This window comes from Bubalus kerabau, chromosome 13 (assembly GCF_029407905.1).
Source record: "Bubalus kerabau isolate K-KA32 ecotype Philippines breed swamp buffalo chromosome 13, PCC_UOA_SB_1v2, whole genome shotgun sequence".
NCBI lineage: Eukaryota > Metazoa > Chordata > Mammalia > Artiodactyla > Bovidae > Bubalus > Bubalus kerabau.
In genome coordinates, this window is record NC_073636.1 from 75,176,820 (window position 1) to 75,247,536 (window position 70,717).

Genomic DNA, 70,717 nt, shown 5'->3' on the forward strand with positions numbered 1-70,717 from the left:
CACCATCGCAGTGGCCTCCTCTGACATAAGTCCTTGCCGCGTGTCTAATCCTCAGTCCCCAAGATCTCCTTCTAAAGAAGAGCAGCTGCAGCTTTTCTGAACCCACTTTTGACTCTGTAGCTTGGCGAGGCAGATGTCTGCTCCAAAGAGAGGGAGAGAAGCAGCAGGAAGGCAACATTTCTCCAGGAGAAGGTGGAGCTGTGGAGAGGAAGATGCCTGTGGAAGGGAAAGAGAAGAGGGCAGGGATTAGGCACAAGCCAGAGAGGCGCAAGCATCTGCAGATGAACCTTGGAGCTGATCCACCAATTCCCTTAGTTCACAGAGCAGAAAACCAAGGCGCATCACGTGAGGTCAGTCACATGGCAAGCAGGGCAGGTCTCTCAGCCCCAACACCCTCCCAGGGGCCCCACGCTCTGCTGTGGATTGTACATTACCTACCCAGACTCTTGCCCATTGTCTTGCTCCCAGGCTAGAGGCCACACATGAATGATCACAGGGATCTGTCTGGAACACAAAGTTGATTTGCCCATAATCAGTCCTGGGGCAACCCCAGACACTACTGAGAATCTTTTCTTTGCTCCACTGAACAAGAAACTGATGATGGTATGAGATTTCCAGGGAGGCCTGGGCATATCCCACTGGGTTTTAGTGCCCCAAGAGCCAAAAAGATGCCAGTTGATCTGAGGTTAACAAAGTGAAGTGAAAGTTGCTCAGTCATGTCTGACTCTTTGCGACCCCATGGCCTATACAGTCCATGGAATTCTCCAGGCCAGAATACTAGAGTGGTAGTCTTTCCCTTCTCCTGGGGATCTTCTCAACCCAGAGGTCAAACCCAGGTATCCTACACTGCAGGCGGATTCTTTACCAGCTGAGCCACAAAGGAAGCCCAAGGTTAACAAAGGGATCCCTCTTATTCCTTCTGATGTTATCCAAGCCTAGGAGCTTATGATATGTCCAGACAACCAGATAAATGGATATCTTCCCCCACTTACTTAAGTCTCCATTTTCTATGTATTTTCCTGGCCTTTATCTATTTTTTTTTAATAATGTGAAGAACTGATAATGTCTTACTGTATTGCCTCTCTTGGAGTAAATTTCAAAAATAGCAAGAGAAGGAGGCAAGAAGAAAGGGAGGAAGACAGAAAGGAAGAGGGTAGGGAAGAGAGAAAATTTTTATGCCAAAGTGTGTTGTTGTTGTTGAGTTGCTAAGTCAGGTCTGACTCTTTCATGACTCCATGGACTGTAGCCTGCCAGGCTCCTTTGTCCTTGAAATTTTCCAGGCAAGAATACTGGAGTGAGTTGCCATTTCCTTCTCCAGAGAATCTTCCCAACCCAGGGATCGAACCCAAGTCTCCTGCGTTGGCAAGTGGATTCTTTACCACTGAGCCACCAGGGAAGTAACACCTATTAACTCTTGAAAGTTAGTTGATCAGATTAGCCTATAGTCAGTTAGTAGGAAGCAGAACGCCTGTAAAGGGGTAAAGGGAAGGATATGGATAAATAAGATTACCAAATATAATATAGGATGTCCAGTTATCATTTTTAGTATAAGCATATCCCATGCAATGTAAGGACTGTAGTTACACCAAAAATTATTCATTCAAACTGAGTTGGTTGGGACTTCCCTGGAGGTTAAAGGGCTAAGACTCTGCACTTCCACTGCAGAGGGCATGGTTTCCATCCCTGGTTGGGGATCTAAGATCCTGCATGCTGTGTCAATCAGTTCAGTCGCTCAGTCATATCCAACTTATTGCGACTCCATGGACTGCAGCACGCCAGGCTTCCCTGCCCATCACCAACTCCTCAAGTTTACTCAAACTCATTTCCATTGAGTCGGTGATGCCATCCAACCATCTCATCCTCTGTCATCCCCTTCTCCTCCTGCCCTCAGTCTTTCCCAGCATCAGGGTCTTTTCCAATGAGTCAGCTCTTCTCATCAGGTGGCCAAAGTATTGGAGTTTCAGCTTCAGCATCAGTCCTTCCAATGAATATTTAGGACTGATTTCCTTTAGGATGGACTGGTTGGATCTCCTTGCAGTCCAAGGGACTCTCAAGAGTCTTCTCCAACACCACAATTCAAAGGCATCAATTCTTCGGCCCTCAGCTGTATAGCACAGCCAAAAGAACCCCCCAAATTGAATTGGTCATCACGTATTTGTACTTGTTAAATCTGGAAACTTTAAAACAGAATCAATTCATTTTGATTGGAAGGGGACTTGTTTGGGCAATAGAATTAGAATTCAGAAGAATGATAGTTGCTACAGGGATGTGTATTAAAACATTTAAATTGAACAATTAATTCAATCTTTTTATGGAAGAAAGTCATTTGATTTGGTTGACTGAGGACTGACTTTGCCAATTAGACAATTTGGTTAACATTTTTCCACAAATATAGTGCATAACCTGCCTCTTGAGAAATCTGTATGCAGGTCAGGAAGCAACAGTTAGAACTGGACATGGAACAACAGACTGGTTCCAAATAAAGAGGAGTATGTCAAGGCTGTATATTGTCACCCTACTTGTTTAACTTATATCCAGAGTACATCATGAGAAACACTGGGTTGGAAGAAGCACAAGCTGGAATCAAGATTGCCGGGAGAAATATCAATAACCTCAGATATGCAGATGACAACACCCTTACAGCAGAAAGTGAAGAGGAACTAAAGAGTCTCTTGATGAAAGTTAAAGAGGAGAGTGAAAAAGTTGGCTTAAAGCTCAACATTCAGAAAACTAAGATCATGGCATCCGGTCCCATCATTTCATGGGAAATAGATGGGGAAACAGTGGTTGACTTTATTTTTCTGAGCTCCAAAATCACTGCAGATGGTAATTGCAGCCATGAAATTAAAAGATGCTTACTCCTTGGAAGGAAAGTTATGACCAACTTAGACAGCATATTCAAAAGCAGAGACGTTACTTTGCCAACAAAGGTCCACCCAGTCAAGGCTATGGTTTTTCCAATGGTCACGTATGGATGTAAGAGTTGGACTATAAAGAAAACTGAGCACTGAAGAATTGATGTTTTTGAAGTGTGGTGTTGGAGAAGACTCTTGAGAGTCCCTTGGACTGCAAGGAGATCCAACCAGTCCATCCTAAAGGAAATCAGTCCTAAATATTCATTGGAAGGACTGATGCTGAAGCTGAAACTCCAATACTTTGGCCACCTGATGAGAAGAGCTGACTCATTGGAAAAGACCCTGATGCTGGGAAAGACTGAGGGCAGGAGGAGAAGGGGATGACAGAGGATGAGATAGTTGGATGGCATCACTGACTCAATGGACAGGGGTTTGGGTGGACTCCAGGAGTTGGTGATGGACAGGGAGGCCTGGTGTGCTGTGGTTCATGAGGTCACAAAGAGTCAGACATGACTGAGTGAGTGAACTGAACTGAAAATCTGTAGCATCAAAGATTTTTTTTAATGTACTAAGAGACTGCAATAAGATTAATGCATTTTATGAAAATATGCTATCAAAGGTCAATCAGGTTAATAGTATTCAAGCTTTCCAACATTTACAGAATGTATAAGATTATAAAGGTGTCTAAGTAAAAGAGTAATGGATGTAATCAAACATCTTTGATCATTTGGCAAATACTCTTAAAACCTTTTTGGTAAACTTTCCAGAAATTAAGAAAATCACTTGTTATTTGTGATCAGTATTCTAATTACTGGAAACAAATTATTTTCAAGGGTAGGTTTTCCAATTGTATGTCTAAATAAAAATTGAAAGAGGGCTTAATAAAACTTTCTTAAACATTTAACTAGATCATTAAAATACATTTTTATTATACAGAATTATGTGACTGGGGGGCAACTTGCTAGAAGTTCAAAGAACCGAGTGACATACCTATAACCAAACTCCATTTGTTCCCATGTACTTACATATCATTGAGTTGCATTACCTATGGAATTTATCAATAAATTTTTATTTATCAATAATTTCAATGTATTTATTTATATAGTCATTACTATTATTATGTTATTTAAATAACAAATGGAGTGAAAAATCAATCCAAAGAAAACATTTTATTCCTATAGTCTTATGATCACTGTAAATGAAAAGGCTAAATTTTAATTTATACTCATGTTCTTGTTGCATAGCAATATGAAAAAGTCATGAATAAAAGGCTTTTGAGCGTAAGATTGTATTTCATCAGATTAAAAGTCTGTGGGGTAAGAGCAATGGAAAGAGAAGTTCAAGGAGAAGTGTTTTAAATTTTCCAACTGTTCAAGTGCTTTTCACGTATTTTTTAAATGAATGATGCTTTATATCAAGTTATTATGGTATTTTGGCCCCAACTGATTCATTTGTTATGTAGCAGGGTTTTTGTAAAGTATTAATATTTACAACAGGGAATTCCCTGGCAGTCCAGTGGTTGGTACACCATGCTCTCTCTGCTGAGGGATGGGTTCTAATCCCTCATCAGCAAACTAAAATCCCACAGGCCTCAAGGCATGGCCAAAAAAAAGTTTACAACATGTTTGCATAATGCATTTGAGATTCATTCATGTTTCTGTGTGTTGTTTGTACCATTTTATTGATGAGTCCTAAATCCACTATATGGATGTCTCACAGGTTGTTTATCCATTTACTAAAGGATATTTGGATTTTTCCAGTTTGGGACAATTATGAATAAACTCCCTAAAAACATTTGCATATAGGATTTTGCATGAATGTAAGGTATCTTTTTACTTCCCTGGTGGCTCATTGGTAAAGAATCCGCCTGTCAGTACTGAAGTTGATCGAACGTGCTAGATTCGATCCCTGGCTCTGGAAGGTTCCCTGGAGTAGGAAATGGCAACCCAGTCCAGTATTTTTGCCTGACAAATCCCATGGGCAGAAAAGCCTGGGAGGCTGTCATCCATGGGTTCACAAAGAGTCGGACACGACTGAGAGACACGCACACACATTTATAAGAAACTACCAAAATGTTTTTCGAAATGGCTGTACTATTTTGCATTTCCACAAGGATTCGATGAGAGTTCCACCTGCTCCACACGATTGCTAGAACTTAGTATTGTAAATATTTTTTTGCTTTTTAAGTGAAGTACAGTTGATTTACAATGCCATGTCAGTTTCAGGTGTACAGTCAGTGATTCAGATATATAGATATAGATATGTGGGTTAGGACACAATATTGAGTATCCTTCCCTATGCTATACAGTAGGTCTTTGTTGGGTATCTATCATATATATAGTAATGTAAATGTGTTAATGTAAATGCTTTTATTTTGATCATTCTCATAGATGCATAGTAGTAAGACTGCAAAACCTTTTAAGAGATTAAAGTAGTTTGCTTAAATTTCTAGAACCGTAAGAATCTAAGCCACCGAGAAGGATGACAGGGAGATTTCTTCTATTTTCCAACTTTCCTTAGGGCACTTTCAAGCCCAGCATCCTCCTTGGTTCCTGAGCCTGCTTGGTCAGGAGTGTCCCCAGAGCCCCATCATTGAACCTACCTCTTTACCCAGCTTCCCTGCGTGGCTGAGGTTGCTCTTGGCAGTAGACTGAGGAGCATGTTGCAACTGAAAGGTCTACAGATGGCCAGGAGCTGGGGGAACATGTGAATTTCCAGGTTACAACCTTTGGAACCACAGGTAAAGGCTCCACCTTGTCTCCACTATGTCCCACTATGCTCTAACTCCCCTACTGGGAGCAAACCCAGCCCTGTTTCCATGGCTGAGAGCTCCTCACTCTCATCTTCTTCTGGTGTAGTGTGGCTCAACCAGTAATGTGCCTTGAGCCTCCGTCCCTGGGCAGGAGATCTTGAGGAGGACAGTTAGCTCTGTGGATGGGCTTCCCAGGTGGCGCTAGTGGTAAAGAACCCACCTGCCAATGCAGGAGATGTAAGAGATGTGGGTTTGATCCCTGGGTCAGGAAGATCCCCTAGAGAAGGGCATGGCAACCCACTCCAGTATTCTTGCCTGGAGAATCCCCATGGTCAGAGGAGCCTGGAGGGCTATAGTCCATAGAATCACAAAGAGTCGGACACAACTGAAGCAACTGAGCATGCACACAGCACGCCCACCCTAAGCTCAGGTAGAGTAAGTAGATGCCTCTTCCAAAGATACAGCCTTCTAAACAACTCCTACTTTGCGATCTACACTCTGATACTGAGGAAAGGCAGTCTCTAAGAGCGGAATGCAGAGCACTATGTGTCTCCAAACTGTGTTAAGGATCTTAAATCTTTCTAATTTTTTGTCTCTTTAACCTATCAGTAATTGGAAAAGATGTGTTGAGGGCCATCAATATAGCCATAGGTGTCTCAGTTTATGCCTGTAATTCCACTAATGTTTGTTTAATATATCCTGATTCTATATACTTATTGTTGCTGTTGCTGTTTTAATCGCTTAGTCGTGTTTGACTCTTTGCAACCCCATGGACTGTAGCCCGCCAGGCTCGTTGGTCCATGGCATTTTCCAGGTGAGAAAACTGAAGTCAGTTGCCATTCCCTTCTCCAGGGGATCTTCCTGACTCAGGGACTGAACCTGCATTGGCAGGTGGATTCTTTACCTCTGATCCACCAGCGAAACAATGCATTCCTTGTGAATTGTATCTTCTGTCATTCTATAGTGACCTACTCTCTATTGCTAAAATAAATATTCACCTTAGAGTTCTTGATTGTCTGATATTAACCAAATTATACCATTTCTTTTGTTCGCAGTTATCTAGACTTTGGGGCTTCTCTGGTAGCTCAGTGGTAAAGAATCTGCCTGCCAATGCAGGAGCCGCAGGAAACTCAGGTTCAATCCCTGGGTCGGGAAGATACCCTGGAAGAGGAAATGGCAACCCACTCCACTATTCTTGTCTGGAAAATTCCATGGACAGAGGAGCCTAGCAGGCTACAGTCCATGGGATTGCAAAGAGTTGGACACGCCTGAGCAACTGAGCACAGACACACCTTGACTTTTTTCCATCTTCTTGCTTTCAACCTTTCAAGGCACTTATGTGTTTTTTTAATTAAAGTATAGTTGATTTACTTATATGTTTTATATTAATTTCAAGTGTACAACATAGTGATTCAAATTTTTATAGATTATGCTCCATTTATAGTTATTATAAAATATTGGCTATATTCCCTGTGCTGCACAATATATCCTGGTAGTTTATTTATTTTATACCTATTAGTTTCTAACTCTTAATCCTCTACCCCTATTTTGCCTGCTCCCCCCCACCCCCACCACTTTCCTCTCCTCACTGATTGCCACTAGTTCTCTATATCTGCCTTTTGTTGTTTGTTTTGGCCCAACCACACAGCTTATGGGACCTTAGTCCCTGACCAGAGATCAAACCCTGGCCCACAGCACTGAATGTGCTGAATCCTAACCAACTGGACCACCAGGGAATTCCCCAAGTGAGTCTTTTTTGTGTTATACTTACTAGTTTGACTTTTTTAAGATTCCACATAAGTGATATCATATAGTACTTGTCTTTCTCTGTCTGACTTACTTCACTGAACATAGTATTCTCTAGATCCATTCTGCAAATGGCAGAATTTTATTCTTTTTTATGGCTAATATTCATATATATATCGCATCTCTTTATCCATTCATCTGTTGATGGATACATGGGTTGCTTCCACATCTTAGCAGTTATAAATAATACTGCTATGAACATGGGAGTGCATGTATCTTTTCAGATTAGTGTTTTCATTTTTTCCAGCTCTGTGTCCAGGAGTGGGATTGCTGGATCATATGGCATGCTAATTTTAGTTTTTGAGGAACCTTCATACCGTTTTCCACAGTGGCTACAGCAATGTACATTCCCACCAACAGCACACAGGTGTTCCCTTTTCTCCACATCCTCTCCAGCATTTGTGATTTGTATACTTCTTTATGATAGCCTTTCTGACAGGTGTGAAGTGATACCTCATAGTTGTTTTAATCTGGACTTCGCTAGTAATAAGCAATGCTAAGCTTGTTTCTGTGTGCCTGTTGGCCATCTGTATTTCTTCTCTGGAAAAATGTCTATTCAGGCCTTGAACCCAATATTTTATTGGGTTGTCGTTTGTTTGTCTGACATTGAGTTGTGTGAGCTGTTTATTTATTTTTGATATTAACCTCTTGTCAGTCATATTATTTGCAAATATTTTCTCCCTGTCCATAGGTTGCCTTTTTATTTTGTTGCTGATTTCCTTTGCTGTGCAAAATCTTTTAAGTTTAATTAGGTCCCATTTGTTTATTTTTGCTTCTATTTCTTATGCCCATAGGACACAGATCCAAAAAAAAAGGAAAAGGCATTGCTATGAGTTATGCCAAAGAGTGTTCTGCCAACGTTCTCTTCTAGGAGTTTTATGGTTTCAGATATTGCATTTAGATCTTTATTCCATTTTGAGTTTATTTTTGTATGTGGTGTGAATAAATGTTCTATTCTCATTGTTTTAACATGTTCTCTGTTGTTTCTCTTTACTCTTTCCCCCCCATCTTTTCTTGTTTTCTAACCTATGTGTGAATGTGCATGTCTATGTGTGTTTGTATGTGAGCTCCTATATTTAATGGAAGCTGGAGAAGGAACTGTCACCCCACTCCAGTATTCTTGCCTGGAGAATCCCATAGACAGAGAAGCCTGGTGGGCTACAGTCCACAGGGTTGCAAAGAGTCGGACACGACTGAGCCACTTAACTTTCACTTTCACTTTACCTCTAATGGTACTTTATCTGTAGAATTTCTTGAAAGGCTGTATTTAAGGAAGCATTTTCAAAATCCGTTTATTGTCCATATTACCCAAACAACTCAAACTATTTTGAATTAGACCCATTGCTTTAGATTTCTCAGACTCTATATCACATGTACCAATTCCTGCTTCACTGTCACTAGGAAACTAGTTTGTAGAACTCTTGTAGGGGTCTTTTTTCCCTACTCTACTGAATGGATAAATAAAATGTGGAATATATATATAAATGGAAAATTATTCAGTCTTTAAAAGGAAGGAAGATTTTGACATATGCTACAATATGGATGATCTTTGAGGACAATATACCAAGTGAAATAAGCCAGTCACAAAAAGACAAATATTCTATGATTACACTTACATGAACCACAAACAGCAGTCAAATTTATAGAGACAGAAGTAGAATTATGGTTTCCAGGAGCAGAAAGAGGGAAAAATGGGGAGTCATTGATTAATACATATAGAATTTCAGTTCTGCAAAATGAAAAGAGTAATAGACGTTGCCCTCAGGCTACCAATTGCATTTCAGTAGATACTTCCTTGCTGAAAGGGCCATTTCTTCCTTGCTTCAGAGATGAATGGGTCATGACATTGCTGATATAGCCAAAAGAATTAGCTATTTCATGGTATAAAAAGTAGTGAGTGCTCGTAGTTGCCAAGGGGGTGGGGTGAAAGGGGGAGGAATGGGTTGGGAACTATATTCAATATCTTGTAATAAACCATAAGGCTTCCCTGATGGCTTAGAGGTTAAAGCGTCTGCCTGCAATGCGGGAGACCTTGGTTCGATCCCTGGGTCGGGAAGATCCCCTGGAGGAGGAAATGGCAACCCATTCCAGTATCCTTGCCTGGAGAATGCCATGGACGGAGGAGTCTGGTGGGCTACAGTCCACAGGGTCGCAAAGAGTCTGACACGACTGAGCGAGCAACTTGACTTAATAAACCATAATGGAAAATAAATAACAGAAAAAGTAATAGATATGGGTGATGATGATGGTTGCACAACAAGATGAATGTATTTAAAGCCACCGAACTGTGTAGTTGGGCTTCCCTGGTGGTTCAGATGGTAAAGAGTCTGCCTGCAATACAGGAGACCCAGGTTCAATCCCTGGGTCAGGAAGATCCTCTGAAGAAGGAACTGGCCACCCACTCCAGTATTCTTGCCTGGAGAATTCCATGGACAGAGGAGGAACCTGGCGGGCCCCAGTCCATGGGGCCGCAAAGAGTTGGATAAGACCGAGCAACTAACACACAGGTGTATGTCTACTTTATATATGCATATTTTACCACAATTGCAAATAATTTTAATAATAAAAGGAAAGAGACTCTTGCTTTATGCTCAGAGATGCAGAGAGCTGAATAAACCTCCCAAACTTACCTTGAGAAAAAGCTGGACAGTTTTTCTTGAATTCACCAATCAACCCGTCCAGGATCTAGAGAAAGATGGGCACCTGTTGAGAGAGACACACCGTGAGCTGGATTACCTGGAGACATGCAGCAGTCACCATGCAGGACGTGTAAAAGGAGTACACCTCCAGGGCTGGTAAATGGCAGGAGGCTGAGTGGGCACTGGCAAGATAGTGCAGTCCCTGAAGCTGCAATTACAGCGGGAAGTCCACACGCTCCTCTCAGGAATCCCACGGGGCCCTCATAGAAAAAAATTTACAGTTCTGATAAAGTCTCTTGGAGGGGCAACACTGGGGAGGGGAGACGAGGCAGCCCCCACTATGGAAGGGCAAGAAATTCCACCTGAAAGCTTTCCTGTCCTTCCTCCAAAGGGACTTTTCATTTAGAGAGAATGAAGCAATACTGTTGCCCTAAGGGTACCAGTGAAATCTCTGTGCAGCCGGAGGAGGGGTCCAAATACTGGCCAGATTCAGAACTTTGTCCCTGAGGGTGAGGGGAAGGGTGAGATCACTAAGACCACTCCCCTGCGACTCAGGACAGTGCGTCTACCTAAGACTGAGGCTTAACCAGAACGACAGAGAATGGACCCCAACCACACCTCCTCCTACCTTACCTGGCTAAAAACACTGAATAATAAGCAACTTGCAAGAGTGTCATTCTCAGAGCCAGCCCGAAGCTGAAATCAGAGCAGTTGTTGTGGGGGGAAAAACTGATAAACCCAGCTCCACCCTAAACACAGACACTATTTCTGTTTTGAGGATGAAATTTAAAATTCACGGCGCACTCAAGGGCAACCACAGCAACCATCAACCAGTTACCCCAAACTCAGCCCTGCTCTGAAACAGATTCACACAAACTCAACGCCTAGTAGAAGGAAAGGTGAGCCTATTTCCAGGGGTAAGAAAAGCTACTTACTGGTTCTGGTTCCTTGCATCTCCCACTGAATAGAGTATAAACGCTGTAAAGTAAGTAATAGCCAGCAGACTGGGAAAGACCACAAGGGCCACACTACCAATCATGAGTTTACTGGCATTTTTTTCCTCCATCAAATATTCCTGGTTAACCAGGAAATAAGCATTAAGGTGCAGAGAGACAGAGCTTCAAAAGAAACCTTCTAATTTTGGCTTGATGCATGTGAAAAGGAACTTGCAATGTTCAGCACAGGTGCAGGTTTTTTGTTTTTATTTTTTCCTTTCTTTTTTTTTTTTTTGTTCTTTTTCACCCTGGCCCCTAAGAAATTCTATGCTAGTGACGACTGCAATTAGTACAGGAATTAGAAGGAACCAAGACCCTGAAAGAAGGGAAATCTTCCTCATGGGGTATAGCTGTACTTTTAAGAGAGTGGGTGGACCCCTGCCATCCTCCACTTCTTTCTTTGTTCTTCTGCCACTTGGCCCTGAATATGGATGCAGTTGTGGAAGTGCCTAGAGGAGCAGGGTAACCAAAGCCCTTGCTTTTAGGTGTTTTGAAGAAACACAAGATACTGGGGAGATCACAGGGAAAAGAACTCAAGAAAGTTATTTGGTTACTCCTAGGCTCACCTCCAAGCATGTATGGAAGCCTATTTAACATACCTTGCTGCTGCTGCTGCTAAGTCGCTTCAGTCGTGTCCAACTCTGTGCGACCCCACAGACGGCAGCCCACCAGGCTCCCCCATTCCTGGGATTCTCCAGACAAGAACACTGGAGTGGGTTGCCATTTCCTTCTCCAATGCATAAAAGTGAAAAGTGAAAGTGAAGTCGCTCAGTCGTATCCGACTCTTAGCGACCCCATGGACTGCAGCCCACTAGGCCCCTCCATCCATGGGATTTTCCAGGCAAGAGTACTGGAGTGGGGTGCCATTGCCTTGAGAAATAAACACCACTCCCTAGGTCCCAGACTAGCCACTAGGTGGTACATGGGCAGGGAAGTTACTGAATGAACCGCAAAGCTTTAGAAATTGTACTGACATTGGAACCACCACCCACAGAAGACAGATGGAACTTTTAAACCTGAACCTAACCATTTCAATGACTTTTAAAAACAAAATATCAGCCTTTTCCAGTGGATTTAAACAAGACCCAAGAGTCCCATAATGCAGTATTCAAAATGCCCAGTATATAATCCAAAATTATTTAGCATCTCACATGCTAGCAAAGTAATGCTCGAAATTCTCCTAGCCAGGTTTCAACAGTACATTAACCATGAGCATCCAGATGTTCAAGCTGGATTTAGAAAAGACAGAGGAACCAGAGATCAAATTGCCAACATCTGTTGGATCATAGAAAAAGCAAGAAAATTCCAGAAAAAACATCTACTTCTACTTCATTGATTACACCAAAGCCTTTGACTGTGTAGATCACAACAAACTATGGAAAATTCTGAAAGAGATGGGAATACCAGACCACCTTACCTGCCTCCTGAGAAATCTGTATGCAGGTCAAGAAGCAACAGTTAAACTAGACATGAAACAAGGACTGGATCCAAATTGGAAAAGGAGTACATCAAGGCTGTTTATTGTCACCCTACTTGTTTAACTTCTACACAGGGTATATCATGCGAAATGCCATGTTGGATGAAGCACAAGCTGGAATTAAGATTGCGAGGAGAAATATAAACAACCTTAGATATGCAGATGACACCATCTTTATGGCAGAAAGTGAAGAGCAACTGAATAGCCTCTTGATGAAAGTGCAAGAGGAGAGTGAAAAAAGCTGGCTTAAAACTCAACATTCAAAAAACAAAGATCATGGCATGCAGTCCCATCCCTTCATGGCAAATAGATGGGGAAACAATGAAAACAGTGACAGACTTCATTTTCTTGGGCTCCAAAATCACTGCAGATGGTGACTGCAGCCATGAAATTAAAAGATGCTTGCTTCTTGGAAATAAAGTTATGACCAACCTAGACAGCATTTTAAAAAGCAGAGATGTTACTTTGCCAACAAAGGCTTATCTAGTCAAAGCTATGGTTTGTCCAGTAGTCATGTATGGATGTGAGAGTTGGACTATAAAGCAAGCTGACCGCTGAAGAATTGATGCTTTTGAACTGTGGTGTTGGAGAAGACCCTTGAGAGTTCCTTGAACTGCAAGGGGATCAAACCAGTCAGTCCTAAAGGAAATCAGTCCTGAACATTCATTGGAAGGACTGATGCTGAAGCTGAACGCTCCAATACTTTGGCCAACTGATGTGAAGATCTGACTCATTGGAAAAAACCCTGATGCTGGGAAAGACTGAAGGTGGGAGGAGGAGACCAGATAAGATGAGATGGTTGGATGGCATCACCGATTCAATGGACATGAGTTTGAGCAGGATCCAGGAACTGGTGATGGACAGGGAAGCCTGGAGTGCTGCAGTCCATGGCATCACAAAAAGTTGGACACGGCTGAGTGAGTGAACTAGAAACTGGATGAAGGAAAAGGAAAATAACAACTCATAAGGGAAAAGACTATCCAGAGACTCCAATTCTAAGATGAAATAAATGTTGGAATTATCTGACAAAGACTTTTTTTTTTTACATTTCTTTGGTATTTTTTCATAAGATAGCAAGTAATAAAATTATAAAATACTTAGTATGCACATGTATACATGGATGTACCAGTGATATTTTCTCCACAAATTCACTGATGTTCTTGAAGAAGAGCAAAAACATGAGTGGAAGTTTTCTTGCATTCTGTTGATTCACATAGTAAAGATCAAAGATTACTCTATGCACCTAAAAACTTCTCTCTCTGTAAATAAATCATTTAATATTTTTTCAAAATTTTTAAACCTTGACCACACCTTAACTGTTCCAAAAACATCCATTCTTAGTTGATGAACAGCTTGTAATAGGCATCCTAATCTTTCCTATTTCTGTAACTTACTTTGTATTGAATGACAAAGGTCTTACAATAAGAGTTGTTCCCTCTTATATAAAGTTGGAAGAGGCAAGGTAATTATGATTGAGGGATTTTGTTGTCTTTTTTAAAAATATATTTTAACTGCTGCTGCTGCTGCTAAGTCGCTTCAGTCATGTCCGACTCTGTGTGACCCCACAGACGGCAGCCCACCAGGCTCCTCTGTCCCTGGGATTCTCCAGGCAAGAACACTGGAGGGGTTGCCATTTCCTTCTCCAATGCATGAAAGTGAAAAGTGAAAGTGAAGTCGCTCAGTCGTGTCCGACTCTTAGCGACCCCATGGACTGCAGCCCACCAGGCTCCTCTGTCCATGGGATTTTCCAGGCAAGAGTACTGGAGTGGGGTGCCATTGCCTTCTCCGATTTTTTCACTGGAGTATAGTTATTTTACAAAGTTGTGTTAGTTTCCGCTGTACAGCAAAGTGAGTCAATTATATACGTATATATCCACTCCTTTTTAGATTTGCTTCCCATTTAGGTCACTGATGAAGACTTGAAAGCAGCTACTATAGAAATTCTGCAGCAAGCAATTATGAACACCCTTGAAACTGATGGAAAAGTAAAAAGCCTCAGCAAAGAAATAGATGAGATAAAGAAGACTGAAATAGAAACTTTTTAAGAGAAGAATATAACTGAAATAAAAAACTCACTAGATGGGCTTAATATCAGAAAGTAGATGACAGAGAAAAGAGCAGTGAACTTGAAGACAGAGCAATAGAAATTATCCAATTTGAAAAACAGAGAAAAATATATTGAAAAAGGTATTCAGAGCCTCAGGGATGATAACCAAAGTTCTGACATGTTTCCTTTCTTTCCTAGGGGAGAATTCTTTCTTTCTTAGGAGAATCCTTTCTTTCCTAGGGAGGAGAATTCCTTCTACCTGGGAAAATTCCTCTCGATACTAGGGACTGAGCAATGCCTAAGCAATTATTCTTTCAGGGATGGGATGCTGTGAGCAAAATGCAGCCATTCTCCCTTCTCCTTTTAAAAAAATTTATTTTTTTTCTGTTTTTGTTGAAGTATTGGGCTCCCCTGATGGCTCAGTGGTTAAAAAAAAAAAAAAAAAAAATCTGCCTGCCAAGGCAGGAGACACAATAGATTGGGTTTGATTCCTGTTTGATCCCTGAATCAGGAAGATCCCCTGGAGAAGGAAATGGCAACCCACTCCAGTATTCGTGCCTGGGAAATCCCATGGACAGAGGAGCCTGGCGGGCTATAGGTCGCAAAGAGTCAGACACGACTTAGAGACGAAACAACGAATAGTCCATTTACAATGTCATGTTAGTTTCTGGTGTGCAGCAAAGTGACTCAGTTTTATTCATATTTGTATGTATGGCACCACTTATATGTGGAATCTAAAATATGGCACAAATGAACTTATTCACAAAACAGAAACAAGCTCACAAATACAAAAAACAAACTCACGGTTCTCTTCTCCTCTTACGTGGTTCTCTCGGGTGGTATTCCATTTTGTTGCCCAGATTTTCTTGCTCAGAATTTGTAAGTGGGCTCCAAAGCTCCCCCAGAGCCATTTTTGTTCACAGATAGCTGTCTAATTATTGTCCTTTGTAGGGGGACAGAGACTGGGGTCTCCTAGGTCATTGTTTTATTGACATCATTCTGTATCCATATGTTTTGATCTGTCATGTTTTCATTTTTCAGTTCAAAATATTTTCTATTTCCTATCATGATTTCATTTTGACCCATGGTTCCTTAGAATTGCCTTATTTTTAATCATGTATGGATAATTTTCTAGCTATTTCATTTTATTTTCTAGTTTATTTCCACAGTGGTCACTTTGAATTTCCACCGTAGTCAGTTTGATTTCAGTTTATTGACATTCATTGAGACATCCTTTAACGTTCCCATGTGGCTTCCCTGGTGGCTCAGTGGTAAAGAACCTTGCTTGCAATGCCGGAGACACAGTAGAGGCGGGTCCAGTCCCTGGGTTGGCAAGAGCCCCTGGAGGAGGACATGGCAACTCACTCCAGTACTCTTACCTGGAAAGTCCCATGGACTGAGGAGCCTGGTGGGCTACAGTCCGCAGGGTCGCAAAGAGTCGGACATGACTGAAGGGACTGAGCCCACACATGCGTGCTCTGGGGGGAAAAAAGTATATTCCACAGAAATGCTGAATTCTTTGTTATTTACTTATTTATTTTGGGCTGCACTTGGTCTTTGTTGCTACACTGGGGCTTCCTCTAGTTGCAGAGAGTGGGGACTCCCCTCTATTGTGTTGAGCAGACTTCTCACTGTGGTGGCTTCTCTTGCTGAAGAGCCCGGGCTCTAGGTGCAGGGGCTTCAGGAGTTGTGGCACAGGGACTTAATTACCCTGAGGCATGTGGAATCTTCCTAGACCAGGGATTGAACTCATGTTCCCTGCATTGGCAGGAGGATTCTGAACCACTGGACCACCAAGGAAGTCCTGAATTCTTTTTGATATAAGTCGGATAGTCACTTTATGTTGCTCAAATATTCTGCCTCTTTGCTGATTTTGTGGAGGAGGGAGCAGACATATCATCCTATTTTATCAGTTACTGAGAGAAGGATGTTAAAACTATCTGCTGCTGATCAATCATGCTTGATCAACCATGGCAGGCCAGTTTACTTAGGACCAATCCTCCCAGTAAAGCCAAAATGAGATTCCCTGGGGAGCTCTCAGTACACATCTTTGAGTACCAATCACCACCCATTTCCAGAGTGGGTTGACTCCATGCTTTGAAGCTAGATAACCAGGTGCAAAGGCTGTTTCAGTGTGTTCCTAGCACACCCCTGGGGAAATGAGAGTCTTCTCTCTGACAAGTGATTCCAGAGATTTTTCTCAACTTTCTTTTTCTCTAATCACTCAACAGTGACTAGTTCATTGGTTTTGTCCTAAGGCAATCACCCCCTGCTTGTCCAGGAAAACATTGAGGACCTGTCCTCCATCATGCATCTCACTTAATGGTTTTTCTGCACAGTGCCCCTCTCTAACTCTATTCCCCACCAGACCCCTTCCCTGAAGCACATCTTTGTCCCCTGACACAGATAAACTTCAGTAAACTCAAGTGCAGAGGTGTTTGGAGAATGGGGTCTGCATACTCATTCATCATCAAGTTGCCCAGTGAGTTTGGATAGGTTCAGTCACCTGTTAGTGCCTGTTTGTTCTCCATTACTAATTTTGGCAAACAGGATGAGATGGTTGGGTGGCATCACCGATTTAATGCACATGAACGTGGGCCAACTCTGGAAGATGGTGAGGGACATGGAGGTCTGGCTTGCTGCAGTCCGTGGGGTCGCAAAGAGTTAGACATGACTTAGGAACTGAACAACAACAACTTATTCTCTGCAGGCTTAATGGGCATAACAGCACAGATCAAAATGGAAAAGTTGCAAATTAGAAATGCTAGGGTCATAGAATTTAATACCAAATTCATGATCCAACCCTTTCGGCAAACTCGTCTGCTGCTATTGGAGGCAGGAGGAGGTTAGGGTAGCAGGCTTTCATGTTTTTCAAGTTCCCTTTCCTCTCCTCCCAAGTCTATATTTCATCTACTCAAGGAGGGAAAATAACTATCATTTGGGGCATTCCAATTCCTCTCTATCCTTCAAGATAGGACCAAGCATCTCTCCTTGCAGGAAGCCTGATTACATCTACCGATACCAACTACCCTGTCTTCTGTACTTTAATGCACCAACTGTCTGTCCATTGGCCCCTTCTTGTCATGTCTCATTCTGGTTTCTACGTGTTTGGATCATACCTCCTTCCTTGAGTAAAATGCTAACAGATAGAGTTTGTGACACCCTCATTTATGTGGAGTGGCCTTGCTTATGATTTCTAGGAGTATTTACATCTGAAAATATCCCTGTAGATGCCAAATGATTGAATAAGTAATGGTAACACGTTAGGCATTGTTCAGGACGAGAACTTGGGGAGGCCAGAGGTATTTCCTTTCATTCTAGACCATTGGTGCTATCCCCTTTAGGTAAGATTGTAATTTCATGTGTGTGCATTTGTGCTCAGTCATGGCCTACTCTTTTTGACTCCATGAACTGTCAGGAGCCCATCAAATTCCTCTGTCTATGAAATTCTCCAGGCAATAATACTGGAGTGGGTTGCCATTTCCTACTCCAGTGGATCTTCCTGACCCAGGGATCAAACCCAAGTCTCTTGCATCTCCTGCCTTGGCAGGCAGATTCTTTACCAACTGTGCCACCTGGGAAGCTCATGAACTAGTTAAATCACAGGCCTGATATTATAGGAGAAAGGCTACACCACGTTATGGGGATCTCAGAGGAACAGTGTTTTCTGTAGCCATAAGAACATCCCAGGGAGGTTGGTCCGTGGATAAAGAAGAGTAGAATCCAGAAATCTTGGCTAAGGACATCAAGCCCCTAAAGGGGGAGGAGGTAGGGGATCCAAACTGGGAGGCAGGGACTTCCCTGGTGGTCCAGTGGTTAGGCCTCTATGCTTCCACTGCAGAAGATACAAGTTCCATTAGTGGTTGGGGAGCTGAGATCCCACATACTGCAAGATGTGATCAGAAAAACAAAACAAAGCTGGGAGGCAGAAGTTGAGGGCATGTATAAAGTGAGATAGGGATAGTCAGCGAACGATACGGGCCGGCATTATGGAAGAAGAGACAGATGTCTCCTTTACTGTCACAGCTTATTTGTCAAGGAATTAAAGCTGATAACATAATAGCTTAGGGAAGAGGGTTGGCAGGTGGACATTACTCTGGGCCCACCCTCCTCACCCCACCCAGAGCTGAGTCAGGAAGATGATCCTACTGGAGGTCACGGCACATTCTTCCAAGGCCTCCCAGGTATCCTCCGACTCTCACGGGTGCTTTGTGGGCTGAATGGTGGACAGGATGTTGCTGATTTTGTGGTCTGTATTGCTGCTCACTAGGAGAGAGGAGGGGTAGGTACTCAGTCATCACACAATCCAGAGAAAACAGATCCTCCCAAACCATAGGGGCACGGATGTGTTCTGCGGTGTAGGGAAGGGCCACACAAGGTTTCTCCAGGGATGTTTTCAGTCAGCCATGAGCAAGGAGACATAAATGTCAGACCTCCTGAAGTCTGGATGAATCAGGTAGGCCCACAAGCAGACAAGGACTCAGATGAATGAAGAAGCAGGGGATCCCAGGTTTGATTAGATATTGAAACTGGGAGAGGGAGAGGAGGCTGAGTCTCCTGCAGTCTGTCTCCCCACATTTGGAATCCATAGTCTTTTGGTTTTCCTTTTTTAAAAAATCTTTTGGCTGTACCTTGGGGCATGTGGGATCTTATTTCCCCGATTATGGATCGAACCCATGCCCCCTGTATTGGAAACACAGAGTTTTAACTACTGGACTGCCAGGGATGTCCCAGGAGTCCATAGTCCTTGAGAACCAAATGGCAAGGCAAGGAAGGGTGCTTCTTAGACCCTACCGTTCGGCTTCAGAAGCATGCAGACATCTCCGCAGAAGGCACTGCAGCAGTGATGACCGAGCTGACACTCCGTGTGAAGCTTGCATTTGATGGCACACTGCTCATTAGTGGGACTCTTGTTGCAGGGTTTCAGTTTCAGCTTTGGCTCAACTTAGAAGAGTACATGAGTACTGACTCCCGGAAGAAGAGCGTCCTCAGTATTATCAGCCCCTCCAAGACCCCAGGACCTGCTCCACTCATTTCTCTTCTTCCTCTCCCTGCCCGGGGGTCTAGGTGGACTTCCTAGTGCCCAGACTCAAGATCCTGCTCCCAACCCCTGCCCCCAACAAACCCAGCCACCCTGAAGTCACCCCTGTGGAATTTAAACTCACAGAACCTGGGTCCTGAAACCCAAGTTTCAGAACAAAGAATCCCAAGAGATCTCCCAGTCTCCCACTCTCGTTTTACAGAATGAGGGGAACCAGGTCCCAGAGCAGAGACTCCACTGTTCCACCTCTGGTGGAAATGGCCCTCCACACCTAGTTCTTCCCTAGAAACATCTATCACTAGTTATTCACCGCTCTTCTCCCCTCAATTCTATTGATTTCAATTTTTTTACACCAGTGGTTCTAAATTTCTCTTCATGGAACAGAATTTTTTTACTGGCCTTTAGTCTTGGAATATCTAGGCTTATTTTCCCCTCAATCTATTTTTTATTTGTTTTTTCATTGGAGTATAATTGCTTTACAATGTTGTGTTAGTTTCTGCTGTACAACAGTGTGAATCAGTTAAATGTGAAAATATATCTCCTCCCTCTTGAGCCTCCCTGTCACTTCCCCCCACTTCCACCCCTCCAGGTCATCACAGAGCACCACCTTGAACTGCCTGTGCTACACAGCAGCTTCCCACTAGGTATCTGTTTTACACACGGTACGGTATTTATGTCAATGCAATTCTTCCAACTCATCCCACCTTCTCATTTCCCTGCTGTGTCCACAAGTTCCTTCTCTATGTCTGCATCCCTATTCCTGCCTTGCAATTGGGATCATCGGTACCATTTTTCTAGATGAGCATGTGTTTTATTTCTCCTCTCCATACCCAATGTTCTGAAATACTCAGAACATTGTAAACAAAGGGCATATTTCAAGAAATTATTACCAGTCCTTTTCCAGTTTGCTGCTCATCCTTGAAACTCCTGAGAACATAAACTCCTGGTAGCTCAAGCTAAGCTCTAGACCCCGTGGAGCTTTTCACTGCTAAGCGCTCTCCTGGACAAAAACTCTATGTGCACATGTTTAAAAAAAAAAATCGCATTCCGTGTAGCATCAGAAGACCCTTAAGATTGAGAACAAAACATTCAGCCTTCCTCTGGTACCCGGACTTTAAAAAAGAACCAGTGCTTCTATTACAGACCCTGGTTCTTCTCTGCAATTGGACCGAGAAAGGTCCTTTTGTTTCCTATTCCTTCTTCATCTTGAAGCCCAGCCCAAATACCTACTGTAAGGTGGAAGTTCAAAGGAAGAATCTATTTTTTCTTTCCAGCTTCCTGAAACTAGCAGGATTTCCATGCAGGAGAGCATCAGCAGTGGGAGACCCAACAACTTCATGACGCTGACCCTGGACATGTCAAGGTGAGCCTGGCAGAAGACCCAGCACTTGGGCCAGGTTCTGCAGGGGCTCAAGAAGGGTTTCAGGGTAGGGAGTTGGGAGACCACGTGACTTTCTCTCAGTGCCCCGTCTGGTTCTGCCTCCTCTCCGTCTTAAGCCACCACTCCTGGGCTGGGCATTGATGTCTCAAGAAGCACTTGCCTCCTCTTATACTTTATATACTCCTCTCATTGTAGAAATGGATTCTTTGTACTTTACTAATTTTTATTTTAGCAATTTGAAAAACACAGAAAAGTATGAAGAAGAGTAATGAGGTATTGTCAGTTGATTATCCATTACCTAGATATAGGTAGATACTAGGGCTTTTTATCTTTTATAAAAAAGAGCTGTAAACTCCCAAATTTTAAAAATTGTAATCCTATGATAAACTGTAATGGAAAAGAATATTTTTTAATTTTTTTTAAATGTATGTATAACTGAATCACTTTGCTTTACAGTGATTTACAACATTGTAAATCAACTATGAAGTGAAGTGAAGTGAAAGTTGCTCAGTCATGTCCGACTCTTTGCAATATAGTCCATGGAATTCTCCAGGCCAGAATACTGGAGTGGGTAGCCTTTCCCTTCTCCAAGGGATCTTCCCAACCCAGGGATCAAATCCAGGTCTCCCACATTGTAGGCAGATTCTTTACCAGCTGAGCCACAAGGGATTTTAAATAAAACTTAGTTCATTAATCCCCAAAATACTTGCACCTGTTTACAAGTATTTTGCTGACAAAAATCAGGTCCTAGTTTCATGGTGAGAGAGTTTGATGGAAAAAAAGGAATTGCAAAAATAATGATTGAAATAGGGATCTCCCTGGTGGTCCAGTGGCTGAGACTCCATGCTCCCAATGCAGGGGGACCCATCTTCAATTCCTGGTCAGGGAACTACATTTCACATGCTGAAACTAAAGATCTTGCATGCTGCAAGAAACAGGATCTCTAAACCAGGAGAAAGTAAAATACCACTTTGATGGTGAAGGGAAATCCCCAGGGCGCTCCATAGTGGGGAGCCTGGAGCCCCCCTCCTGAAGGGTGTTTACCCAAGCCCCTGGCCCATTGTCCCTTTTCATTGTTCTGAGCTCTAAGGCTCAGTGTGCTAAGTCGCCTCAGTCATGTCCGACTCTTTGCAGCCCTATGGACTACAGCCTGCCAAGCTTCTCTGTCCATGGGATTTTCCAGGCAAGGTTGCTACAGTTGGTTGCCATTTCCTTCTCCGGGGATCTACCTGACTGAGGGATTGAACCCAGGTCTCTTGCATTGCAGGTGGATCCTTTACCGTCTGAACCACCAGGGAAGCCCAAAAACAGAGGTTATCAAGGGTGCTTGCTCCCGGGGCCAGAGTGATATGGAGGCCAGCACCTTAGGTCTTACTTCAGGAGTCTGGTTTTTCATAAATAGGCAGGTGAGAGACTGTTATGTGTTCACCAAACCCATTTTCCTATTCTTATTGAGCATAGAGCTAGACTATAATTCTTAGTCTTTTTTGCCAATAGGTGGGACCACATTATGGCAAATAGAATATTGGAGAGAAATAATAAACTTCACTTCTAGGCCTGGCCCTTAAAAGCCTTCCATATGAGCCTCCATCCTAGCTTTCTTTTCCCATCTGCTGGCTGGATGCAGAAGCAGCCCTAGGAGATGATGGAGCTATAGATGGGAGGAGCCAGGACCCTTGAATCTTGACATGGATCATTCACTGATCACACTGATGTATTATGAATAAGGATAAACTTTACTGTGTTGACCACGTACGTTTTTTAAATTATTTTTTAAACTTATTTATTTATTTGTTTGTTTATTTCTGGCTGAGCTGGGTCTTCGTTGCTGCAAATGGGGGCTACTTTCTAGTTGCACTGTGCGGGCTTCTTTTTGTGGTGGTTCCTCTTGTTGCAGAGCACACGCTCTAAGGCCTGCGGGCTTCAGGAGTTGCAGCACGTGAGATCTAGAGCACGTGGCCCCCCAAGATTTTTATAAACTCTGCACTTTTGCTACAACCATGAGCATGCCAGACTAATACATGGATCTAATTGAAAGGCAGAGTTGAGTGCCTGTGCCCATGATGGGATGGGAACACCTTTGGGGGCTGTTGAGGGTTATAATGAAAGAAATGAAGTCACAGGGATAAAGTACCAACAAACACAGAACGCTCAAGTTGGTGCATCAGTTTATTTGGCAAAGACGTGAGCCTTCTCAAGACTGAAAGGTTAAGGAAGAACAGAATCCGCAGCTGGAACGAGTGGGTATCCCAACAGAGAACCAGGCAGCCCTCTTCTTGGCCACATAGCCTCCAGCCCACACTAGTTGGGAGGAGCTCAGCTAGAAACTAGGATTTTTACTTGAACTTAAAAGGTTCCCTGGAAGAGAAAAGTTAAGTGGTTAAAAGTCACAGAACTCTGGGGGGCATCCATGCCCAAACTTAACTGCTCCCTTAGTCCCAGTTAAGCACCAGGTACTTCCCTGGTGGCTCAGAGGTTACAGTGTCTGCCCGCAATGCGGGAGACCTGGGTTCGATCCCTGGGTCAGGAAGACCCACTGGAGAAGGAAATGGCAACCCACTCCAGTATTCTTGCCTGGAGAATCCCATGGACGGAGGAGACTGGTGGGCTACAGTCCACGGGGTCACAAAGAGTCGGACACGACTAAGCGACTTAACTGACTTTCTAGTCCCAGTTAATGGAAACAGGAAGTCTTCCTAGAAGAGCAGGAGTTACCTGCTTTTAATCAATTTCTCTCAAGAGATTTGCCAGTTGAGCAGACAAGTAAAGACCTGGTCTCCTTGGGCCTGGCTAAGAAAAGGGGCCAGTGGAGAGGCCAGATTGAGGCAATAATTGGAACCTTGGACAAGGGAAGGATGAACAAATTGATGGGTGATGTTGTGGGGAATTGAATGAGAGTGAAAAAATATGTGGAGGGCCCCCATGCTGGTATCTTGGTTTACTTTGCAGTGAGTGGCAGCCTAGGTGTGGGGGCAGGAGGACGTTGCCTTATGCAACTTGTTTCTTTGACCAAGGTTTGGGTGATGATGTCTTCTGTCCCAGGTCACACCTTCTGAATGAGGGCAAGGAGCAGTAAGGAAGCATCTCCAGGCCAACCTTCCCACCCCAAGCAACTCACTCATTGTTCAGGCAGATGTTTCCACAGTAGGTCCAGCAGCATGTGTGATTTGGAAAGGAACATTCCCTTAATTTAGTGCATCTTTTTACACAATACCTTAATGATGGAGGCTGTATCCAGCATTGATCAGTGTCTTTTATTTCATCTGGAATCAAGAGCATAGAAGTTGGCAGTGTCTATCCACCCAGCACTTGGACAAGAAATCTTTTCTCAAGTTGAAAAATCCCTGAGTTGTAAGTCACAACGTATTTTTCTGCCTTTGAAGAAAATCCCTCTGTGAACCCTAGCCAGTGGCTTTTTACAGAAGACCATCCTTATATGGCATGACTTCCCTCTTACCACATGTTCCCTCAGCATTGCAGGGCTTCAGGTTCTGTCCAGGTTGCCTAAAGATGGGGCCTCGGACAACCCCAACACAGATGACACCACCTCACCAAATCTGTTCCCACATAACTTTAGATTGCAAGGTCTGAAATAGTCTCTAACTCCAATTTCCATACCCAATTTTCAGATTGGAAAACTGTGGGCTCAGAGGGAAACTCTCTGTTGGTCTTTCCTCCACCCAAGGTGGTCTGACATTGGCCACTATTGTATCCTGCTAGGTTATGGAATGTGGGCAAAAGCTACATTCCCTTTCCATGTACCCACTACGGCTTTCAGAGCTGGGAAAGGAAGTTTGAGGAGATGCCAGTTTGGGAACAGCCAACCTAATCTTTCTTGGACATCTCTTGCTTGAAGGAGGACTCTGTTCATTTAAAGGGTGATCCTAGAAATGTGGGCCCTGAATCAGTTATACAAGACACCCCAGGCCTGGGCAAAGCACCCTCCTCCCTGTCCTCCCTGGCCACCACCTACAGAGAAGTTTGTTCTTGATGCCTCCCAACACAGGCAGAAACATCACAAGCTCATAGGTGAGAAGCATGAGTAGAAGAATCCAGGGCTTCATGGTCGTTTCTATGTGTGTGTGGATTAGGTTTTGGCAGAAAGCAGGTCTTTTCCCGATGCTACTAGAGATAGACAGGAATTAAGGGGACAGGGTAGGAAAGAAAGAGAAAATGCCTGTGAATATTGTGTTGTTCTCCTACTTTTCCTTTCCACCCGCTGGCCCCAACAACACAGCAAACTAGCCAGTGGCTTCCCTGGACTTCTTCCCCATTCACATTAGGTACCCCTTCCTTTATGAAATTACTTTTTTTTTTTAATGCATTGTTTTTTTCTGATCAAAAAGCAATTTATCTTCAGGTTATATTGTTAAAAAAATACAAATGGGAGAGCTTCCCTGGTGGCTCAGTGGTAAACAATCCGCCTGCCGATGCGGGAGAGACAAGTTTGATCCCTTGTCTGGGAAGACCCCACATGCCACGGAGCAACCAAGCATGTACGCCACAACTATTGAACTTGTGCTCTGGAGCCCGGGCGCTGAAACTACTGAGCCCACGTGCTGCCACTGCTGAAGCCTGAACACCCTAGAGCCTGTGCTCAGCAGCAAGAGAAGCTGCTGGAATGAGAAGCTCGTGCACTACAAGCAGAGAGTAGCCCCCACTCACTGAAACAAGAGAAAAGCCTGCACAGCAACGAAGACCCAGCACAGCAAATTAAAAAAAAAAAAAAAAAATAGGAAATGGGTAAGCGTTATCCATTATTCCACCACCCAGAGATAACTGTATAATGTCTATACTTTTATGTTGTGGTCATTATTTTATGAAATTGGAAAAATAGACTACTTGAAATAATCTGATCTGTTAAGAACACAGGTAACAGGATGATATAGTGGAAGTTTTAGTTGAGACCTTAAGACAGAGTGGATGAGATAGATGACTCAGCAGGACTTGAGAAAAGTTGCTGGCCAAACTTAGAAGCAAGACTTTCACACAACATTGTGAAGCAACTATACTCCAATAAAAATTAATAAAACTGTTAAAAACTGGAAAAAAAAATTTCACTGCAAAGATGATCCAAAGTTGAAGGAGTTATAAGAGAAGATGTTGCAGGAGACCTCTTTGGTCAAAAGCTTTGCCCAGAGAAGTAGACATGCTGTCTTCCAATTCCAAGTTGGGAGCATGAGCTCTGTGGCTGCTACTCAGAGTCTCTACTATGTCCCCAAAAGTTTACAGAGACACTGTAGACTTGTGTTCCAGTCATGACTGAAAACTCTAAAGGGTAAGGAATGTGTCTAAAGCAACCTGTAGTAGCAGAGAAGAGGGCTACAGTTTGAGAAGTATCTAATTGTAAATGGCCTGATGCCATTTTGTGTCTCCAATGAACTCTTGAAATCACCCATAAAAGAGGACCAAACGCCCAATGCCAGCCAGTGATCACACCTATTGTGTAAGAACTTTCCCAGTCTCTCTTAGTGGTCCTTCCTCCCTCTACTACCCAGGAGCCAGAAACTTTTTTAAACCAGTTGGGGGCGGAGGAACAGAATCACAAAGAACCCAAGAGAAAGATGTTGGCCACATCCTCTTCCACAGCTGGAGCCTCTGAGAAAAAGGAGGATCCACAGTTCTAAACAATTTAGGAAGTTGTGGCTAACTTTGTGGACCTGCACATTCTAATGATTAGGTTGAGAAAATGTTTTGTGACTAAAGTCACAGAAGTTATGGGCAGCTACCAAAGTTTTCCTGAAGAAGCAAGGGAAAAACTAGCTGTTTCCTGAATAGAATAAAATCTATTCTGAATAAATAGATTGTGAATAAAATCAAACAGAGCAGGCGGGGGACAAAAATAATATGATCACATCACACAAGTCATGCCAACAATACAATGATAAATATTACGATCATTCCCCATGTCATGAAGAAAACAGGCAAAAATCCATACATTTGTAGAGTTGCCATTCTAGTTAAGTAAGAGAATAAGGAAATACATATTTGATAGTAAGCACTCAGGAGAAGGAAATGGCAACCCACTCCAGTATTCTTGCCTGGAGAATCCCATGGACAGAGGAGCCTGGGGGGCTACAGTCCACGGGGTCGCAAAGAGTCGGACACGACTGAGCGACTTCACTCACTCACTCACTCACTCAGGAGAAAACAAAGAAGCAGAAAAAAGATGAGATGGCCTGCTGACAACTGGCAGCTGAGGGGTGGAGGACATGGCGGGAAGAAGACTTAATTAGAAGTCCCCACCCTCTCCCATCTGCTTCCTTCATCCTTTATCTGCTGTCTTGCTCTCTTAAAACCAAACAGGAAGAAAAATGAAAGAATCTAAGAAAAGGGTAAAATTCTGATATCACAGATTACATAGTAACAAGGTAGAGGTTGTTTCTCTCCCTGAAAGTCTTTAGAAATTTTCAATCCACCAGAAGACTACACTGTCCAATATGGTAGCTGCTGGCACCTGTGACTATATAAATTAACTTAAAGTACAAGATAAACAACAAAGTTTTACTGTGTAGCTCAGGGAATTATACTCAGTATCTTGATGGAATATAACCTTAAAAAAAAAAAAAAAACTATTCTGTACACCTGAAACTAACACAGTGTTATCAATCAACTGTACTTCAATTAAAAATTAAACTTAAGTTTAGTTTCCAGGCATTTCAGGCTTCAATATCCACATGAAGCTAGTGGCTAGTCTATTGGATAGGTTAGATGTAAACTATCTCCATCATCACAGAAAATTCTATGAAACCACACTCCTCGGAATGAAACAAAATGCCTTTGCTTAAAAGCAAGGCTAGTACTCGACATCATTTAAAAGGTGTGGAATTTTTCAAAGGGATCTTTGAAAACTCATTGTCCACTCAGAATACGTGAAATATGGAAGTCACAAAAATGCACATTTTAGGCATGTGAATCCCTCGATGCATTGACTTAGAGGCAAATTGGATTTAGGAGATGAGGAGAGACAGTAAGAGAAGGAGATTAATGAAAGAAGAGGAGAGGAAAAGCCCTTAAAAGGTAAAAAAAGCTACTTCCTTGGTGGTCCAGGGGTTAAGACACCACGCTTACACTGCAGGGAGCATAGGTTCAATCCTGGTTGGCGAACTAAGATCCCACATGCCTCACAGCACAATCAAAAAAACTGAAAAGGTAAAAGATCAGATGTCCGGGGGCTTCCACTCAGATGCTTATATTTGCTCTCCAACCGTGTCCATTCAGAACCCACATTCTTGCCAGCCTGCTTCAGCAGGGCATGGGGAGGGCAAATTGTGAAGTTCACCTACTGATGCATTGGTCAATATTTATACCAAAGGATACAACTTAACTGGTGAAGCTCCAAGCTAAAGGTGAACTTTCTTTATGCACAGTGGGCTTCCAGAAATCCTGTAAATCACTCACATTTTTTTTGCACTGGAAAGCCAGCTAAGAGTGGTAAGATTCCCAGTCCTTGGGCCGGGCTCAGTGTTCTTCTGATCCTCCAAAGGCAGCAGCACATAGCAAGACAGGTATGTAATGAGGATGCTCTGTTAACCACTTATAGGCAGGGGTAAGGCATAAGAGAACTGGGTGGAGTTGGGCATGGATTGGGACCGGCCTCTGAATTCTTGACACCCCTGCCTTTTGCACACAGAAGGAGGAAGACAGACACAATAAATTCAAAGCAATGGGTTCAATGAAGCTGTTTATTTGTATTCAAAAATAGCGTTCTAGATGCAAGTTTGCCAGAGCTTTGAGATCTGTTCATTTAAAGAGCCTCATTCTTCGTCCTGTTCTCTGAGCTTCTCACTTGTCCCTAGAGGGCTTGTTCAGGATTCTGGGGATGCCCAGTCCCCTTCTTTGCACACCTCAGGTGTCCTAAATGATCCCAGAGAGGAAAAGTATCATCCTGCGCAGGCTGTGTACCACTCACATACAGAGGTCTGGGCGAATCTTTTGGCCATGATGACATAGGGTGTATGGCAATGAAGTGGTCTCTAGGCATCACAAAGACACAAAACTACTGCCCCCTCCCCCAAATTCAGGGTCCTGGGCTTTCTAGATGTTAAAGGAGAGAACAGGGGCTTTCTAGTTAGGGATATTGTCATCTTATTTACTCTCTGCTCCTTTTACCAGAGCACTTCAAACAGTTCCCATGCCCTCTCTATCAACTTTCTTATTCATACCTCAGGCAATAATCCCCATTTAACAGGAAGAATGTTGATATCACTGGGAAGGAAACTCATCTGAGCAAGCCACAAATAAAAGCTCACGCCTCAAAACCCTTACCTCCACCTACCTCTAAAGGCATCTGAGTGGAGTGTCTGCAGTAACAGGCTGTTTTTTTATCTGGCTTCTTCCTACTGGGCGAGTCGGTGGGGGGGGCAGGAGAGGGCAGGGGTTGTGGTCTGGAACAGGGGGCAGAAGAGGAGAAAAAGTCAGTTCAAAGGCTGGGAACTTAAAGGTGATTTTGGTTGCAGCCCATCTTTCATTCCCACTCAGGAACATACTGGTCACATCGCAGCCTCTTTGATATTCACCCATCCAGAAGTCCTGGATTTTCTTTGATGTGAGAAGTGTCTCCTGCTAAGCCAGGAAGAACACTGTGTACCTAACTCACTTTCTCACCCACAAATTCCAGCTGCCTTACTTTAAAAGACAAAGAAAAAAGGACTTCTGAATAAAAATGTTCAACAGGATATTGTCCAGATAATCAGTAATTAATGTAATACTGCTGCTGCTGCTACTAAGTCGCTTTAGTCGTGTCCGACTCTGTGCGACCCCACAGATGGCAGCCCACCAGGCTCCCCCATCCCTGGGATTCTCCAGGCAACACTGGAGTGGGTTGCCATTTCCTTCTCCAATGCATGAAAGTGAAAAGTGAAAGTGAAGTCGCTCAGTCATGTCCTACTCTTAGCAACCCCCATGGACTGCAGCCTACCATGCTCCTCTGTCCATGGGATTTTCCAGGCAAGAGTACTGGAGTGGGGTGCTATTGCCTTCTCCATAATGTAATACAGATGCTTGACAATAGGCATTTATGTTAAGTGAGGGCTGTGCAATTATGAGAAATCACATTTTGTGAAATATTTACAATACTCATTAAGAGTGGAGAGGATGGGTAACAAAAGCTGGGTGATTCAAAATGTGAGAAGACAAAGAACTGTACATGCAAATATGCAAAGAACTAGAAAGACAGTATAACAGGGCCCATGTTAATTCCAGGCAGTGAGATGATCATCTTTTTTTAACACTCTTTGTCTCTTTTCTTATAAATTATTTTGTAATTACAAAATAGAAATAGTTACATCTTCCAGAAAAAAAAAAAAAAACTGTTCACAAAAGAGGAAGATTAGCTGTGAGAGGAGGACCGTCCCTGTAGGAGCCCCATGTCACAGGAGTGGGCTGTGGTGAGGGGCAGGCCACGTAAGGAAACAAGGACTCCTTGCTCTGCCCTGGCTTGGCCAGGAGAGGCAGCGAGGAGCCCAGGATCACCTTCCTTCCACTCCTTCCCTCTCCCCACTCAGCTCTCCAGGTGAGTCCGGGCCAGACGAGCGCTCACCACTCTGGCCAGAGTCATGAGAGCCCAGGCTCTGCTGCCCATCCTGCTCCTCTGCATTCTGCTGCTGCAGGCGGGGGGAAGGCAACACAGCCAGAAGACGAACAGTAGGTGGTGGGGAGGGGGCGGGAGGGGGCGGGGGAGGGGTGACCCGTCCAGTCTAAGGAGGACCTGGGAGTTCGAACTTTCCAGCACATCCTATTCGGACCACAGCACTGTGAAGACTCTGGTTCTTCCCAAACCACGGCCCTCCAGCCTCTTTATCTGGCTCTGGGAAGAGTGATGGGGGTGGAGGGGGAAACGGCATCTTTTCATTCCCCATCCCTCGAATCCAGAGACATGTGGTGCCTACAACAGGGAAAGATACACCTGAGCAATAATCAGGTGGGAAAACAAACAGCTATTCTTTGGTTTATGCACACAGGTGACAGGTAAACATTCCGAGACATTCAGGGAAGTAGGTGTAGAATGAAAGTACGTGGGAGAGCAACATTTGGGGTGCAAGGGTCAAGGTAAATTTATCTCAGAGGGAGCAGGATGGTGAGAGTGGAAGGGAAACACTGAGGGTGCTACTTGGCTGGGAAGCGGCAGGGATGGTGCAGACAGTGGCAGAATGAGAGGAGAGAGACGACGAAGGGGCAAGTTCATCTTCCTCTCTGGTCCCCGCGGATTGTGGAGAGTAGGGGAGAGTTAGCAGGTCATCCTCGCCTTTGTGGAGTTCTCAGGGATCGGGTGCAGGTTCTGAGGAGGTGACTAGGCCAAGGCCATGACTAATATGGGAGACGGAGTCCTGTTGCAGGATTATGGAGAGAGTCCAGGAAGTCCAGGCATCGAGGTCTATTGGGGAAGAGTAGGAGGAGTGAATTTAAGATACTACCCATCACCAGGATCTGGTAAAGGGCGGAGGTGAGTTCCCTGAAAAGTCCAAGAGTCATGAGTGGGCCTGTGTCTGGGGTCTTGGAAGTTTTAAGCTTTAGAGAGGTATTCTCAGGGGCCTGGTTCCACTGACCTTTCGTCTGCTCTGTTTCAGAAAAGCAGCAACCCCCAGAAATCAAGCAGTGTGAGAAAAGACCCAAAATATATATGTGCAAAATCCCCTGCACAGCTGATCGAGAATGTCAAGCAAATAACATATGTTGTTCAACCTTCTGCGGGAACATTTGCATGAACGTCCTGTGAGTCAGAGAGCCTGGGGCCTTGCATCTTGCCCCCCACCCCTCACCCCAGCCGTCTCCGCAGACACTGTGCCTGCGGCTGAAGATAAGGACCTGACCCTGGATACAGGATGTCGACAGGAACGCCACCCTGTCCAGCCAGTATCTGAACAACCTGTCCCTGTCAAATAAACCAGAACGAATGTGGAAGGACCTGCCTAGTTCACTCCCAGTGCCTGTGATCATGGAGAACCCGGCACAGACCCCAGAGGGCCTCCACCTTTCTGGGTCCGGGTCTCTGATCTCTCCCCTTGTCAAGCTTCTCTGCTCCCCCTCCCCACCTCCCTCCTGCCTCCCTGGCCAGGCCCCTGCGAGCCCAGCCCCCCTGTTCCTCTGCTCACTGAACCAGGACTCCTGGGGGAGGACCTGCTCGTGTGCGGCACCTCCTGGTCCGCAGGAGAACGTGCCTCGCCCGGAGCCACAAAGGGCCAAGTTCAACATGAGATGCCATGAGGCTAGACCCTGGGGCACAGAAGGGGAGGCCCCCGAGAAGGGCTCTTCTTAAACTTGGTCCACCCCCATCCCATCCTGCTCATCGTCCTTGAGGGGCTCAGGTCACTGTCTCTTTGCAACAAAGAAAGTGACTCCCAAGTGAGATGACATGTCCAAGGTCAAAGGAGAGGGAGAAGTTGTGGTCTGCTTGGAAGAGGAGGTTTCCTCTGTGCTCCCCTCTCTGCATCCCAGTGGGACGGTCCAGGGGGAGTGAGTCCTGTGCTGTCCCCACTCCAGCACCACCAACAGGCTGCTTGTGGAATGAGGCCTGGCTGCGATCCCTGAGACTCCAGGCTCTTCCTTTAACTGTGCGGTCCCAACCTTTCCTTATGGCCTCATCTTTCTTCTTTTTTTAATCCAGAGGGAGGAACAGTTGGTTCAGGGTGATGTGACAGGATTAATTGGCACAGGATGCCTTGGGTCTTGCCCCTGATTTCATGGTGAGTCAGTAGAAATTCCTCCCTGAGGTCCAGAGTCCCTACTACTCTGTACAATCACCACTTCTCTGATGTGGTCCTGGGACTAAGTCCAGAGACCAGGCAAGTGTGTCCAGCTGGGACATGGGGTCAATTGTGAGGAACTTGGGAGGGCAGACCCTGCTGGAGGCGGGGATGTGGTGCTATGCTCCAGGCCAGTGGCTCCTGCTGAGCATCAGTGAAGGAGACACACCATGCCTCCATCAGCCCAGAGCCTCTGACCCATCTCAGGAGCATCACAGGGCTTCTGGTACTGCAGGGTCTCCTCCACTTCTGCTAGAAGCTGTCTTTGGACAAGGGGGCCTTAGGAAAGAGATCATGATCCACTAGCAATTCAGACATCATTGGAGGTAGTTGGGTGCTAAGGGCATGCTCTAAAGGAGCTCTTATGTGGTACTTCCTCAGATAACCTCACTCTGCAAGCGTTTTCCCAAGCTTGGCTATCCCCTCAAACACCGTGGGACAGACTATTAAGAGAGGCAAAATTACCTGCCAGGGGACCACATAGTGAATGACCTCCCAAGTCCAAGTCCATTGTGTCCTACTTCATGGGTATATCATAGATACCAGGCTGACCTATTCCTTGCCACTGGTGGACACCGTGGACCATGAATTTTACTGGAAGCAGCTGTTCTTCTCCCTTGTGGTAACTGGTGCCCTGACCCTCTCTGGACAGTCCACCCTGCTCTAGAGAACTCAGAGGCCACACCTAGAACGCTATGGCTAGGAGGAGTGCTTGCCCGGCTACCACTTCATGTTCTATTTTTATTAGAATAAACAATGGCCTCTTTATTACATAAAAGGGAGGAGTGGGGGGTCCTTTGGAAGACCTTGAAATCTATGGAGACAAAGGAGGAAACAAGTGCAGAGTTTGCCATGATCTGGGTCTCCAAAAGGTCAAGTCCCTGCCTACAGAAAATCGCAGATCAGGACTGATCTGTTTGTGACAAACACATGGGCTCCTGGTTGCTATGCCTTATTCACTCATTCATTTATCTATTTGCCTGTCTGTCTGTCTATATATTTATTTATTGCATGATTTGTTGTCCTCTCAGGTTCCAGTCTTCTAGCAAATTTTTACCTCTCGTTCCTATCAACCAAGACAATCGGAAGTAGCTTTCTCCCATGTACAGACCTAGCAATAGACCCTCAGTGTCTTACTTCAGGACTAATTCATCTCTTTGGGCTTTTGACTTCATAGTCTGAAGAGACTTTGATTCCTTGGTATTCCATGGACCATCACGCCAGCTTCATCATACCTAGGACACTCTGCTCACTGTCCATAGAAAATGGAAATAGCAGACACCCCAGATGCTTTAGCACTTGCATGCCAGAGGGTGGGGCAATAGTCCAGACTGACAGAAGTCTGACACCTGACGATAGTCCAGGACTTGCTCTGCTGGTAACATTTCCAGAGATCCAGTTGTCCAGGCTTATAGGAAAGACCCTGGGAGGCAGCAGACGAGCTGCTGCACCTTCTGCTGCCCACCGTGAAGAAAGACACAGGACGTGGTGGGGCTCTGCTTTGTTGCCGTCATTTTGTTTTTTGGCCGTGACCCACAGCTTGCAGGATCTTAGTTCCCTAACTAGGGGCTGAACCCAGACCACAGCAATCAAAGTACCGAGTCCTAACTATTGGACCTCCAAGGAATTCCCTTGGTGGAGCTCTTTGGATTTTGGAGACAATAAAGGCCACTTTGGGGGCACTCTGCTCTTATTGACTTTCTGGGGGAACAGAAGGTTGATAGTTTTTTAAAATAATTAATTCACTAATTTTTATTTTCGGTTGCACTGGGTCCTGAGAGCCACATGTGGGCTTTCTCTAGTTGCAGCGACTGGGGCTACTCTTTGTTACTGTGCATGGGCTTCTCACTGCAGTGACTTATCTTGTCACAGAGCACTGGTTACAGGCACATGGGCTTCAGTGCTTGCAGCATGCCGGCTCAGTAGTTGTGGCTCTTGGGCTCTAGAACACGGGCTTAATTGCTCCGCGGCATGTGGAACCTTCCCAGACAGGGGATTGAACCCACATCCCCTGCACTGGCAGGCAGATTCTCGTTCACTGGACCAGCAGGGGAGTCCAAGGCTGCTAGTTTTGAGTGGAATACAGATTAAGGAATATTTCTGCAACAGGTCCAGGATATTTTGCAAGTTGCCTGCCCCTTGGGTCTTAGCCCCTAGTACATGCATTATACAAAGTGTCTGTGGTTGATTAAGATGCTGACTGGTCTCTTTGCAAGTTCCAGTAGGAGAATCAAAGAATGCACACCTGTGTTGAGTCAGACTTTCTCTTCTGTTGCCAGATGGTTTCCATTTTTGAAGCAGCTTTTTCCTTGCCAGCAAACCCTGGTAAAGACCCATGTCTAACCAGGGGACATCAAACCACTCTGCAACTGAAAGCTTCCATCGCAACTTGGGGGTTATCTGATCTATGAAGTCTCAAAATGGGGGGCAGTGCATAGAGGCAGTTCATTGTCAAATGGAAATGCTATAAATGAGACTGAGCTTGATCAGTTCCAGAGGAAATGAGTCACCTGTACAATCAGGTGTGTGGACTCTGAGGACCCACTGACTTCCTCTCTAGCTTCATCCTTTCCCACGGCCTCTAAGTCTACAAGAGGCACTGCCCTTTCTGTGTCACCGTTGGCACTCTGAGAAATGGTGTCTTCCTGTGTTTGCCTACTTAGGGTTTCTTGTACTTGCACCTTTCTTTTTGATTTCTCAGAATCCAGGGATCTGTTGTAGATGTCAGCCTTTTTCTCAGCATTCCTCCATTTGCATTCAGACTTCCATTTTCTGAGGGTTATTTTATCTGTGTCCTGGCCTAAGCCCAGTGCCCCTACCTCATTTACAGGCATGCAGTCTCTGTGGTCTTCGTATGTCTCTGCTTCCTTGATGGCTCAGCAGGTAAAGAATCCGCCTGTGACACAAGAGACACAGGTTCGATCTCTGGGTCGGGAAGATCCCCTGGAGAAAGAGATGGCAACCTAGTCCAGTATTCTTGCTTAAAAAATCCCATCGACAGAGGATCCTGGTGGGCTACAGTCCATGGGGTCACAAAGGGTTGGACGTGACTGAGTGACTAGGCAGGCATGCGCAAACATGGACTCCAACACTGCACCTGCTAGTTGGGGTGTTTATTTCTCTCCTAACTGAAATTTGTAACATTCTCTATTTCCTCATTAGGCTGAGGGTTATGTGTGGAGTGATTTATTTGCTCCTTATTGATCTGTATGGATTTTCTGAAAACAGCTAAAATTAGATAGCCACAATTACGCTGTATCTATTTACTTGTTTACTTTCTTATTTATTTATTTATATCTTGCCCTTAAGAACTTCAAGGAGTTGCTTAACTCCTCTATGTCTCAGTTTCTGCATCTGTAAAATAAGAATGATGGTACTAAACTCATAGGGTCATTGAGAGTACTAGCTAATACATGTTAAATATCTGGCAGGTAGTAAATTTGGTATTAAACTGGGTGATGCTTGACACTTCATTGGGTAACACTCTCATTTGTTGATTTAATTCAGACATTGGTTCTAAATGCTTAACAGATAATCATTCAGGGAACCCTCACAATAACCCTATGAGGAAAGCACCGCTATTAATCCACTTTGTCAGTGAGGAAATTGATGCATGGAGAGGATTAGTGACTCACCCAAAGTAAGTGGAACTAGAATTTGAATCCAGGTTAAGTCTGTGTTGTAAATCTCCGTATTAGGTGGCCTTTCCAAGCTCTCTTGGCAGAGCTCTGTTTTTTCAGTAGCTCAAAACCCACAGGACATTGTGCTCAGGTAGTGCTGCTGCTGCTGCTAAGTCGCTTCAGTTGTGTCCGACTCTGTGCAACCCCATAGATGGCAGCCCACTAGGCTCCTCTGTCCCTGGGATTCTCCAGGCAAGAACACTGGAGTGGGTTGCCATTCCCTTCTCCAATGCATTAAAGTGAAAAGTGAAAGTGAAGTCACTCAGTCATGTCCAACTCTTAGCGACCCCATGGACTGCAGCCCACCAGGCTCCTCCGTCCATGGGATTTTTCAGGTGAGAGAACTGGAGTGGGGGGCCATTGCAGGTAGTGTTAGGCTGGTGCTAACCATGGACAAGTTAACATAGAGATGGATAGGATGTTACAAAAGTCATCACACACATGTCAGCAAAAAAGAGAGATGCAGATCCTTCACTACCCTTACAATCACCCAGACATCCAGGAAATGTGTGTGTTGGGGGAGGGAAGGCTCCTGCAGTTCTCCAGTCTTTGGCTTTTACCTGTATTACCTGCAGCACAAAGAGATTAAAAAAAAAAGTACTCCTTGAGTACTTTTTATAGGAATTTAGGGATAATGTTCTACATGTACCCAACTTACTGGCAGAACTCCCAGATCTGCCACAACCAGAACCATGATTACATTCTGAACCTTCGAGCTCTGTTCTGCTCATCAGATTCCCCATGTGCAAGGGCTCGGCAGTTCGCAGAGACCAGGAAGAAGAGCCATCAGTCATATAAATACCGGCACTTCCAACTCCAACAACTTCAGAGGTAGGTGAGGGTCAGAATCTTGGGGCTGGAAATGTGAGCCTGAAAATGCTTTCATTTGTGGCTTGTGTCCAAATCATGCTCCCAGAAAGAAGTAATGGTCCTTGATGTTCAAATGGAGAAAGTGAGAGAAAGATGAGACAGATGGACACCGAGTCACCACGTATTGTCTACAATACACATGACACTATTGTTGGCAACACGTGGGCCGTTGTGTATTGTCTTCTGAGTAGTCTCAGGGAGAACGTATAGCCTGCACCTAATCACGAAGAAACTGCAAACAAACCCCACATGAGGAATGTTTAAGTAAAAGAAAAAATTGTCTAGCGTCATCAAAAATTTCAACCTCATAAAAGATAAAGGGCATTGTTGGGTGAATTTACACAATGGGATACTGATGGTAGATTCGATAAAAAGATTTTAGAAATGTTCAATTTAATGAAGTTGTACTGTGATCACAGAAGAGAATGTTCCTATTGTTAATACTCACTGAAGTATTATTCCTAAATAAGAATCATGATGTATCTACTTACCCTCAAATGGCTTAGGCATATATATATATATATATATATATATATATATATATATACATACATACATGCACACACATGTGAGAGAGAAAGCAATTAGGGGTAAATTCTTAAAATAGGTGAATCTGAGTAAACAGTATGTTTACTGTTTAGAAGTTCTTTGACTAGTCTTACTCTTGTAATTTTGAAATCTTTTCCAAATAGCAGTTTTTTAGAAGTTAAAGGCAACCCAGCTAACTGTCTATGTGCCTCAATTTTTATTTTATTATTTTTTAACAGATTTTTTTTGATGTGGACCATTTTTAAAAGTCTTTTTATTGAATTTGTTACAATATTGCTTCTTTTATTTATGTTTTGACTTTTTGGCTGCAAGGCCTGTGGGATCTAGCTCCGCAACCAAGTACTGAATCCAAACCCCTTTGCGTTGGAAGGCAAAGTCTGCCACTGGACCAAGAGGGAAATCCCTCAAATTTTCTATATTTTCCTATTTTATAATTTGTAACATATGCCAAGAGGCTTTATTTTTTAATTTTTAAAACTTAAAACTTAAATTTTTTTGCTAGTGCTTCATATAGTCAACGTTTGCTATGTGGATATATCATCCCCATATTGTTCAGTTGCTCAGTCGTGTCAGACTCTTTGTAACCCCAAGGAAGCATGCCAGGCTTCCTGGTCCTTCACCATCTCCCGGAGCTTGCTCAAACTCATGTCCATTGAGTCGGTGATGCCATCCAACTATCTCACCCTCTGTCGTCCCCTTCTCCTCCTGCCTTCGATCTTTCCCAGCATCAGGGTCTTTTCCAATGAGTCAGCTCTTCTCATCAGGTGGCCAAACTATTGAAGCTTCAACTTCAACATCAGTCCTTCCAATGAATATTCTGGATTGATTTCCTTTAGGATTAACTGGTTTGATCTCTTTGGCAGTCCAAGGGACTCTCAAGAGTCTTCTTCAACACCACAGTTCAAAAGCATCAGTTTTTCCACGCTCAGCCTTCTTTACGGTCCAACCCTTACGTCTATTTACTGGAAAAGCCATAGCTTTGACTATACGGACCTTTGACAGCAAAGTGACGTCTCTGCTTTTTAATATGCTATCTAGGTTTATCATAGCTTTTCTTCCAAGGAGCAAGCATCTTTTAATTTCATGACTGCAGTCACCATTTGCAGTGATTTTGGAGCCCAAAAATAATACATCCAGGGAAACTGAGTCTTTGAGAAATTAGGTGGTTAGCCAAACACATAGCTTATATTAAACTAGGCATGTTGGGGTTGGGAATTCACAGGAATTTGAATCTCTGACTCCAGAAAGTCACAGGAATTTACTGTCTGTGCCACACTGACAGTTTTCAGTGTGGTGTCAAGTGGGAGAGAATTTCCCTCCTATTGATAAGACAGGATGTATATCCTGTTGGTAAAATAAACCAATTTTTTTAATAATTAAACATTTTAGAGTTACGTGTCTCTAGGTTCCTTTTATATGTCTAACTCTTTCAGGCTATGAGAAACCACAGCCATTATTGATAAAATTAAATTGTACTTAAAAAATTTTGAGGTATAGTTGCTTTACACTGTTGTGTTAGTTTCTTCTGTTCAGCAAAGTAAATCAGCTCTACATATATATATATATACATATATATATATATATATATATACATATAGCTTTTTTTTCCATTTAGGTCACCACAGAGCATGGAGTAGAGTTCCTTGTGCAGTACAGTAGGTTCTCATTAGCCATCTGCGTCATGCATGTATACATGTATCTGTATATACATTTGTACATTTATCATTCCCAATCTCCCAGTTCATCCTACCTCTCTTTTCTTTTATTTTTTAAAAATGCTTTTTCAAATTCTCTTCCCATTGTTGCATAATATTGAGCAGAGTTCCCTGTGCTATACAGTAGGTCCTTGTTGGTTATCAGTTTTAATTTTTAAAATTAAAAAAAAATCTTTGGCCATGGCATGAGGCATGTGGGGCATACGGGATCTTAGTTCCCCAGGGATACGACCTGTGCCCCTCTGCATTGGAATTTAGGAATCTTAAACACAGGACCCCCAGGGAAGTCCTTCCACTCTAAATATAGCAGTGTGTACCTGTTAATCCCAAACTCCCTAACTATCACTCCAGACCGCCCTTCCCCCCTGGTAACCATAAGTTCCCTCTCTAAGTCTGTGAGTCTGTTTTTGAGAATAAACTAATCTTAAAACAGGAAAAACTGGCACCAACCCCACTTAGGGTTTGAGACAGGCAGTATCCTTTGTCCAAGGATCTCCACATTTACAAATGCATTTAACCGAATTTCAGTTGCAAGGAGGTTTCCAAAGACATTTTTCCCCCTGAAGAAATAGAAGTCACAAATTTTCAGATGTCTTATGATCCATGGGAAAATATTAATAATCTGTGTTACTGGTACACATATCATTAATATTCACTGGGAATGTTACTAGTAATATGTTGAAAGTCTTGTCCTTTGTCCCATTTAAATATATCCAGAAGAGCTACCTCATTTCTTGGTTCTATATGAGAGCTTGGGTATAGAACTAGACTTTTCTAGTCACTGCCTAAATTTAAAATATAATAGTATATTATATGCTAAAATATATTATTCATAATATAATATAATAAATTTAGAAAAAAGTCTAAGCCCAAGCACAGTTGAAACACTACGCTTGAATTAAAATGGTTGTTCCCTCCACACCTAGAAAGAGAGTGGTCAGTTTCCTTGCTCTTTCCTCTCCTCCTGCAGGTAGCTAAGAGCCATTTTGGAGGTGGTGGAGCAAGAATAGATAAAGGGGTCAGGACAGCTCCTTCTGGCAGGCAGTGTTGTGCTCTTGAACTTTGTACTTTCTGGACTTGGTACTGCTTCAAATTGACTCTGTCATGGGTGGTTTCATGGCTTGAGTTTTCCCCCACCCAAATGATGGAAGTTGCTCACTTGTGGTTGTCTTGATCTGGCTGAATTCATCTCTTTACCAGCTGGTTTATTGTGATATCTTTCCCTGACCACTTACTTCCTTTTTTTTTCTTTTAAAAAATATTCTATTTATTTATTTGGCGTTGGGTCTCAGTTGCAGCACGCTCATCTTTCGTTGCAGTTTATGGGCTCTCTAGTTGTGCTGTGTGAGTTAGTTTCCTGACCAGGGATCAAACCCAAGTTCCCTGCATTGGAAGGCAGATTCCTAACCACTGGACCACGAGGGAAGCCCCTGAGTCATTTTTTTAATCAAGGGAAAATAACACACACGTGCAAAAAAATAAAAATAAAAAAGGTTTTCCTGCAAAAGGAAGGCATGAAGCTTGTCTTGAACACTAAATTTGAATTATCATTATTTTGAAGATGTATTTATCTATTTTGCTGCACTCGGTCTTTGTTGCTATTTGCTGGCTCTCTCTAGTGGCGGTGTGCGGACTTCTCATTGTGGTGGCTTCTCTTGTTGTGGAGCACTTGCTCTAGGCACATAGACTTCAGCAGTTGCGGCACTCAAGCTCTAGAGTGGTGGCTCAGTAGTTGTGGCGCATGGGCTTCATTGCCCTGCAGCATGTGGGATCTTCCTGGAGCAAGAATTGAGCCCATGTCCCCTGTGTTGGCAGGCAGATTCGTAACCACTGGACTACCAGGAATCCCTTGAGTTATTTTTTAATCAAGGGAAGATAGCACATTAAAAAAAAGCAGGGGTGGGGGGGCTCGGGTTCCTGCAAAAGGAAGGCATGAAACTTGAGATGGAGAGATATCTTTTAGCAAAGTCAACATCCAGAATTGGTTTGTACCTGTGGTTGGGTGGTGAAGGTCAAGGAAGAATCATTAGAGGACAGAGTGTAAAGAAATTCCATGAGAATTTTCCTCTTGCTTCCCAGCTGTCTTTATTTGTGTCTTTTGATCTCTAGAAGCAACTGCAAAGGAAAGAACTCCTGACAACACCTATTCAGACGTATATATATGGTCAGCATCATGAAGTTCTGGATACCTCTCCTCATGATGTTCCTCTGTATGGTACTACTGTCTGTGCTGGGAGGAGTGAAGGAAAGATATAGCAGCAGGTGATGAGGCTGGATTGAGGATCAAAAGGGCATGATGGGGCTGTGCTTATTTCTGGACAAATGAAGAAGTATCATGCCTGATACATCTGACCCAGGACTCACTTCCCTGGATCACCTGTTGAAGCATTTGTGTATAGATACTTTTCTACAGACAGAGATCCAAGAAATTCCCAAGCTGAGATCCTTCAATGTTTCTTCTTCCAACCTTAAAAGTATCAATGACTATGTGTCAGCTTTTAGATACATTCCATAAATTATAAGGATATAATATTTTCCCATGTCAGGCTATCTTGGAGGAGAGGGGGCACCAGTACAGAGCTACCATATTTTCCCATTCTTCCAGAAGCTCTGTGTCCTAACTGTGTGCACGTTGATGATTACCAAATGGCATTTCTTGATATATACCCTTAATTTAGCGGTAGGATATTTCAGAAGTCCAATGCAATGGAATGACTGCTTGAGTTAAAGCTGACCCATTGGTAGGATATTTCAGAATGTAAAAAGATGGAAAAGAGACATGAGATGGGTCTTTAGTGGAGCAATGTTGGGGGCCATATGATGAGAAAATGAAATCAATGGAGGGGGCCAAGAAAATGAGAGAGAGAAGAGAGGGGCTGAATTACTTTATTTTTTTTAATAGGATGATTTTTTTTTTCTCTAGATGTGGCATGCAGATTTAGTTGCCCTGAAGCATGTAGGATCTTAGTTCCCCAATCAGGGATCAAATCCATGTCCCCTGCATTGGAAGGCGGATTCTTAACCACTGGATCACCAGAGAAGTCCTGAAGCTGAGTTACATTAAAGGCAGGGTCAGCAAGGAGGGGAAGAAAGTGAGGCAAATCTATTCCTTACTTTCCCTGGTCTAGTTTCCCATGCTGTGAAATAGGTATGATAACGAGGGTAGAGGTTATCTCAGACTCTGAGATCTCCCGTTATAAAGATGTAACTTTTATAGGAGGGCAGATGAATGCTGGGAGTATATGGAGTCCTATCTCTAGGATGTTCAAAGAGGACCCAGAAGTCTGCAACACTATAGGACTTGGGGAGCAGAGAGGTCTAAGAGTTTAGTAAAGATGCAATGGGGTCAGTGAAAATACAATAAGGAGGCTAAGGAAGGGGATTTTTCTTAGAAGATAGGTACTTTAGTGGGGACTTGGGGCCAGGATTCTAGGAGGGGCCCCTAGAGGGGCCCTCTAGCTTAACATAAGCTGTTAAGCTTATGAAGGACTTCTCTTCCCACACTTGTCTATATGGCCCCACCAATGTCTTACCATCTCATCTCATTTTCAGGAGGGAATTGCTCCTTCAGGAGTGCTGGGGACAGCCAACCATCCGAGAATGTAACAACAGGTGTTCTAGAAATTTTAGATGTGTAAAAATAAATCACACGTGCTGCTGGACCTACTGTGGAAACATCTGCTGGGAAAATACAGTGAGTTTGGAGATGCACGCTTGGATGTGTGTCATCACTGATTCTCACCTTCTTCTCAGATGCTGTTATCCCTAAACAGAGGCTGAGGTCCTAAATCCTAGGCACAAACGTAGCAGAAGACCATGTCCGCTAAACCTGGAAGCCAATTGACTGGCAAATAGACAAAGATACCAGCTTGGGGCACCTTGTTTCTTTCAATATATAATCAATGCCTGTGATGTCTTCATTCTATATTTCAACAGCTTGGTGTTTTTTTTTGTTTTTTCGTCCAGATTTCTAGCCATAGCATCCATAGTCAGACTTTACCATGAACCATCTTAGCTTACCCAGATCCCATATTTCTACCTTTATCTATTCAGTGAACTAATACCATCCCCTCCTCCAAATCAGAAGTGGACAATTCCTGTTGTTACATGAAGTATTCTTGTTCCAAGGTCTGGTAAAGATAAATAATATGAAGTTTGGGCATGAATTCTTGCTTCCCAGATTTCCAGAGCCTCTAAACATCTAACCTTTTTCTCTTGCAGCTAATCACTGAAGAAGCTAAAAGCCTAGCCTCCCACTGAGACTCCCGTTCATTCTCACTGAGGGCTGGGAAGGAGTAAATCCTTGGCTAATAAACTCACCTGCCAGCAGCGGTCCTTGACTTTTTTTCCACTCCATTCCACTACCCTTGAATGCTATTATTACACTCCCTTCTATTGTCATAGTGTGTACATAAGTTTCCAACTCTTGCTTCCAAATCTTGCTTCCCCATTTGATTACCTCAGAACTAATAGGCTAAATCATGGACTTCAAGAATAGAAGTTTATTTCTCGCATGCCATTTTAATGTGAGTAACTGGCAAGCAGCCCTTTCTTTCCATTTTTCAGACAGCAGGTCTCTGGTGAATTTGTTTTTCACAGGGTATGGGTAAACAGTTCTAAAACTATTTTACAGCTATGAAAGATTGAACAGGTAAGTAACTGGTAGATAAGAGCCAGGTTTCTGTGAGAGAAGTTAGAAATAAGCAAAAGGAAAATGCTAGAATGAACCCTGGGTTACTGGATTAAAATCAGAGATATCAATATGAACTCACGCTCAGCTATATATATATATAGGGTTGGTCAGAAAGTCCACTTGGGGTTTCCTGTAAGATCTTATGGTCAAACCCGAATGAACTTTTTGGTCAACCTTATATATACACACACAGGGGCTTCCCTGGTGGCTCAGTGGTAAAGAACTCGCCTGCCAATGCAGGAGACACGGGTTTGATCCCTGAGTTGGAAAGATCTCCTCCAGTATTCTTGCCTGGAGAATCCCAGGGACAGAAGGGCCTGGTGGGTTACAGTAGATATGGTCTCAAAGAGTCGGACACAACTGAAGTGACCCAGCATGTGTGCACGCATACTCCTAGATAATGTTATTTTAGACTTATGAACATCTCCTTCTGGAAAGAAAATCTTCCTGGAATGGTTCAAGGAACCAATATATTTGGGCTGATGGGCATTTCTTAGTAGCAAATCTTGCACCCAGCACCTAACCCCAACATCTGCATTCCAGATATCTTCCTGGAGCTTTTTAATTAGGCATTCTGGGTCTAGTTATGACACAGACAGCTAGAGACATGGGATGGAATACACTTGCTGATGAAGGCATCAGTATGAACCCTCCTGTGAACACTGGGGGCAGTCAAAGCATGGAGCAGGTGGGAGTTGACCACCATCGTGATGTACGAGATGAGGAGGATACTTCTAGTGTCCTTTCATATGCTTGACATAGAGAAGAGCAGGGGATGAGAACAAGTCATGCAAAAGTCATTGCAACCATGAGGCGATTGGTTGGCTCAAAACAGATCAGCTCTGATTTGCAATTCTCTGCAGGCTGGGACTTGATCTTTTGGAGACCCAAATGGAAGCAGAATCTGCATTTGTTTCTCCCTTTGCCTCCATAAATTTCAAGGTCTTCCAAGGGACCCCCACTCCTCCTTTTTATGTAATAAAGAGGTACTCAATTATTTCAATAAAACCAGAACATGCACTGGCGTCCAGGCAAGCATTCCTCCTATCCATAACATTCCAGGGATAACCTCTGAGTTCTCTAGGGCAGGGTAGACTGTGGAAAGGAATAGGTCAGCCTGGCACCTATGATCATGATCTCTTTCCTAAGGCCCCCTTGTCTGAGGGCAGCTCTTAGCAGAAGAAGAGGAGACCCTGCAGTACCAGAAGCCCTGTGATGCTCCTGAGATGGGTCAGAGGCTCTGGGCCGATGGAGGCATGGCATGTCTCCTTCACTGATGCTCAGCAGGAGCCACTGGCCTGGAGCATAGCACCACATCCCCGCCTCCAGCAGGGTCTGCCCTCCCGAGTTCCTCACAATTGACCCCACATCCCAGCTGGACACACTCGCCTGGTCTCTGGACTTAGTCCCAGGACCACATCAGAGAAGTGGTGATTGTACAGAGTAGTAGGGACTCTGGACCTCAGGGAGGAATTTCTACTGACTCACCATGAAATCAGGGGCAAGACCCAAGGCATCCTGTGCCAATTAATCCTGTCACATCACCCTGAACCAACTGTTCCTCCCTCTGGATTAAAAAAAGAAGAAAGATGAGGCCATAAGGAAAGGTTGGGACCGCACAGTTAAAGGAAGAGCCTGGAGTCTCAGGGATCGCAGCCAGGCCTCATTCCACAAGCAGCCTGTTGGTGGTGCTGGAGTGGGGACAGCACAGGACTCACTCCCCCTGGACCGTCCCACTGGGATGCAGAGAGGGGAGCACAGAGGAAACCTCCTCTTCCAAGCAGACCACAACTTCTCCCTCTCCTTTGACCTTGGACATGTCATCTCACTTGGGAGTCACTTTCTTTGTTGCAAAGAGACAGTGACCTGAGCCCCTCAAGGACGATGAGCAGGATGGGATGGGGGTGGACCAAGTTTAAGAAGAGCCCTTCTCGGGGGCCTCCCCTTCTGTGCCCCAGGGTCTAGCCTCATGGCATCTCATGTTGAACTTGGCCCTTTGTGGCTCCGGGCGAGGCACGTTCTCCTGCGGACCAGGAGGTGCCACACACGAGCAGGTCCTCCCCCAGGAGTCCTGGTTCAGTGAGCAGAGGAACAGGGGGGCTGGGCTCGCAGGGGCCTGGCAGGGAGGCAGGAGGGAGGTAGGGAGGGGGAGCAGAGAAGCTTGACAAGGGGAGAGATCAGAGACCCAGACCCAGAAAGGCAAGGGCCCTCTGGGGTCTGTGCTGGGTTCTCCATGATCACAGGCACTGGGAGTGAACTAGGCAGGTCCTTCCACATTCGTTCTGGTTTATTTGACAGGGACAGGTTGTTCAGATACTGGCTGGACAGGGTGGCATTCCTGTTGACATCCTTGTGTCCAGGGTCAGGTCCTTATCTTCAGCTGCAGGCACAGTGTCTGCGGAGATGGCTGGGGGGGCAAGATGCACGGCCCCAGGCTCTCTGACTCACAGGACACTCATGCAAATGTTCCCGCAGAAGGTTGAACAGCATATGGTATTTTGTGGACAGTGCTGGAAGTATGAACAGTGGTTCCCACAAGTAAACTCCGTGGGCCGCTTCGTACAGGCTTTAGCTTTGAGATCTAAAAAGAGCACGAGCAGAAGCAGGGTCAATGGAACCAGGTTTCTCAGAGAACTCCTCTCGAGTTGAAAGCCTCCCCAGAGACCTGAGACCTCAAAATCTACTCAGGAGACACTTGGATTTTTCAGGGAACTCACCTCCACCCTTCACCAGATCCTGGTGATGGGTAGTATCTTAAATCCCACTCCTCCTACTCTTCCCCAATAGACCTCGATGCCTGGGCTTCCTGGACTCTCTCCATAATCCTGCAACAGGACTCCGTCTCCCATATTAGTCATGGCCTTGGCCAAGTCACCTCCTCAGAACCTGCACCCGATCCCTGAGAACTCCACAAAGGCGAGGATGACCTGCTAACTCTCCCCTACTCTCCACAATCCGCGGGGACCAGAGAGGAAGATGAACTTGCCCCTTCGTCGTCTCTCTCCTCTCATGCCGCCACTGTCTGCACCATCCCTGCCGCTTCCCAGCCAAGTAGCACCCTCAGTGTTTCCCTTCCACTCTCACCATCCTGCTCCCTCTGAGATAAATTTACCTTGACCCTTGCACCCCAAATGTTGCTCTCCCACATACTTTCATTCTACATTTACTCCCCTGAATGTCTCGGAATGTTTACCTGTCACCTGTGTGCATAAACCAAAGAATAGCTGTTTGTTTTCCCACCTGATTCTCGCTCAGGTGTATCTTTCCCTGTTGTAGGCACCACGTGTTTCTGGATTTGAGGGATGGGGAATGAAAAGATGCCGTTTCCCCCTCCACCCCCATCACTCTTCCCAGAGCCAGATAAAGAGGCTGGAGGGCCATGGTTTGGGAAGAACCAGAGTCTTCACAGTGCTGTGGTCCGAATAGGATGTGCTGGAAAGTTCGAACTCCCAGGTCCTCCTTAGACTGGCCGCGTCACCCCTCCCCGGCCCCCTCCCGCCCCCTCTCCCACCACCTACGGTTCGTCTTCTGGCTGTGTTGCCCTCCTCGGGCCTGCAGCAGCAGAACGCAGAGGAGCAGGATGGGCAGCAGAGCCTGGACTCTCATGACTCTGGCCAGAGTGGTGAGCGCTCGTCTGGCCCGGACTCACCTGGAGAGCTGAGTGGGGAGAGGGAAGGAGTGGAAGGAAGGTGATCCTGGGCTCCTCGCTGCCTCTCCTGGCCAAGCCAGGGCAGAGCAAGGAGTCCTTGTTTCCTCGCGTGGCCTGCCCCTCACCACGGCCCACTCCTGTGACATGGGGCTCCTACAGGGACGGTCCTCCTCTCACAGCTAATCTTCTCCTTTTTTAAACAGACCATTTTTTCTGCAAAAAAACTGTAGGTCTATATTTTGTTTATAAAATAATTTACAGAAGAAATTAAAGAAGGAACATAGTTTAAAAGATTCGGAAACAACCAAAGTCCAACCATAGATGGCTGGATAAAGAAGATGTGATATATATATATATATATATATATATATATATATATATGATGGAATATTATTCAGCCATGAGAAAGAAGGAAGTCCTGGCATTGATTACAACTTGGATGAAACGAGGCATTAGGATAAGTGAAAAAAGCCAGACAGGAAAAGATAAATGATATCACATATGTGTTATCTAAAAAACGGAACTCATAGAAACAAAGAGTAGTATTGTGGTTCATAGGAGCTGAGGTTGGGGGACAAGAGGAGATTTGGGGAAATGGTCCAAACTTTCAGTTATAAAATTAATAAATTCTGGGAACGGAATGTACAGCCTAGTGATTACAACTAATCTTAGTGTATTATATACCTGAAAGTTCCTAACAGAATAAATCTTAAATGTTATCATCATTAAAAAGAAATGGTGGGAACTTCCCTGATGGTCCGGTGGTTAAGAATCCTCCTTGGATTGCAGAGGATGAGGTTCAATCCCTGGCTGCAGAAATAAGATCCTGCATGCCACAGAGTGTAACCAAAAAAAAAAGGGAGGGGGCACTAAAGTTCCAAGAGGAAAAATACAACTGATACAACTGTCATTATTTGCAGATGAAGTTGAATGTATTGAACACTGAAAAGAACACATCAAGATATTACGGTAAACAATGCGAGAGTTTAGCAAGATAACTGGCTACAGATCAATACACAAAAGTCATTTATCTACATTAGCAACAAACGAAAAGGAATAATTACAAAGTTAGGATGCTGTTTACAATTTTAACAGTTCAAACCTCTAGGAATAAATATAACAAAGACAAGCCAGAACTCTACGTGGAAGAACTTATTAAAACTTTGTGAAAGGATATTAACAAGACAGAGATAGATGAGAGACCTAACAAGGTCAGGATGAGGGGGGTGATGAGAGTGTGGATTTGAAAATGCTACCTGGCCCTGCAGTGGGTGTGGTTGGGAGGTGCCCCGATTTCTGCCAAAGCCTCCTGATTGGTGGACACGGTGTAAGGCAGTCAGAGCTCCTTGCCTTCACTTTGCCTTCTGTTCTAAGCTGTGCCTGGTCACAGCTTTGACCAGGACTTGCCCACCCATCCTACCAGCAGCATGAAGCCTGCGCTATTTCTCCAGCTCCTGCTGTTGACTCACTTAGCATCGCAGCTGGTGTCTGGGAGTCCCAAGCAACATTTTAGGAGTAGGTGCTGGGTCTGGGCCCAGGGGAGGGAAGAAGCATCTGGAAAGATGAGAGGATGTGAGGGATGGGTACCTCTCATGAAAAAATACAGTTTCGTGTTCAAGAGTCCAAGTTTTATTGTCAGCAAGATCTAGGTTTGAATCCCTGCTCTGTTTCACACTGATTGAGCTTAAGTAGAGTGGATTTTATCTTTGTGATGGATAGAATAATAGTGGGGTAGTTGGGAGAAGAAACGGAGACGATGCATGTAGACATAGAGTGCCCCTGCTGAACCGGGGTAAGTGCTCAATAAGTATTAACTACTGTCAATGTTATCAGCTCCATCATCCAGCTTCTTCATGGATGCTTGGGCCAACTATTCAAGCATTGAAACAGAGAGGAAAATTAAATTGGCAGAATTCAACCTGCGACCTACATAATCTTAGCCTCAGAGGATATTTTGGGAGGAAAGGAAGCAAATGTTAAATGCTCAGAGGTGCCTGCACAGTTATCAGTGATTAGCATCCACGGGAAGGTGTCAAGTTCATCTCTGCAGCCACTGTTGCCTAGCTCCAACCAAGTAAGAGCTCTGGCCACAGCTGTTATTCATTATCCCTGCACTTCTCCGTAGGAGACGTAGCTTCAGAATATTGCAGGCTCAGGAGAGGACTGAGTGTACTGTTTCATGTACCTAGGGAGGCAAGGTCCTATGTTAGGGTCTCAGAGACAGAGTCCAAGTTTAACCAAGGAAGGCTAAACAAGCTGCAAGAAAACAGGGGTATCCAGGATAGGGGCTAGCTGGGGAACCAAAGACTAAAATTTGAGGAAAGGGAGACACGGAGGCTTTATGAAAGATTGGTAAGTACCATATTGAGATTAGGACCAGATACCCTGAAAAAGAAGCAAAACTTGAGAAGGTCAACCTCTCTGAGATTCCTGGCTCATGGACTCTTTTCCCATAGTGTTCCACTGAGCCCCAATCTCTCCAAAGTGGGGATCAGCTCCAATTTCTTTTTTTAAGTTTTTGGTTGTGTTGGTCTTCATTGCTGCCTGAGGGATTTTTCCAGTTTCAGCAAGCAAAAGCTACTCCATCGCAGTGCACAGGTTGCCTGTGGTGGTGGTTTCTTTCGTTGTGGAGTGCAGACTTAGGCACACTGGCTTCGTAGTTGCAGCATACAGGCTCCGTAGTCGTGGCGCTAGGGCCTAGTGGTTCTGCCGCATGTGGAATCTTCCCAGACCAGGGACTGAACCCATGACCCCTGCATTGGCAGGCAGATTCTTAACCACTGAACCACCAGGGAAGCCCAATTTCTTGCACTGATCCAGTGAGCTAAAGGATGACAGGCTGAGTACTGAGTACTGTGTGTTAGTCACTCAGTCGTGTCCAACTCTTTGTGACCCCATGGACTGTACAGCCCACCAAGCTCTTTTGTCCATGGGATTTTCCAGGCAAGGATACTGGAGTGGGTTGCCATTTCCTTCTCCAGGGGATCTTCCTGACCCAGGGATCAAACCCAGGTCTCTTGCATTGCAGTTGGATGCTTTACCGTCTGAGCTACTAGGGAAGCCCTGGTCTCTGCCAAACTGTCATCAGCCTGGGTCTTGGCTTCTTACTCACCTTCTCCAGTGTCATTTGCTATTACTGTTATAGCCCCAGCTTCATTCACCACTTACTCCTTTTAGATCAGCATGATATCCTACAGATTCCCTTATAATTGCAAATACCTGCAGAGCAGTAAACCAACAAAGACTTATAGAATGCTCTTCCTATGACATTTGCCCCAAAGAAAAGACAAGTCAAAAGGAACAAAAATTAAGATGTGGCAGGGCTTGACTAAAGGAGTTAATGGGTTCATTCTTAATGCCTTAGAGTTCAGGAACAGAGAGAATATTGTGAGCTGGAGCCTTGGGGCAGGATCCCCTGGTAGAGGTGCTCTTGGTTTTGATCTAATTTCTGGTAGATGGGGTAAAGGAATGTCTACGTAAAATACTTATTCTTTTCCAACAATAGAAAGTGGGGGGCCGTGGAACTCTCACCTCTCAATCACTAGAGACCTGGGAAGATGACCAGCTGATCTTTGCACCCCGTTCTGAAATACCCATCCTTCTTCCCATGAAAGAAGTCATCCCCAGAACTCATTTGAGATTTGGGTTCTAGCATTCTGATGCCAATAACTTGAGTGTGCTAAGCAGTCTTCATGCATTTCAAAAATCATCCCTTTTACTCATTCTTCCTATGCACAAATAACATGTTAGGTCAAACCCTAGGATAAACTATTGTTTGTTTGAGTCTACACAATGAATCAGTACAAATGGACCCACACACATATGCCATTCATTCCCTTGAACCAGACTCAACCAGGGCCGATGGGGACTTAGCATTTGATCTGCAAGGATGATGAGTGACCCCTACGTGCAGGATTCTCCCAGACTCTGTCTTTGATGGAAAGAGTTCTCAGCCCAAAAATCTTATTCTACCTCCCTGTGACCACACTAGGGGGAATCAGCGTGCCTGGTTCCCTGGCAGTTCCTTGGACTTCTAGAGTTCTGAATGTCACTCCAGGCTTCTCTTTCCTACTCTGTGTTCCAGGGTATATCTTGGAACCTCCACCCTGCCGATCAGACCCAGAAAACTGTACTGATTTCTGCACATTGCAGGAAGATTGCCAACCAGGATTTCAGTGCTGTTCTGCCTTCTGTGGTATAGTCTGTACATTAAACAAAGATGTAAACCGCAAAAGGTAAGGGCCTCTCCTGCCCAGCCCTGACCATAGCACTGCTGGAGAGAGCTCAGTAGAAGAGTCTCTTACCAGTCACGACGATGGATCTCTTTCTCTCTACCATTTCTTTCTCTTTACCAAGAATAATTACCATAAATGTCCTGATGGAGCCTTCCTCCACTCAAGAACTACATAATCATTCTCTCCCTACCATTATATCTGTCAATCTCTATATCTGTCTCTCTGAACACACCTCTCTGATAAACTCCTCCATCCACTGACCTGTCTCAGAATCCATGCTCTGGGACCCTGTATCTGGAGCTGCATCACTGGAATCCCAAAGCAACTCTGTTCTCTGGTTTTGCTCACACTCTTTTACCAAACACGGCCCACCCGCAGTGTTCCTGGGTTCTGCAGATGCTCCAGTACAAGGGATGCTCTGATTACTTGCCCAGGCATCATCACTGGCCCCAATTCTGTTGAATAGGGAGAACTCCCAGAAGAGAGAAAGGGTATTACAGGCCCGATGAAATGTCTGGTTTCTAATCCTATCTTGTAACCATGTCTTTCTGTGACCTTGAGTAGGACAATTCCCTATTTTTGCCTTTCATTTCCTCATGCAGAAAATGGGGACTCTTTTTTTCCCATCTTTGCATGATGGTTATGGAGGTCCAGACAAGATCTCAAGAGACCCACAAGACAGGAAACATAACCAGTGAGTTTCTAAACTATCTTACTCTCTGCTGCATTTCCTGCCTTGGGCATAGTAGCCCACTTAGGACCTTGGTCCAGAGTGATCAAATATGAGCCCAGAACTAGATCTCTGAACCCAGATCCTGGCTTCACCACTTCTTGTCTGAGTGATCTGGGCCACAGCTTCCCCATCTTTAAAACTGAAATAGCAAAAGTGAAGTTAAAGTAGAAAATCCAGACAATCTCTAAAAACATTGCTTGCCACATAATACTATCTTTTTTCCTTTCTGTATAAGTGTTAGTCGCTCAGTCATGCCCAACTCTTTGCGACCCCAAGGACTATAGGCTGCCAGGGTCCTCTGTCCATGAAATTCTCCAGGCCAGAATACTGGAGTGGGTAGCCATTCCCCTCTCAAGGAGATCTCCCCAGCCCCGGGATCGAACCCAGGTGTCCCACATTGCAGGCAGATTCTTTACTGTCTGAGCCACCAGGGAAGCCCTTTGCCACATAATAATTACTCAGGAAATTTTAGTGATAAGACAACCACTTCTCTCTCAAGACTGGCCCTTACCATTCAGCTCAACATCTTTCAAGGCTCCACCGTGGAAGGCACAAGCCTAAGTCTGAATCTCTGTGTTCTCTGGGTTCTCTGAGGTTCCACTTTCCCTATGACATGAGGACTTAGCTTCATGGTCTTGTTTCAATCATGGAAGTAGTGGAAATTTTTAAAATGATATCTCTAAGAAAAAAACTTCATCAGGTAACATTTGAAAATGTTTTTCTTCTACAGACCCAAACCCAAAACCTTGAGAAACAACGGGGTTGGCAAGTGAGGCCTATTTCCCAGAGCATTTTGTAAGTATCAGGGTTGGGCCTGGGCTTCCCCAGACAAGTTTTCTCCAGTTTTCCTGCTCCAGCCTCTCCGGGGACTCACAGATTCCCAGAAGGTCAGAAGAGCCTTTTGTCACTGATGGCCCCGCCTCGATTGTTCCCCTCCTGGGGCTGTGTCCTCACTCCCTGGGGCAGGATGTGGTCCAGAGTCAGTTCTGCAACACAGATCAGCAAAGGAGGCTGGGTCATGGCCCAAGGGGAACTCAGGACACTCAGATCTGAATCTATGCCAGGGACCCGGGTCTGCCAGCCTCTGGGTTGATAGCGCCCTGGGCAGGGAGTAGAGCTGAGCCCTTCACACTGTGTGGCCTTGGTCAGCTCACCATATGTCTCTGAGATGATCAACTTCCCCATGGGAAAGACAAGCAAACATGTCCCTCGGGTTCTGTGAGGATTACATGAGGCCATGTGGAATGGAAGAACCTGGTCACTATAGAGACGCTGCATAGGTTAGAAGTTGCCAGCAACTCACACTTTCTGGGTTCCAGGCTTTTCCTCTTTAAAAAAAAAAAAATAGGGGGAGGACTTCCCTGCCATTCCAGTTGTTAAGATTCCGCACTTCTGTTGCAAGAGGCACGGGTTCTACCCCTGGTGAGAGAACTAAGATCCCACATGCTTTGCAGCTTGGCCAAAGCAAAAGGTGTGTGTGTGGAGGGGGGTGGGGGGGGATTATCTTTATTATTTTACCAATGTTACAAGAAAAGGGAGGAAAATGGAGTCTTCTGTAACTCCACCATAAAAAGAAAGCTACTCTTCATACCTTGGGAGTGTCCCTTGTGGCTCAGCTTGTAAAGAATCTGCCTGCAATGTGGGAGATCCGGGTTCTATCCCTGGGTTGGGAAGAGCCCTTGAAGAAGAGAATGGCTACCCACAAAGAGTCAGACACTACTGAGCGACTTTCACTTCACTTCACTTCACATCTTGGTAGCATTTTTTTTTCAGGCTGTCTAGGGGGAAATGAGGAGCTTAGGGTCTTCTAACAGCCCTTCTGAAGTCAACAGAGTTTCCAAGTTAGAACCTTGGTATTCAGCCTAGAAACCCTGCACTCATTAGATAAATGGTAGCGAGCAGAGGCCAGTGAAGGTGTTGAAGTGCATGTCACCACAGTTGCTCAGGTCCTGAGGAGCCAGCCATGCTAACTTCCTCTGCACCTTATAATAATTAACTTCCCGAGTCACACACTGGCCAGCAACCAATGCATCAACACTGTGACCTAATCCAGGACCCGTGCAGCATTCACTGTCAGATCTGTTAGAGCCTTGTGTCACAGTGTTTGCTCTCCCCAATCCTGCAGCCTGTCCTCTGCAGAATGGTTCCCTTCAACTGACAGTTCCTACTGTGGAGACCCCAGTGTTGGCTGGGAAGTTCAGGCAAGGTAGAAGATGGTAGTACCAGTGAGAGCCTGAAAAAAAAAATACTGATCTTATTCCCAGAAAAGGCAGTGTGGAGCTTCCTGTGGAGACAGGGAATGGAGGATAGCATAGACCAGGCAGATCCTGTCACAGTCTTCCAGGAAACCTGGGCTCTGCTGGGTGTTGTCAAGGGCTTCCAACTTTGTCAATGAGAACTACCATTTTTAGCCATGATGCCTTCATCTCACGGGGTTCTCACAGCAACAATAATACCCAGTTTATAGACAAACTGAGAATTGTGGCGTTAAAGTAATAATCTCAGCATTAGCCAACCGGTCAGTGGTGGAGCTGGATTACAAACTTGAGGCTTGGGGTGACAAGCCCAAAGGATTGTCACCATGGGCGACTTAGTTCATTTCTGCTGAGTAGATTCTCACACTTCCTATTTCCACTGAATGTTTCCACTGATGCTTTCGTCCAGCTGTCAGCTCAGGCTTCATAACTCCTTTCTAAGCCCTTTCAGGCTTAGAAGCCTGCCTCACTAAACTTGGTCTTATGCCAATACCCCAGCTTCTTTCTGCCCAGAATGTCTTTCTCCCACTTTTCAACAAACTCCCACTCATGTTTCAAGTTTCATATTAAATAAAAGATTTCCATGGAAGCTTCACCAATTCACCCCAGACAGAATGGTTCTCTTGTCTTTTCATGGAACCTTATCTTGGTCCTGCTGCTGCTGCTAAGTCGCTTCAGTCGTGTCTGACTCTGTGCGACCCCATAGACGGCAGCCCAGCAGGCTCCCCCATCCCTGGGATTCTCCAGGCAAGAACACTGGAGTGGGTTGCCATTTCCTTCTCCAATGCATGAAAGTGAAAAGTGAAAGTGAAGTTGCTCAGTCATGTCCAACTCTTAGCGACCCCATGGACTGCAGCCCACCAGGCTCCTCCATCCATGGGATTTTCCAGGCAAAAGTACTGGAGTGGGTTGCCATTGCCTTCTCCATCTTGGTCCTACCCTCTACTTTATCACACTGTACTGTAATTGTTTACCTTAGTATTTTCTTTATCTAGAATGTGAGTTTCCTAAAAGTAGAAACTGTGTTTGATTTCTATGCCATGGTACCCTAAAACCCAACACCATGCCTTGCACATAGTGAAAAATGAAAGTGTTAGTCACTCAGTCATATCCAACTCTTTGCTACCCTGTGAACTGTAACCCCCCAGGCTCCTCTGTCCATGGAATTCTCCACGCAAGAATACTGAAGTGGGTATCCATTTCCTTCTCCAGAGGATCTTCCCGACCCAGGGATCAAACCCAGGTCTCTCACATTGCAGGCAGATTCTTTACCATCTGAGACACCAAGGAAGCCCATAGTGAGGACACAATTCTGACTTCAAATGAGGATGAGAAGCAGGCTGGCAAGGTGTAGCCTAATCCTAACATTTCATGAATTCTTCTCCCAAAGAAAATCTTCACTGGCTAGCCCAGAAGCATTCAGTTGGAGCTGTTTCAATTTTTGTCTGCTGGACTTAGGTGTTTTGCAAATTCTTTTCCTTAAAGACTCATTTATATTTGATTTTGAAGATAGAAATAGAATGAATAACAGGCAAAAAAGAAGTGTGGAAATATCCCATTCATAAGGGGGACTAGCAGAGAGTAAGGGCTAGGGATCCTGGCTGCTGTGGGACTCAGCCCAGCTCTGCGCTTGCTGACCTGGTGACACTGGGTATCTCCAAGTCTTCAGGGCTCCAACCTCTTCATCAGTAAATGGATGAATTGTGTCATGAGACACAGTGAGATGAGACAGATAAAAGCACACGCCACAGTGCCTGGCAGAGAGTCTAAGGAAAATGTGACTATTATTATTCAGTTATCCCAATTCCTTGTTTGTCCAAAATTCTTGTTTTATAAAGGAATCAAAGTGTACATTCTACCTTAAACTTTATGTTTCTTAAAAAATTTTTCTCTAGGTTCCATATACGTTAGCTCTCAAAGACAAGTATCGTGTGTCTGATGTTTGAAACAGCTTCTAAGATGGAACAAGGCATATCTATGAAAAGCACTCCATCCCTGAAAGTCTGTGTGATTAAACCAAAGAAAAGCTCAGCTAATTTAACAATGATCTCGATTTCTCTACTAAACCTCCAGCAACTAAGAAAGATGTTGCTTCTCTCTTCGAGTCCCATGTAAATGTTACCAACTTGGAAATGTGTGGTCACCCAGTCCCATGATTCAATGTTGCCCCCAATCACATCTCCTCCAAATAAACTTTTCCCAAGATAAATGTATCATAATTCCATATCCTACTCCTCTGTTATGTGACACCCTTCTTTACTAGCGGATCCCTGATAAATCCTGCCTGAGAGCTGGAAACATTGTTCAGAAAACTCTGCAGTCTCCTTTATCACCTGAGTTGACCAGGTGTGTTCAAGTTAACCTAGTGAGCTGGTCCTCTCACATGAAGGTTGACCCATTCAAACGACAGCTATCAAACTTCCCTGGTGATCCAGTGATTAAGAATTTGCCTGCCAATGCAGGGGACATGGGTTTGATCTCTGGTTTAGGGCGATTCCACATATCTTGGGGTGGTTAAGCTGGCAAACCGCAACAACTAAGCCCATAAATCCTAGGGCCCTTATACCACCAGTAGAGAGTAGCCCCCATGCACTGCAACTAGAGAAAGCCCTCACACAGCAACAAAGACCCAGCACAGCCAAATATATATATATATATATATATATATATATAAATTCAAGTGAAGAGGAACTAAAAAGCCTCTCAATGAAAGTGAAAGAGGAGGGTGAAAAAGTTGACTTAAAGCTCAACACTCAGAAAACGAAGATCATGGTATCTGGTCCCATCACTTCATGGGAAGGAGATGGGGAAACAGTGGAAACAGTGTCAGACTTTATTTTGGGGGGGCTCCAAAATCACTACAGATGGTGACGGCAGCCATGAAATTAAAAGATGCTTACTCCTTGGAAGGAAAGTTATGACCAACCTAGATAGCATATTGAAAAGCAGAGACATTACTTTGCCAACAATGGTCTGTCTAGTCAAGGCTATGATTTTTCCAGTGGTCATGAGTGGATGTGAGAGTTGGACTGTGAAGAAAGCTGAGCACTGAAGAATTGATGCTACTGAACTGTGGTGTTGGAGAAGACTCTTGAGAGTCCCTAGGACTGCAAGGAGATCCAACCAGTCCATTCTGAAGGAGATCAGCCCTGGGTGTTTTTTGGAAGGAATGATGCTAAAGCTGAAACTCCAGTACTTTGGCCACCTCATGAGAAGAGTTGACTCATTGGAAAAGACTCTGATGCTGGGAGGGATTGGGGGCAAGAGGAGAAGGGGACGACAGAGGATGAGATGGCTGGATGGCATCACTGACTCGATGGACGTGAGTCTGGGTGAACTCCGGGAGTTGGTGATAGACAGGGAGGCCTGGCATGCTGCGATTCATGGGGTCGCAAAGAGTCGGACACAACTGAGTGACTGAACTGAACTGAACTGATGTTGCACACCTGGAACTAACATAGTGTTGTAGGTCAATTATGTTGTTGTTGTTGTTCAGTCACCCAGTTGTGTCCAACTCTTCACGACCCCATGGACTGCAGCACACCAGGCTTCCCTGTCCTTGAACATCTCCCAGAGGTTGCTCAAACTCATGTTCAGTAAGTCCGTGATGCCATCCAACCATCTCATCCTCTATCATCCCCTTCTCCTCCTGCCTTCAATCTTTCCCAGCATCGGGGTCTTTTCAAATGAGTCAGCTCTTCGCATCAGGTGGCCAAAGTATTGGAGTTTCAGCTTCAACATCAGTCCTTCCAGTGAACACTCAAGGCTAATCTCCTTTAGGATGGACTGGTTGAATCTCCTTGCAGTCCAAGGGACTCTCAAGAGTCTTTTCCAACACCACGGTTCAAAAGCATCAATTTTTCAGAACTCAGCTTTCTTGATAGTTGAACTCTCACATCCATACACGACTACTGGAAAAACCATAGCCTTGACTAGACGAACCTTTGTTGGCAAAGTAATGTCTCTGCTTTTTAATATGCTGTCTAGGTTTGTCATAGCTTTTTTTCCAAGGAGCAAGCATCTTTTAATTTCATGGCTGCAGTCACCATCTGAGTGATTTTGGAGCCCAAGAAAATAAAGTCTGTCACTGTTTCCATTGTTTCCCTATCTATTTGCCATGAAGTAATGGGACCAGATGCCATGATCTTAGTTTTTTGAATGTTGAATTTTAATCCAACTTTTTCACTCTCCTCTTTCACTTTCATCAAGAGGCTCTTTAGTTCCTCTTCATTTCCTGTCATAAGGATGGTGTCATCTGCACCTCTGAGGTTATTGATATTTCTTCTGGTGATCTTGATTCCAGCTTGTGCTTCATCCAGCCCAGCATTTCTCATGATGTACTCTGCATAAAAGTTAAATAGCAAGGTGACAATATACAGCCTTGACGTACTCCTTTCCCAATTTGAAACCAGTCCATTGTTCCATGTCCGGTTCTGACCATTGTTTCTTGACCTGCATACAGGTCAATCATACTTCAATTTTTTAAAAAAGACTATCATTGAAGAGTGCCCATTCATTCTAAAGAGAATTATTAAATATCTGAAGAGGAAGCCATTTAGAAGTGGTCAGATGGTCCAATGACCATCACTCAACTTCAGCCATCAGAGAGAAGTTTAGAGCTTTAAGATAGAGAGGGTTCATGAATATGTTTTTGGAAGGGATGTCATAGATCTAGAATGTTGTGTTTCCCTCCAGCACACCAGGTCAGAGACTTTTTAAAAAAACTAACCATTCATAGATGTATTAAGACTTGTGCTAGAAGGGAAGAGATTCCAGGTCCAGGCTGACCTGCAGAAACATGAGACTCCCTACCACTGCTGCTATCCAAGCGGAGCATGAAAGAGTGCTTGGAAGAGATTGAGATGTGTTCCCTGAAATTGGGAGGCATTAGGCTCTTGCCTATGTTACTAAAAGGCATGTGGGGTCCAGCTGCTCGCCGCTCAAAGGCCAATAAACAGGCCAGGTTGGTGGAAAGGGAAGTTTGCTTTATTTCAGATGCTGACAGCTCAGGGGGAGGGTGGACATCTGTCTAAAGGCTGATGTCCCCTCTGCCACTGGCAACCAGTGGAGCAAGAACTTTTATAGACAGAAGTGGCAGGGGGTTGGGGGGGGCTGTTGCAGGGCAGGGTGGGGGGCTACATGCAGAAACAGCACAGTGATCTCTAACAGTCATCTTCAAACTGGTCATCAGTGGTCTGACCAGTGTCATTCTTGATTGTTTTAGGTGCAGTTAATCTTCAGTTCCAGGGCTTCCCCAATGGCGCTAATGGTAAAGAATCTGCCTGCCAATGCTGGAGACACAGGTTCAATCCCTGGATAGGGAAGATACCCTGGAGGAGAGCATGACAAACCACTTCAGTATCCTTGCCTGGAGAATCCCATGGACAAAGGAGCTTGCAGGGGGACTACAGTCCATGGGGTCGCAGAACGTCGGACACGACTGAAGCGACTTAGCAGCAGGAGCAGTCTTCAGTTCCAGGGTCCGTTTGTCCTAATTTCTTTGAGACCAGTTCTCAGAATTGTAGCAGCTGATGTCGTGGGTGCAGTCTGCCATCATGTAGCTGACTTCTCCCACCTGCTGTTTTAGTGAGTTGTCTTAGAGATCGCTCCCAGGACATGGCTCAGAATATTGTCTATATCCTTTGAGAAGGAACTAAAGGTCCTTCATGAGTACATTTTCATCACTTGCTCTCACTGGACTCATCATCTGGTTTCCACATGCTCTCATTTCTCTGATTAAACTTATTCTTTGACTGAAGTTTTCTGCAGACAAAGGGCAGGCAGAGGACACTGGTGGAAGAACCATAGGGTCCTACTCTGTTTCACCTAGACAGTGAGAAGCAATGGAAGAAGACTGCCTTCCTGAGTCTGAAAGGACTTGGAAGCCCCCGATTTCTTGTGAGCCAAGGAAATAACAGAGAAGTAGCCAGGCTTGAGACATTTAGGAAGAACTTCAGCAAGAAGACTGCCAGCTCTGGACTCCTTGTGTGTGTTGCCAGGGGCAGTTACAGAAGGACTTAGCCCCTAAACATGTCACCCCATTAGAGAAAGCTGCAGTCTGGAAATGAAAAACGCCCCTTTGACCAGTGCCCCCCTTTGTTTGTGGACATACCTTGAGGAAGGATAGACTGAATGGCTTCCAAGACTCATCAATCCAGGATTCCCAGTTCTCCTTCTATTCTCTGTTTTCAGGTAAAGAATGGGTTTATTTAGAGAGACACATATTCCACAAACAGAATGTGGGTCATCTTAAAAGGTAAGAATGGCGCTGGGAGAAACATGCTCCACAGATGGAGAACGGCCCATCTCAGAAGGCGAGAGCCTTCCCTCGTGTCTTAACACAGATCTTTGTTCTAAGGAGCCAAGAACGTCTCCAGCAATAGCCACTGTGATCTACCAACTTGGGTGTTGTGGGGGTTTTTTTAACATCCCAGGGGGGAATTCCTCCACCAAGGCTCACAAAAGCTGTACTTGGATGAAGGGGTAAGACTGCCAAGTGGCCGTTTCATGCTCCTCATTTCACTAAACAAATCAAGAGGGGTTTCCCTGTTGACTGTAGTGGTCAATCACTATTATAAAAAAGAAATAGGACTGCCATGCTAAGTCGTTCAGTCATGTCCAACTCTTTGCAACTCCATGGGCTATAGCCCACCAGGGTCCTCTGTCCACGGAATTCTCCAGGCAAGAATACTGGAGTGGGTAGCTTACTGCTACTAAACTACAAAGGTAAGGATTAGACTAGAACATAGGAAACTTCTAGGTCTAATGTGATAGAAGATTACAACAACCAACAAAGACAGAGCCATGAAGGTCTCACGTGCTTCAGATATGAGAATTTGGAATGAGAATTCCACCAGGTTTAAAAAAAAAAAGCACACACAAACCCGCTGATACACTGCTGGATGAAAGCAAAGGGAATGTGGATGAATAGCATGAGGAAAAAATCATAAACATCAGCCACAACATTCTGGTCAGAAAAGAGGACCCTAACATCCTCCTTCTTGCTGTATCATGGATGTCTATAAATATAAATATCACTAATATTATATATGGGTCTATTTATTTTAGTTCTTTCACATCTCCTACTATCTTATACTGTGTGTGTATGTAATGTTTAAATCATAATTTTTTGCATGAGTGGTTTAGTCAACACTGCTGAGCAACATAATGCCTCACCAAGAAAATCTCAGTGGCAAGCAACAATAAAAGTTTCTCTCACACACATCAGCAGAAACACAGACATCCAATTACCTAGACTGGGTTTAGCTGAGCTTGAATCCAGGCTGAGGGGAGGGTCCACTTTGATCTATACATCTCTCATTCTTCTGGGACCAGTGGTTTCTCAAGAAACATTCTTCTCATGGAAAAAAAGCAGAAGTCAAAGGAGGAAATTCAATTCTACAAGCACACTTTAAACTTGACCAAAGCAAATAACAAACCAAGTCCAAAGCCAAGGAGATAGGAAGCACAGAGAGAGTAGTCTGTTCACCTGAAAGTCACTGTACCAAAGTAGATGTATAATAAAAAGCCTATATTCGATAAGGCTTATAAGAAAGAGATTAACTTAAATACTACAGAAGGATAACGCATCCAATGTACTCATACTTTGCATTTCAAAAGTGAGAAATGTTCCTTTTCAGTGACTCAGAAATTTTTAGAAAAGCATGATAGTATAAACAGTGTTTATGAACACTGTAATAGAAGCATTGGGCAAGACGGAGGGAAGCTAGAAAGACCAAAGCTGGAGAGCAAGGAAGAAGGCTGCACTTCTCAGATCCCCATCATTTAAATGACGTGAAAGAATGCTAACAAGGCATTCTCCATGGAGATGGTAATGAATGAATACCAAAGAAATTATAGTCCAAAAGAGCAAAACTAAGAGTAAAGAGAACGTAGGGTGAGGAAGAGATAGAGTGAGAGTTTGGGGGTAGCAGATGCAACCTATTATGTACAGAATGGATATACAACAATGTCCGACTGCAGTTAAGCGAAAGTCACTTGGTCATGTCTGACTCTTTGCAACCCCATAGTCTATACAGTCCGTGGAATTCTCCAGGCCAGAATACTGGAGTGGGTAACCCATCCCTTCCCCATCGAATCTTCCCAACCCAGGAATCAAACCGAGGAGTCCTGCATTACAGGCGGATTCTTTACCAACTGAGCTATCAGGGAAGCCATCCTACTGTAGAGCACAGAGAGCTATATTCACTATCCTGTGATAAACCATAATGAAAAATAATGTGTGTGTGTGTGTGTGTTTTATATACATAAACATGGGCTTCCCTGGTGGCTTAGACTCCAGGCCAGAATCCTGGAGTGGGTAGCCTTTCCCTTTTCCAGAGGATCTTCCCAACCCAAGAATCAAACCCAGGTCTCCCACATTGCAGGCAGATTCTTTACCAGCTGAACCACAAGGGAAGCCCCAGCACCACTATATATATATATATATATATATATATATATATATATATATATATATGAAGCTTAGAATTGGAAGGACTGATGCTGAAGCTGAAACTCCAATACTTTGACCACCTGATGTGAAGAACTGACCCATTGGAAAAGACCCTGATGCTGGGAAAGACTGAAGGCAGGAGGAGAAGGGGATGACAGAGGATGCGATGGTTGGATGGCATCCCGACTTGATGGACATGAGTCTGTGTAAGCTCTGGGAGTTGGTGATGGACAGGGAAGCCTAGAGTGCTGCAGTCCATGGGGTTGCAAAGAGTCGGACACAACTGAGTGACTGAACTGAACTGAGAAATTAGAAGTTTTATATATATATATATATAACTGAATCACTTCTAATTTTATTTCAGGGTACAGGCTAAGGCATTAATATAGCCTCTCCTGGGGATCTCACTACTGCTCTTACCATCTTTTCTAGTCATCTGGAGAAGCAAGTAAAGCTCAAAGAAGGGTTCAGATGAACCTCCTCCTTGATGCTATTAGGAGAAAGTGGGAGATGGCTTCTCTGAGATGAGACTACTCTTTTAAGTAAATTCTTGGCAGCTCTACTTGTATTTCGTTCCCACGTGTCCCACTTCACTACCTTTCAGCCACGGGGGCAGAACAGGATGTGCCGGGTCCCCAGCCATGAAGCTAATGAACCCAGGAGGTGACCTTGAGTCTCCAAAGCCCCTTTTCACCCTTTCCACATTCCAAGCAGCATGTTACCCTATAAAAAAAAAATAATTTAGGGGACTTCCCTGGTAGTCCAGTGGTTAAGAATTCAGCTGTCAATGCAAGGGACACAGTTTCTATCCCTGGTCCTTGAAGATCCCCCATAGCCTGGGACAACAAAGCCCATGCTCCATGACAACAGAAGTCACAGAAATGAGAACCCCATGCACTGTAACTAGAGACAGCCTGCGTGCAGCAACAAAGACCCAGCATGGCCAAAAATAAAAATATAAAATAAATAAATAATAAAAATAATTTTATTATGAAGACTGAGTTCAAGCTAGCTTATGGGTTTACTCATTTATTTATTTCTATTCAACCTAGTTTCAGAAGGGTTTAAGGCAGCTTACCAAGACTCATAACATGTATAATATCATGTATGAAACAAGTTGCCAGTCCAGGTTCGATGCACAATACTGGATGCTTGGGGCTAGTGCACTGGGATGACCCAGAGGGATGGTATGGGGAGGGAGGAGGGAGGAGGATTCAGGATGGGGAACACATGTATACCTGTGGCGGATTCATTTTGATATTTGGCAAAACTAATACAATTTGTAAAGTTTAAAAATAAAATAAAATTTAAAATAAGAAAAAAAATAAATAAATTTAGCTGATATAAGGAAGACAGAGCATAGAAGATATAAGGGTAATAAAGTATGGCAGAACCATGAGGGAGACTACGAGACATCATAAAATTGACTGTCAAAGAAAAAAAGAATCCAGAAGGAAAAATGGAGACGTTACCCTCCCCATTTTCCCCATAAGGCTCCACCCTATTGTTTTTCTTAGTCCACTTTTAGAAAGATACTGGGTAGCAATAGATTTTTTTTTATTTTGGCCACACTTTGGGGTTATGGGATCCTAGTTCCCTGAACAGGGACTGAACCCAAGCCCTCCACAATGAAAGCACAAGTCCCAATCACTGGACCACCAGGGAATTCCAGAGAAGCAATAAATTTGAGACCACTGTCCCCAACATGATCTGACTTGCAAATAGAGGTTGAGCTTGGCTGCAAAGGCTAATTTACCATGAAATTCATGGAGCTTGAGCTTCAGGCCACTCATGTGCTTTTCTCAAGGCTCAGTGCCTGCCAGGATGAGTCAGGAAGGAGTAACCTCATCCAAGCATGGAGGCAGGCAGCATTGTCCCTACCCCGGGGGAAGCAGTGGAGGCTGAAGGGGCACGGAATACAATACTACATGCCCTGATGAAGGCCTTAAGGTAGCACTGTTCACATCTGGACAATCCCTACTGACAATCTGTCACACTCGCTGGACAAACTGATCCCATATTTGAGCTCAAGGAGAAATCTCAATCAGATTTTGCACTGCAAGTAACCTGTTGGGGGCAGCCTTCAAGGCTTAATGACCATATCGTGAATCAAGGACAGGCACAGTGTGGGGTGGGGAGGACTTGGGAGAGATGGATCAGAGGCTACTGAGCTGCAATGAGAGTCTATTACTCAAGACCAAAGCGTTAGGGTCTTCCCTGTGGTCCAGTGGTTAAGAATCCACCTTCCTGGGGAACTAAGATCCCACATGCTGTGGAGCAACTAAGCCCATGAGCAACTAGAGAGTCCATGAAACAAAGATACTGCATGACACAACTAAGACCAAAGCAGCCAAATAAATAAATTTTTAAAAAGAAAGAAGGGAAATGGATTATCACCCCCTTCCTCAACTAATACATTCTAAGCACCTGGACTTGCTTTGAGGGAGACAAGGCTGGACTGAAAACAGCCTGGCATGTATACCGCACAAAAGGGACTGAACTTCCAGGATAGAATTTCTTTTTTTCTTTTCCTGTTTTTTTATTTTATTGAAGTATAGTTGATTTATTATAGTAAATAATGTTAATATAGCAATATAGTGTTAATTTCTTCTGTACATCAAAGTGACTCAGATACTTGTACATATAGATGCATATGTATAGATATAGATATCCCCTACCCTGTCTCACCCTAGGCAGCCACAAGTCCATTCTCTGTGTCTGTCTGTTTCTGTTTTGTAGATATGTTCATTTGTGTTGTACTTTAGATTCCACATATAAACAATATCACACAGTATTTGTCCTTCTCTTTCTGACTTACTTTCCTTAGTACAATAACCTCTAGGTTCATTTATGTTGCCACAAATGACAATGTTTCATTCTTTTTGATAGCTGAGTAATATTCCAGGATGGAATCTCTTGAAAGGATGTTTCACCCCAGCCTGAGTTTTAGTTCAGTTCGGTCACTCAGTTGTGTCCAACTCTTTGCAACCCCATGGACTGCAGCACCCCAGGCTTCCCTGTTCATCACCAACTCCCTGGGCTTGCTCAAACTTACGTCCATCAAGTTGATGATGCCATCCAACCATCTCATCCTCTGTCATCCCCTCTGCTTCTGCCTTCAATCTTTCCCAGTATCAAGGTCTTTTCCAATGAGTCAGTTCTTTGCATCAGATGGACAAGTATTGGAGCTTCATCTTCAGCATCAGTCCTTTCAAGGAATATTCAGGACTGATTTCCCTGAGTTTATTGAATGTATTAAAGAAAAAGTGAAGAGAATGGGGAATTTGGGAGAAGATGCTCTCATAGATTGGCCCAGCTTTTCCTGGGGGGGGAGTAAAGGTTGGGAAGCTGGGAGACAAGGGTTTGGGTACAATAATGGCCAAAATAAAATGAGCCAAAAACGACAATGACACTTATGAATATACTGTTGACAGTTGCTGGAAATTCTCTTCCCAGTCCACCCCCAGCAGAGACTGTGACAGATCAACAGACCCTCAATGTAGCAGGGAGAGGCTACATCAAGTTAATAATGATACTTGAGGGACAGAATGAAAGACAAGTGTCTTTTTACTTTCTGTCCCCCTGCAGAAGACTGAATATGAATACATGAAGACTATAACCCCTTGGAGAACACCCTTGTCATTCTGTCATGGTGTCTCCAAGAATTACAATTTATATAAAAGTATAATTAAATAGAGGCTAAAGATTTACATCAAGGGTTGGCAAACTTTTTCTGCAAAGGATCAGACAGTAAATATTTTGGACTTTTCAGGCTATCTGATCTCTGTCACAACTACTCAAGCCTGCTGTTTAGCACACACACACACACAAAAATAGACAATATATAAATGGATGAGTGGAGGTGTGTTCCAGTAAAGCCTCGTTTACAATCATAAATGACATGGCAGATTTGGCCTGCTGGTCATGTTTGTCGATATCTGCCTGCTAAGATGGGAAGGGGAGGCTCTAGAGAATACCAAAGTTTTTGAAATGAACATCAAAATACCTTTATCCTAAAAGTAAGATGAAATAGAAATAGGTACTCTTTTACAGGGCATATTAACTTAGGTTTGAACCATCACAATGACTCATTGGATTAAGGTGATCTGGAAATCAGTGTCTCTGGCCAAGCCACTCAACCAGGGGCAATTTTCCCCAAAAGGAACATTTGGCAATGTCTAGAGAAATGTGGGATTAGCAAAGTTTAGCAGGAGGTGGTTTCTACTAAAATGCAGTGAAGAGAGAGAAGGGATGCTGCCAAACATCCCACAAACAGAGCAGACTAAGTGCAGACTAAGGACTTCCCTGGTTGTTCATTGGTTAAGACTCTGAACTTCCATGGTAAGGGACACGGGTTCCATCCCAGGTTGGGAAACTAAGATCCCACAGGCCAAGTAGTGTGGCCCAAAGAGAGAGAGAGAGAGAGAGAGAGCAGACTGAATGACTTAAGTTAGCTGATATAACTGACTCCTTTAAAAAAATGTTTCATCATCCTTTACCCTGAAAGGATTATTGGACTCAGGCTTCTCTAGTTGCAGCAAGCCAGGGGTTGAGCAGGGGGTTACTCTTCACTGGGCGCAGGCTTCTCATCGCAACTCAACTCTTGTTGAAGAGCACAGGCCACAGGCTCGAGGTGCACAGCTTCCATACTTGGGGCACACAGGCTCAGGAGCTGCCATTGGCTTGTGGGCTTAGTTGCTCCAGGACATGTGGGATCTTCTTCAGCCAGGGATAGAACCCATGTCCCCTGCACTGACAGGTGGATTATTATCCACTGTGCGAACCAGAGAAGTCCAGATATAGAGTACTTTTTAAATCTTGTGTCTAGTCCCTCAAATTGGCATCTGATAATGTACATTCTGGATAACGTACATAATAGACAGATAAGCATATGACAGTGCAAACATTTTTACATTTCTAAAAAGTTAAAATGACCTGGGTGTCCTATGAATGATTTTAAGAGCAAGTTTTAAAACTTGAATTGTGGTTTGTTTGTTTGTTTTCAGTCCTTCTATACTTGCCCCAAGTTGTAGTCTTTGAAATTGTGTTCCTTCACTCATGTTGGATGAGCCACAGGAATTATTACATTAACACAGAAGCATTTCATTGCATGTATGTAGCTGTTGCTTTATACTGAGAGAAAACTGAAACTGTGGGGAATGATTAAATAGTAAGCTCTACAATTTTATTTCGGGAAATAGGAGAAGGTACAATTGCCGGGAGAAATATCAATAACCTCAGATATGCAGATGAAACCACTCTTATGGCAGAAAGTGAAGGGGAACTGAAACACTCTTGATGAGGGTGAAAGAGGAGAGTGAAAAAGTTGGCTTAAAGCTCAACATTCAAAAAACGAAGATCATGGCATCTGGTCGCATCATTTCATGGCAAATAGATGGGGAAATGGTGGAAGACTTCATTTTTGGGGGCTCCGAAATCACTGCACATGGTGATTTCAGCCATGAAATTAAAAGATGCTTACTCCTTGGAAGGAAAGCTATGACCAACCTAGATAGCATATTCAAAAGCAGAGACATTACTTTGCCAACAAAGGTCTGTCTAGTCAAGGCTATGGTTTTTCCTGTGGTCATGTATGGATGTGAGAGTTGGACTGTGAAGAAAGCTGAGCACCGAAGAATTGATGCTTTTGAACTGTGGTGTTGGAGAAGACTCTTGAGAGTCCCTTGGACTGCAAGGAGATCCAACCAATCCATTCTAAAGGAGATCGGTCCTGGGTGTTCTTTGGAAGGAATGATGCTAAAGCTGAAACTCCAGTACTTTGGCCACCTCATGAGAAGAGTTGACTCATTGGAAAAGACCCTGATGCTGGGAGGGATTGGGGGCAGGAGGAGAAGGGGACGACAGAGGATGAGATGGCTGGATGGCATCACCAACTTTATGCATGTGAGTCTGAGTGAACTCCGGGAGTTGGTGATGGACAGGGAGGCCTGGTGTGCTGCAATTCATGAGGTCGCAAAGAGTTGGACATGACTGAGCGACTGAACTGAACTGAACTGAACACTTTGTCTCTGGGGAAAACAGAACATGTGGCTTCCCACATGGCTCAACGGTGAAGAATCTGCCTGCCAATGCAAGAGACACTGTTCGATCCCTGGTCCAGGAAGATCCCACATGCTACAGAGGAACTAAGCCTGTGAGGTGCAACTACTGAATCTGTGCACTAGAGCCCGGGAACCACAGCTACTGAGCACACGCACCCTAGAGCCATGCTCCACAACAAGAGAAGCCACTTCTATGAGAAGCCCCCACACTGCAACTAGAGGGTAACCTTTGCTCCCCACCACTAGAGAAAAGCCCTCACAGCAATGAAGACTCAGTGCAGCCAAAAAGAAAGCAAAAAGTAAGTGAAACTGAGCATGATTTTTCAGCATTTACCCTTGATTCAAATTACAACTTCAGAATATGTAGACTAACTGTATCTTTTGTCCAGTGTAGATTTTTTTCCCCTGATACTATGGTTCGTTGATGCCATTTGCATTTGGACACATAGCATATGCTTTATAGGTTGGTATCTTAAAATAAGTGTTAACTATGTCTCAAACTTCACCCCATACCACCACCAAAATGTCTTATTAAAAAAAAAAAACTAAACTAAAACCATACTTCTAAGTCAGAGTGTATATTTTGGTGTAAGACTTAGGATTTTTTTTTTAGTTTGTTTGGAGTTTCTTTAGGATATTTATTTTTTTAATTAATTTGTATTAGAGTTGATTTACAATCCTGTGTTAGTTTCTGCTGAACAGCAAAGTGAATCAGTAATACATATATATACACATATATATCCACTTCTTTATGTGTGTGTGTGTATATATATATATATAATTCATATAGATAGGTAGATATCCAGTAGTCATGTATGAATGTGAGAATTGAACCATAAACAAGACTGAGGACCAAAGAATTGTTGCTTTTGAACTGAAGTGCTGGAAAAGACTCTTAGAGTCCCTTGGACAGCAAGGAGATCAAACCAGTCAATCTTAAAGGAAATCAACCCTGAATATTTACTAGAAGGACTGATGCTGAAGCTGAAGCTCCAGTACTGTGGTCATCTGACACAGAGAGCTGACTCGTTGGAAAAGATCCTGACACTGGGAAAGATTGAGGGCAGGAGGAGAAGGGGATGAC

At 44.1% G+C, this 70,717-nt stretch overlaps 5 protein-coding genes across 5 annotated transcripts in view; 2 read left to right on the forward strand and 3 right to left on the reverse strand.

Moving 5' to 3' along the window:
• WFDC8 (WAP four-disulfide core domain 8) overlaps positions 1-6,564 on the reverse strand; it is a 14,569-nt gene extending 8,005 nt beyond the window's left edge. Inside the window, exons 1-2 of the mRNA XM_055543354.1 lie at positions 6,512-6,564; positions 107-216 (exon numbers count right to left, since the gene is read on the reverse strand). Coding sequence (XP_055399329.1) covers positions 107-216; positions 6,512-6,564 — 163 coding nt within the window. The remainder of the gene's footprint in view (positions 1-106; positions 217-6,511) is intronic.
• Positions 6,565-24,107: 17,543 nt separating this feature from the next.
• WFDC9 (WAP four-disulfide core domain 9) lies at positions 24,108-25,057 on the reverse strand. The gene is made up of 2 exons (XM_055543356.1): positions 24,967-25,057; positions 24,108-24,256 (listed from the first exon to the last, which is right to left on the reverse strand). The coding sequence occupies exons 1-2, from the start codon at positions 25,055-25,057 to the stop codon at positions 24,108-24,110; spliced, it is 240 nt and encodes a 79-aa protein (XP_055399331.1).
• A 16,655-nt stretch (positions 25,058-41,712) lies between these two features.
• Positions 41,713-43,811, forward strand: WFDC11 (WAP four-disulfide core domain 11). Its single transcript, XM_055543283.1, has 3 exons — positions 41,713-41,813; positions 43,104-43,245; positions 43,773-43,811. The coding sequence occupies exons 1-3, from the start codon at positions 41,713-41,715 to the stop codon at positions 43,809-43,811; spliced, it is 282 nt and encodes a 93-aa protein (XP_055399258.1).
• A 2,625-nt stretch (positions 43,812-46,436) lies between these two features.
• LOC129625121 (protein WFDC10B-like) lies at positions 46,437-47,902 on the reverse strand. The gene is made up of 2 exons (XM_055543268.1): positions 47,763-47,902; positions 46,437-46,825 (listed from the first exon to the last, which is right to left on the reverse strand). The coding sequence occupies exons 1-2, from the start codon at positions 47,848-47,850 to the stop codon at positions 46,689-46,691; spliced, it is 225 nt and encodes a 74-aa protein (XP_055399243.1). The 5' UTR covers positions 47,851-47,902; the 3' UTR covers positions 46,437-46,688.
• A 1,418-nt stretch (positions 47,903-49,320) lies between these two features.
• On the forward strand, positions 49,321-53,634 carry WFDC13 (WAP four-disulfide core domain 13). Its single transcript, XM_055543357.1, has 3 exons — positions 49,321-49,408; positions 51,978-52,128; positions 53,592-53,634. The coding sequence occupies exons 1-3, from the start codon at positions 49,321-49,323 to the stop codon at positions 53,632-53,634; spliced, it is 282 nt and encodes a 93-aa protein (XP_055399332.1).
• The last annotated feature ends 17,083 nt before the right edge of the window (positions 53,635-70,717 follow it).

Excerpts from the sequence above, each read along its gene's own strand:
- WFDC11 (XM_055543283.1), top strand. The coding sequence starts at position 41,713 with ATGGTCAGCATCATGAAGTTCTGGATACCTCTCCTCATGATGTTCCTC. Across the intron at positions 41,814-43,103 it reads AAGGAAAGATATAGCAGCAG|GAGGGAATTGCTCCTTCAGG; the intron begins GTGATGAGGCTG and ends TCTCATTTTCAG. Across the intron at positions 43,246-43,772 it reads ACATCTGCTGGGAAAATACA|CTAATCACTGAAGAAGCTAA; the intron begins GTGAGTTTGGAG and ends TTTCTCTTGCAG.
- WFDC9 (XM_055543356.1), bottom strand. The coding sequence starts at position 25,057 with ATGAAGCCCTGGATTCTTCTACTCATGCTTCTCACCTATGAGCTTGTG. Across the intron at positions 24,257-24,966 it reads CATCAAGAACAAACTTCTCT|ATGAAATAAAAGACACTGAT; the intron begins GTAGGTGGTGGC and ends TCTTGATTCCAG.
- LOC129625121 (XM_055543268.1), bottom strand. The coding sequence starts at position 47,850 with ATGAGAGTCCAGGCTCTGCTGCCCATCCTGCTCCTCTGCGTTCTGCTG. Across the intron at positions 46,826-47,762 it reads ACACAGCCAGAAGACGAACC|ATCTCAAAGCTAAAGCCTGT; the intron begins GTAGGTGGTGGG and ends TGCTCTTTTTAG.
- WFDC13 (XM_055543357.1), top strand. The coding sequence starts at position 49,321 with ATGAAGCCTGCGCTATTTCTCCAGCTCCTGCTGTTGACTCACTTAGCA. Across the intron at positions 49,409-51,977 it reads TCCCAAGCAACATTTTAGGA|GGTATATCTTGGAACCTCCA; the intron begins GTAGGTGCTGGG and ends TCTGTGTTCCAG. Across the intron at positions 52,129-53,591 it reads AAAGATGTAAACCGCAAAAG|ACCCAAACCCAAAACCTTGA; the intron begins GTAAGGGCCTCT and ends TTTCTTCTACAG.